Source organism: Pantherophis guttatus, chromosome 3, assembly GCF_059756535.1.
Source record: "Pantherophis guttatus breed Tessera chromosome 3, ASM5975653v1, whole genome shotgun sequence".
In the NCBI taxonomy this organism is placed as follows: domain Eukaryota; kingdom Metazoa; phylum Chordata; class Lepidosauria; order Squamata; family Colubridae; genus Pantherophis; species Pantherophis guttatus.
The window spans coordinates 147629053-147695827 of NC_142065.1; the positions used below are offsets into that span (position 1 = coordinate 147629053).

The following is a 66775-nucleotide window of genomic DNA, read 5'->3' on the forward strand; positions in this document are numbered from 1 at the left end:
ATGTTATGAGTTTAAAGGACAAAATGAAACTGGCATCCGAGATACTTCTTGAGCCTAGCAGTACTAAATTGAAGTTATATTCAGGAGAATTAATGAACTCACTGGGCCTATTTCAAACAGAATGCAGCATACATGGGGATATTTATAAACTTGAATTTGAGAGTGTGGAAGCTGATCAGAAACCATTATTGTCAGGATCAACATGTGAGCACTTGGGGTTGGTGCAGTTTACCATTCCGGCCGAGTTATACACAATGTTGTCAGTTACCCCCCTAAATCTCTGGTGGGGCCATTGACAAAACAGCAAATCCTGCAAGTATACCAGGAAGTGTTTGAAGGCTCCATAGTATCTGTTTCAGGAGAGGTTCATTTTGAACTTGACCCTGCTATTTCCCCAGTACAAAGTGCTGGGGGGGGGAGCGTTAGGGTTAGGGTTAGGGTTACGAAGTTCTATACAAAGAGGAAGAGATTGAGCCAGATAAAGAGGAACAATATCTGATGGAAGCTAGTCTACCTCATATAATAGAAGAAGAGAGGGAAATGTTGAACAACAAAATTAGAATAGAGGAACTCAAAAGTGCTCTTACTAAAATTAAAAAGAATAAAACCCCAGGTCCAGATGGACTCCCAGGGGAAATTTATATAAAATTTGATGAAGCATTGCAATTAGAATTATTAGAAATCTTTAATGAAGTCTTGGTGGGTACAAGAATCCCGGATACATGGAGGGAAGCGTACCTCACACTCATATTGAAAGAAGGTGCCAATCCGAAACAAATTGCAAATTATAGACCCATCTCCTTACTAAATTCAGATTATAAATTGTTTATGAGTATAATAGTGGAGAGGGTGAAATTTTTTTTAAACCTTTGGATCCACAAAGACCAGAATGGATTCCTTCCAGGGAGACAAATGAGGGACAATCTGAGAATGGTATTAAATGTTATAGAATATTATGAGCAACATCCCGAAAAGCAGTTGGCGCTAATGTTTGTGGATGCCCAAAAGGTGTTCGATAACCTGAATTGGAGCTTTATGGTTAATCAAATTAATTTAATGGGATTTGGGGCAAATTTTAGGAAAATGATTGAGAATATTTATCACAAACAGAGAGCGAGTATACTAATAAATGGGGACAAGTCTCAAACATTTCAGATTCAAAAGGGAGTAAGGCAGGGATGCCCCCCATCCCCTCTATTTTTCATCTTGGCGTTAGAAGTGTTACTTAGGAAGATTAGATCTAATAAAGAAATCAAAGGACTAAAGATTATGTTATGTATGTATCTATTTTGTGTGGGAAATTCAAATGTCCTGTGTATTGTGATTGGTTAACGGTTACTCCTGAAAAGTATATAAAGTGGGCTGTTGCCTGTGTTCCTTTGCTGAAATCTCACCCTGAATTAAAAAGCTGTTGTCACTAGCTTGCTTGTGCCTCTCATTATTCCCGCGCTACAACATTGGCGACGAAGGTGGGATTGAGGCCACAAGAAGCAAATCAAAAAAGAGCTCTGAGTTTCAGCCAGGGTGACTAGCGAACACAGGGACACGGCAATGTCTGCCTACGTTCCGCCAAAACCCTTCGATCCGACCTGAGAAAAGTGGGGATCATATCTGACCAGGTTCGAGTGCTCCCTGGAAGCTAGCGAGATGCAAGGGCTCTCAGCGAACCGAAAAAGAGCCCTGTTCTTAAGCCACTGCGGGCCAGACGTATTCGAGATGGCCGAGTCCCTCTGCGAGCCAACCCCAGTCCAGACGGTTTCCTGGGACGTCCTTCAAGCAAACCTAAGAGCCCACTACGCTCCAGTTCCTTCAAAATTTGTACAGCGCTACGAGCTCTGGCAATGTGTATAAAAAGAAGGAGAACCGGTCAGCGCATATGTGGACGCCCTTCGAAAAGCCGCAATGCATTGCGATTACAGAGACCTGGACGATGCGCTACTTTATTTGTGGCGTTAGAGACACTCGCCTACAGAGGCGCCTTCTGGCGAAGCCAGATTTAATGTTAGCCGACGCGCTCGATGAAGCCAGAGCACACGAAGCATCCACAAAGGCTTCTGAAGTGCTACAACGGCCACTACCAAGCAAAGACGGTCCGAAAACAGCCCCCGTTCACAGAGAGGAGGCGCGAACCAGGACGGAGGAAGAGTCAGACAAGGACGTTTTCCACACGGAAAAGAAAAAGAGCGAGCAAAGCTGCCGCCACGAGAACTGTTCTAGCTGTGGCGGGGATCACGAGAGACAATCTTGCAAATACAGAGACGCCATTTGCAGGCGTTGCGAGAAGAAAGGCCACCTAGCACAAGTTTGTAGAGCTCAATTTCCGCGTAGTCGCAAGCCACGTGACTACCGCGACCAACCAGAACTGGCACGTTCAAAACAGCCAATCAAAGATGACAGCGCGAGAAAACAGCACGAGATTCAAAAGCGGGAGACCTACACCACGAGAATCAGCCAAGCCAGCTCAACCGACGATGAGAAAGTCTACACGAAAATAGAAATCGAAGGGAAACCATGCGAAATGGAAATCAACACCGGGTCTACCCTGTCCATCATGTCCTGGACTACACTCAAAGCGCTCCTGCCTAAGATACAGAAAACCCAGCTGTCACGACAAAGAGTTCACCTCCTCGACTATCAAGGAAACCGAGTTCCTGTGGAAGGCGTGGGCACGTTCTGGGTCACCTATGGCGAGTTCCAGAAAGAGCTTCCCCTGACCATCGTTAGCAAGCTGCTACCAAGTCTCCTGGGCATGGCGTGGTTCCGGGCCCTTGGCATGGGCTTCACGGGCGTCCACAGCCTCGGCGGGCCATCGCTCAAAGAAAACCTCCTTCATGAGTTTCGGGACATTTTTGAGGAGATTCTAGGCAAGTTCGTGGGGACCCCTATCTCTTTTAATTTAGACCCCAACGTGGCCCAAATCAGGCTAAAAGCAAGACGGTTCCCTTTGCTTTAAAGCCCAAAATTGACGCGGAGTTCTACAAGCTAATCAAACAAGGGGTGTTAGTTCCCGTAGATCACACTAAGTGGGAAACCCCAATAGTCACGCCAGTTAAATCGGACGGATCAATTAGAATCTGCGCTGACTATAAATGTACAATCAACAAGGCGTTGCAGCAGAGCGCCTATCCCGTTCCGATCGTCCACCATCTACTACACTCCCTGGGGCCTGGCAAGCTATTCGCAAAATTAGACCTCGCACAGGCGTACCAGCAGCTGCCAGTAGATGATGCTACGGCAGAATCACAGACCATAGTAACTCACAGAGGTGCGTTTAAATGCACTAGACTACAGTTTGGGGTTAGCGTCGCCCCAGGGCTCTTCCAGAGCACCATGGAGCGCCTTCTGCAAGGCCTCCCAGGAGTCGTCCCTTATTTCGACAACGTCCTAATTAGTGGCCAAGACGAGAGACAGCTAGGGGATAGGTTAGACAAGTCCTAACCAGATTCAGAGAAGCGGGACTTAAACTTAAAAAGTCCAAATGCAAAATAGCGGTTCCTTCCGTGGAATTCTTAGGCTACCAAATCGACGGCACAGGCATTCACCCCATGGAAAGCAAAGTCAGGGCCATTCAGAATGCGCCCACCCCTAAATCGAAGCCCGAACTGCAGGCTTTCTTGGGGCTTCTTAATTTCTACACAATGTTTTTAAAAGACAAAGCCACCATTGTGGAGCCACTGCACAGGCTCCTAGGAAAAAACGTTCCCTGATTGTGGGGCAAACCAGAAGCGACTGCATTTAAAGCAGTAAAAAAAACTTTTGTCCGAGGACAGCTTCCTCATACAACTCAGAACAAGTACTGACGCTTCCCCCTTTGGCATAGGCGCTGTGTTGAGCCATAGACTGCCGAATGGGTTAGAGGCGCCCATCGCCTATTACTCTCGCACTTTATCTAGTGCCGAAAGAAACTACAGCCAACTGGACAGGGAGGCATTAGCGGCTGTAGCTGGGGTCAAAAAATTTCACGAGTATTTGTTTGGCCGAACTTTTGAACTTGTCACGGACCACCAGCCTCTTTTGGGACTTTTGGCTGGAGACAAACCAACCCCAGATGCTCTCTCCCCCTGGATGACCAGATGGTCCATTTTCTTGGCTGCCTATTCCTACAGACTGCTCCACTGGCCGGGCAGAACTCTGGGCCATGCTGACGCCCTCAGCCGATGCCCCTTGCCCGAATTGTTAGAGAACCCGACTCCGGAAGCCCCTGTATTATTCATTGATGTTGTGTCCCTGGGCCCCATTTCTTCCAGCGAGGTGGCGAAGGCTTCTGCCAGGGACTCTGTTTTGCGCACTGTAATGGGCTGGGTAATGCGGGGTTGGCCTACCAAGGTGGACAGTGGGGATTTTCAATTGTATTTCAACAAGAAAAATTAATTGTCAATGTTGGGGGGTTGCTTGTTGTGGGGAGACAGGGTGGTCATTCGGTTAAGGCATAGAGTTTTAGAAATGCTGCATGAGGGACACCCTGGTATTGTTCGCATGAAAGGCCTAGCTCGAAGCTATGTGTGGTGGCCACACCTCGACCAAGACATCACTGAGTGGGTGGGAAAGTGCAGGCCCTGCCAGGAATCCCGCCCAGATCCCCCTATAGCTCCCGTTAGGGAATGGGAAAAACCAAAGGGACCATGGGGGAGGATTCACATCGATTTCGCTGGCCCGTTCCATGGCCAGAATTTTCTTATTATTGTAGATGCCTTTTCTAAATGGCTAGAGATTGCCTTGATGCTGTCGACAACTTCTGAGGCCGTAATTAAAGTCCTCAGGAAACTTTTTGTAACTCATGGGTTGCCGGACACCCTGGTATCTGACAATGGGCCCCAATTCACGGCAACTCAATTCGAGGGCTACCTGGCCAAGTTAGGCATATGACACGCATTATCTGCCCCTTTTCATCCGGCTTCGAATGGCCTTGCACAGAGATTTGTAAGAACGGCCAAGGAAGCACTATCCTGGCTTGATGCAGGGGATTGGCAAGCTAGGATAGACCAATTCTTAGCAATTCAGCATGCGACCCCGTGCCCCACCTCGGACCGCAGCCCAGCCGAGCTCTTAATGGGCCGAAAGCTAAGGTGCATTCTCGATTGCTTACACCCCAATTACTCCTCTGATAACTTCAAGGGGGAAGGGGGAGGATTAAGACAATTCCAAATCGGAACCCCAGTATTCGCCAGAAATTATACCAACGGGCCATTGTGGGTAGAGGGAACCATCGTAGGAATCACCGGTCCAAAAATCATACATGGTCGATATAGGGTATGGTAAAATTTGGAGGAGACACATAGACCAATTGCTTAGACGTTTACAGCACGAAAGCTCAAACACAATGAGTCCTAACTTCCAAAGTTTTCGTGACACAGCTACCTCAAGCCCGAGTAAGCCAGAATACTTATCTGGCAAACAAGAGTTCCAGCGCCGCCCCAGCGAGTCAACACTCCCAGCCGGGGATAACCATACCTCTGAGGAATCCAGGAGGTTCCATTGGTGGAGCCAGGAGAGACGGGAGGTCCCTCTGACCGGCTCAACGCCTCGCCAACAACTGAATTGCGCAGGTCAACCAGAATTAAGACACGCCCTGGTCACCTGCGTGATTTTGTATGTAAATATGTAAATAGATAGGATAAGTGCCTTCTGGGAGTGGAGGGGTGTTATGTATCTATTTTGTGCGGGAAATTCAAATGTCCTGTGAATTGTGATTGGTTAATGGTTGCTCCTGAAAAGTATATAAAGAGGGCTGTTGCCTGTGTTCCTTTTCTGAAGTCTCACCCTGAATTAAAGAGCTGTTGTCACTAGCTTGCTTGTGCCTCTCGTTATTCCTGCGCTACAATAGATTAGGAAAGAAATTTTCAAAACGCAAGCCTTTGCAGATGATGTGGCTCTAATAACAGAAGACCCAGTAGAAACTGGTCCAAAATTACTTCGGGAAATACAGAAGTATGGAGAAGTTGCCAGCTTTAAACTTAATAAAACAAAAACCAAAATAATAGTGAAAAATGTAACAGAAGCATATAAGAAAGAGTTGGAAGAATCTTTAGGTCTCCAGGTAGTGAAGAAAACAAAATATTTAGGAATTTGGATAACTTCGAGGTATTCATCATTAAAAGAAGATAATTATACCCCACTATTACAAAAAATACACCAGGATTTAGATAGATGGAAAAAGCTAAAATTGTCTTTCATGAGTAAAATAGCAGCAATTAAGATGAATATCCTCCCCAAAATTATATTTCTATACCAAAGCATACTGGTGAGTTTAGACAAAAAATTCTTTCTAGATTTGAATAAAAGTGTTAGGAACTTTTTATGGGAGGGAAAGAAGGCGAGGATCTCATATAAGATATTGCAAGGGAAAAGAAATATGGGTGGCTTTGGACTCCCTGATTGGGAAGCTTACCAAAAGGCAGCTAAATTAGTTTGGATTAAGGAGTGGGTCACATTGCAAAATAGGAGGATTCTGACCTTAGAAGGTCATGATTTACAAGAAGGATGGCACGCCCATTTGTGGGACCCAAGAAATAAGAAAAAATCCTATTTTCACAAACATAAAGTAAGGGAGACCCTTATACAAACGTGGGAGGAGATTAGGCAGCGGTTCTATGCCAAAGTACCAAATTGGCTTTCTATTATGGAGACTCTGACCTTTCCAAATAGAAGAGACATCTTAAAATTTGGCACATATAAGGATATTTTAGATGAAAACGGGAACCTTAAATCCCTGAACAGACTGAGAGACCAAGGCTTTAACCTAGACTGGTGGAATTATTTACAGATAAATTCAAGGTACCAGAAGGATAGGGATCAATATGGCATAGGAGCAAAGTATAGAAATTTAGACAAAATTATGCTGGGGGTGGAGAAGAAAATATTAGCAAAAATATACAATCTTTTATTAGACGAGGACAGGGCAGAGGATATAGCCAGAAACCAGTTAAGTATCTGGGAAAAAAACATTGGATATAGTTTAAATTTCAATGATTGGGAAGAGGCCTGGAACAGAAATTATAAAATGACTAAAGCAGCAACATACAGGGAGAATCATTATAAGATGCTCCACAGGTGGCACCTAGCGCCAGCCAGATTAACGAAAATGTTCTCTAATGCTTCAGCAACATGTTGGAAATGCAGTAAGGAAGTCGGCACCTTCTATCATATGTGGTGGACCTGCTCAAAGACAAAAAGGTTTTGGTCTAGAATTCGAAATTGGTTACGGGAAATAATTGAAGAGGAATTAGATTTATCCCCAAAATATTTCTTTTGGGAATAATCAGGGATGGGTTTACTAAAGATAAAATCCAACTTATAATTCATATAACAACAGCGGCCAGATTAGTCTATGCGAAATTTTGGAAAGATAAAACCATACCACCAGAGGAAATTTTAATAAATAAAATTTTAGAGTGCGCAGAAATGTCAAAACTAACGAACGAGCTAAACAACGCTGAGGAATCAAAACACCATGTAGTATGGGGAAAGTGGTACGAATGGTTAAACAATAAGATTAAATCATGATGTCAGGGTATGCTTATTTCCTGCAATTTAAGTGTGAAGTTTACCTGATGTATATTTTGTAAATATGTACAAACACTGCACCTCAGATTTTAGTAGAGATTTGATGTTTTTAACCATAAAACTAATAAAGTATACTTTAAAAAAAAAGTGCTAGGGGGGGCATAAGGGTAATAATAAAGAGAGTTTTTGAGTGTTGCGCTTAGCAGCTGATGGGAAAGGTGACTACCACCAAATTCTTCTTTCCTTGTAGCCAGCCTCCATTGATCTTTTTTTCTCTCTGCTTGGAACCCTACTGGAGTTTTCTTCTTAGAGCAATATAGCAATATAACAAAGAATTTGGTGGTAGTCACCTTTCCGATCAGGTGTTGATATGTGTGTGTGTGTGTAGTGCTGACATACCGTCCCTCTTGGCATTATATTTTCTGCATTCTAATGGACATTGATTCATCTGATCGTTTAAAAAAAAAATAAAAAAGTGTATGCGGAGTCTCCGTGCTTTAGAGCAGCCCTGATTTTGGATTCTGAATGTACCATAAATCTGAGGGCTTTTCTCCATTAAATGGAAAATTAAACGGTTTGCCTATCCCTGGCTCTTGAGGCTGGGCTGCAAAAATGCGAGCGACCACGAAACGGCAGCAGGGAGTTATCGAAACTATTCAGTGTTTCGCTGTCATCGCGTGGGCGCCCGATTATTGCCTTCATGCTTTATGCATTAGCGGGTGACAGCTCTAGTTTCTCACATGCCCTCAGGACTGTTTATTTTACACGGGCGCCGAAGAAAACAAGAATCATCGAAGGGTTTTAATAATAATAATAATAATAATAGTTTTCAAAAATAGCTCGTAAGCTCCACGCCACAAACGCCTTTCAGAGCCTCTCAAAACGGATTCAGATTTAGACCGCATTGATTAGAAGCGAGCAGGACGCTGCCTTTTGGGCGGGCCTTCGCTCCCAGAGGATGATGGGAATTAAAGTCCTTGTGCCACTTTCCGGCACCTGACGGGTACCAAGTGCACCCACACCGAACTACAGTTTCCATAGATTTGCGGCACGGCGGCGAATCACATCCGGGTGACAGGAAACGACACTTTCGCCCCCCCATGTCATCTCTTCCCTACACCCCCCCCTCCGTCTCGTTCATTTTGCAGCTGCCCGATTATCGGGGCAGAAGGAAAGACCATTCTGCACCAGGAGGAGGTGGGGAGCCTCGCTTTTTTGCCCCTCCTACCGCAGGGAACAATGGAACCGTCTAATGATCGGGGCAAGGAAGATCCCGTGTCTGGGTTCTGATCGGAGGAGCCGCAGTCCGCCCGGCCAGCCTTTGCCCCATCCTCTTCGGCCGCGGATTTGCTTCGTAGCTCCAGAAAGCCTGTGTGTAAAATTCTCGGTTTTCTTCGCTAGTCTATACCAGCCCCTTAGAACTCATGCCGCCGCCGCTGCTGCTGCTGCTGCTGCTTCTGCCGCCTTCTTCTTCTCCTTTGGAACTCACTGCCTCTTGATTGCTCGCGCAAAGTTCTTGGAAGGGAAGAGCGGAGGAGAGGAGAATCATGGTCCTTACGCATCAAGTGTTGGGGTTTACGCCCCTTTATTTCCTACCCCCTCCTCTCCTGCTTTCCTAGCCCCTGTCCTGATTTCTAAGTTGGCCGGTTGCCCCCGCTCCTTCCCCTGCCTGCTCAACTTCCTCGTAGCCGGTGGGGATGTCGCGATCGCCTCCTCCTTCCTCCTCCGTCTTCTTCACACGGTCAGGGAGACCGAAACCGTCCTAGATCTTCACGGACACAGGGGGAAGATGTTGCAAAGTATTGGCCTGACTCTCCTGGTCATCGTGGCTACCTTGTTTTTTGTCTTGCTCTTCATGCTCTGTGGTGAGTAAGAGACCCGCCCTCCCAGACCAGATGTTTCCCCCCCCCCAAATATAAGATTTATTTATTTATTTTTTACTTGGCCCATTTCTCTTTCTGAGGATTGTTTGATCCTTGCCAATGGAAGGACGTCAGAGCGCATAACTCTTGTAATGCTTTGCGAGTGCCTACCTGGGTGGAGAGTTGTAAAATTTATTCCTCAATCCAATAGCAAAAATAAATAAATTTTACCCGTGGGGAAAATGTTCTGAAAACAAGGGATGCATTTTAATACTTGTCACTTAATAAACAGGATTTGGCCAGTGGCGAGGTGGAGTTTCATTTGGGCTTTGTGAAGATGAATTGTGTGGGTGGTGAAGGAGGTTATTGGAGAGTTCCTGTAAAGACACCTGTCTAAAATATTTATTGAAAGGCATTAGTCTTACAAAAAGCCAAGAGAGGGACTCTGTTGCTAAATTAGCTAGTTGCTGAAAACTCAAACCTGTCAAATGGAAGTGAAGCATACCAGTTAATTTTATCTTGCATTTATGTCTTTAAATATGAAGGAATATTGTTAATTTAGTGCCAAGGGCCCCAAATAGTGTGGAATAATAAAGTCATGTTCCAGGCTATTTCTAAATACCTTTGTGTGGTTATTTAACAGCCTTCTTCAATCTGCTGCCCTCTAGCTGTATTTCAAATATAACTCTTTTCATTCCCACCTGCCGTAGCAAGACTTTATGTTAGGCTGCTAACAGACAGTTGAGAGTTTGCAACTGTCAAAGCAATTTTTTGCCCTGGGCTGTAGGAAATTTTCTTCTTCTGCTGAGCTCCACTCAGGCAATTTTTAATGTAATACCTGCCTTCACCTGGGCAACACTACCTAGGATAATTTTACATGGCTTTAGACATATATTGATGGAAATCCAGAATGAAGCATGTGGGCTGCCATTTCTATTATACTTTGCTTCTGAAAAGATGCCAGCCACAGCTGCTGGAAATTGAAGTACACCACAGCCATTTATCCTGAAAGCTCATCACTGCTTCATTAATGTAAAAGCCTTCACCAGAAATATTTATGGGTTTTACATAGGAGACAATAAAGCCAGCATGAAATTACATATATAGATGGTGTGACTTGGGAGTCCTGTTAAGAGGAGATATTTCTTGGAGAAAGGGGAAGAAGAAGAAGAACATGGGATCTTATGTGTCTCTGCATTAATGTGAAGTTAGTCAGACCTTGGAATCGGATATGAGCTGTTCTTTGATGGTATGGAGTTGAGGGAAGGTTTTATTATATACAACCTTTACCAAAATGTATATTTCTGTCCTCTTTTCTATTTCTCCATATTTATCCCCTTTCACCTCTTTCATCAACTGTCCTTTCCCAGGGATGAAAGAAGGGTTTCCTTAACAACATATTTATTAATGACCTTCTGAGGAAATTAAGATGAAATTAATGGGAACCTCCACTGGTTCCACTGGAAATTTGGTAATCGTATATTAGAGTATTAGACTGCTCATCTTGGGACCTACTGATCCCACACACATCTAGAGGGTTAGTTCCAGGTTGGAAAGGTTGATCAGTGGATAATGTGATGTCATTACACCGAGTTATACTAAAAGAGTTAAAAACTAAGTTATGACATATTTTGACTAAGGCTTGCTAAATATGCTTTAAATGACTGGATGATATAATACATTAATCAAAACCAAATAAATGACATGTATGCTGATGGGTACTTTCCCCATCCAGAAGATCATTTCTCTGAATAAAAGACATGTCTGGGCATGCTTCAACCAAATTAATATGTTCACTGATTTTCCTATGACTCAGCTAAACATTTAGTGTTGGAAACATCTGGAGGACTTCTACTCAGATCATCCAGGATCCTGATTGGCCAGTTTTTTGTTTCCTTAGATGCTATTCTCAGTCCCCTTAAGGAACCTCCCATCCCTCAAGATTAATTGCCTGATTTTCAAATGACTAAAGAGGAAAACCCAGATCCTGCTGTAAAGTTCCAGAGGACAATTATCTGATAAACTTTTATTTAGCAAAGTTTGTTTGTTTTAAACTGAAGCTTGCCATTTCTGATTCCTTTCTGCTGGATTTTTAAATGTATTGAATTGGGTGTTGGAGTTCCTTTTTTTTTTCTCCTAGCCTATGATATGAATCTTATGTGCCAGGTGCAAATGCTTAACTGATTCTAAAGGAGTGACAAGAAAACTTAGAAGGAAAGTGTCCTTCTCTAGACAAGTAGCTTTTACGTCTGATTCTCACGTGTTCTGCCTGAGGATTCCTGATTGTTGTAACAGCAGTGGTGTAGTGAAGTTTCAGCAACTTGGCTTTGATTCCTAGAGACTGGATAGATAGAAAAATCGTTGCTTTCTTGGAGTTTGTGTCAGCAGTAAGCCATATCTTTTCTATGAGCATTCTGGTTATTTTTTTTTTTTTAATCCCACCCATCCACCTTATCCTGCTGCTTTTCTCTTCCCTCAATTTTGCAAGAATAATGGTTTTTTCTAGCTCCTCATCCTGTCTAAGCCAGTCTGGTGTAGTGATTAAGGCATCAGGCTAGAAACCAGAAGGCCATTGCTTCTAGTGTTGCCTTGGGCACAAAGCCAGTTGAGTGACCTTGGGCCAGTCTCTCCTCCTTAGCCTTAGGAAGCAGGCTATGGCAATTCATTTCCGAAAAACCATACCAAGAAAACTTCAGGAACTGGACCAGGCAGACACATGGAGTCAACACTGACTCAAAGGCACCAAAACCAAACATCCATTTACATCTTATGCCCAAAGTATGTGAGCTTATGTTTGCAAATCATTTCCACAAAGGAGCACTCTGTTTTTATGTGACCCAGAACTAATGGATTACTTCTTTTAGTACATGGTGTTTTATTCATCTCCATGTAAGTCTCTAAATCTCACAAAGTACAATAAGCAAAACCTTGCTTGCATGAAGAATGACTGCAGTTCATCTAGAAATGTGCAGATTTATTTGCATCTTGCTTCTTTATTACCAATCTTTTCCTAGATCCCCAAATCTTGTTCTATATTTGTTGACATAGAGTTGTTTCCACTTTATCTGCCATTTCTCCACAGCTTTACATAGTTGAATGCTTGTTTGTTTTTACCTGTGGCTGGTGCTTTTCTATTTAGCAACTGTTTCAATGCCTGCCATACCTAATTTTTAATTTAGTTCCTGAATATATTTCTCTACAAATGTTTCAGTTATTCTATAAACTTGTTTATAAAGGGTTTCAGTATGGTTTCATCTTCCTTTAATCTTATTTGCTGGAATAGAATTGAATGGAATGGAATGGAATGGAATGGAATATCATCATAGTATCATCATAGTATCATCATAGTATCATCATAATATCACGTCTCTTCAGTGGTTGTTGGAAGCTTGTACTTTAGCTATGGATTTTCTTTTTTAAATCTCTCACGTTCTTTTTCTTATTACGTTATTCCATTTGTTTACACTCTTGACTGAGATAGTGTTCCTTGCCTTTTCTTGTTTGATATTGAAAGTTAATGTTCAGCTGCCCTACGTTCTTCCTGCTGCTTGACTTTTTGCTTCTTTGAAAGTTAGGATAGATAGGTTTGGTTTACTTTCACAATATCACATTTCTTCATGTAGCTCATAGTTGAATTTCACACACGTGTATGAAATCTGTTCTTTACATTGATTTTTAGTATTACCAATAGCACTTATATCCGTCTCTATGTGATTTGCAACGTCAGTATTATTGCCGTCAACAATATGGGTCATCATTTTACCGGCCTCAGAAGGATGGAAGGCTGAGTCAAACTTCAGCCCTGTCAGATTCAAATTCCTGATGTGAGCAGTGAGTTAACTTGCAATGCAGCAGTCTAATCACCGTGCCACCACAGTTCTTATAATCTGACAATATGTTTCCCAAATCATAGTTTACTTGCATGCACGCCTATTTTCCTGTGCACTGCTCCCACTATCCGTGAATGGGTTAAATCCTTCAGCCTTTGGCAAACAACTGAGAGTAATTTTAAAAGAGACTTCCCTTTCTCTACTCCCTAGCCACGCCCCCCCTCCCGTGATTCCCCAGTCTTCTCTCAGTTGTTGGCAAACGCTGAAGAGTTTTTGGGAGCTCCTGAGTCAGCACAGGTATTTTTCTTCTTTAATCCTTTTCCTCTTAAGTTTTTTTTTCCTTCCCTTTCCCAGGGGCGTTTAGGCTTTCTGTTATTTTTGATTAAATCCCTTTTTTTCCCCGCGCGCTGTGTTGCTTGCAGATTCAAAGTAAAGAGAGCGCTCATCAGCTGGGCGTCGGGCTCGGAGCTTTGAGCCGCCCACGCTCACACGCCAAGCGCTAAATGAAGCGGCTTTTCTCTTCCTAACTGCCGAGACTTGCCACAGCCGCTCAGAAGCGGCGCGAATAGGAGGAAAAGCCCTGCAACCATTTTTTTTCCAACCTTTCACCTGCAGAGCTCGGAGGAGGCAGCGGAAGGGTGCAGACAGCAGCGCGCAGCCGCGGAAGCCTTGCTCAGCCTGCCCTTCCTCCCTGCACAGCTGGAAAGATCTCTCTCTCGCTCCCTGCGTAGTGCGGCATCTGGTAGGACCCTCGGGCTGCCAGTGCAAGTCCGCTGCTTTAGCTGCCTTCAAGTGCCTCAAGCCACGTGCGGCCGTCATTTTGACGGACCTCCGGGCCGCCATTTTGGTCAACCTTGCAGACCAGCCTCTCTTGGACCACCAGGGAGCCAACTGCGCCCCTTTCACTGGGCAGTTCGGGAGCCAGCAGGACCAGTCCCCACGGGGCAGCCTGCCAGAGAGAGACACCTGAGGGAGCTATCCTGCAAAGAGCTCAGCATCCAGAGGGTGCTCTCTGCTACACAGCACTGAAACGCCCGCTTCACTGGCAGTCATGTCTGATTCCTACCTGTCTTCAGACATGGAGTTGGAGTCAAGTCCACCTCGCAAAGGGGACAAACAACCTAAAAAAAGCAAGAAGTCTGGGAGCTCCGGCCACAAATCTAAATCAGTCAAGGCACTCCCTTGCCAGGACAGGGACACCTTAAGATGCCACAACGCACTGGAGCGTCAATGGGCCAAGGTGCAGAAGGCAGTCGCTGCAACCCCCGGTTTCGGGCCTCGCTCTGGAGAAGGGCCTCCCACTCCATCTAGGGAGCCGGTGGCGGCTATTTCATGCCCGGCTGAGCTGGACCAGACACCAGACACCCCCAAGGCAGGCCATCTTCTGCCAGAAGCCCCCCCCTTCACGCCACAACAGCGTCGCCAGCCGGAAGCATCCTTCACCTCGACGGCAGCAGGGCTGAGACCACAAGAGGGGCCAGGGCCATCCAGCCTGCCGGATTTTCAGGCCATGTTTTCCTCGGCTTTATCGTCATTCTTAGCGGCCAGCTGGCAACAGGCATCCCAACTGCCTCTTCCCAACCTTACAACCCAAGGGCCACATCGACAGGCCCTGTCTCGAAACCTCCCTACACAAGCCCAAGCATCTTCATCGGATGAGTCCGATCAAGCGGAGGAGGGGCTGGAGGAGGTCGAGTTCTCAGAGAATGAGGGCTTGTTGCCGGACACACCGGCCTTCATGGGCTGTTTCGGCCGGCGCTTTTCAAGTCACTCCTTCATAAAGCCCGTCTAACGAAAACTTGTGAGTGCCAGGAGAAGCCAGGGTAGCCGCGCCCACCACAGCCGGGCCTCACGACGCCCTTTTCAAATCTTCCATACCAAAAAAGGACTGTATTCCCTGCCCACAACTCTTCGCAGATGTAATCCAGAACCCCTGGGGGCAACCGACCTCACTTACAACTCCCAGTACCCTGGACAAGAAGCTGTATTGTTCAGCCCCTGAGCTGGAAGAATTACTGACCCTCCCAACAGTAGATCAACTGGTTGTGTCCTTAGCCTCGGCCTCGATGATTTCCACAGAAGCCTTGGATGGCCTCAAGGCAGAGGACAAAAGGACGGAGGGGGCGTTCCGCAAGGCTCACCAGGCAGTGGCCTGGGCTATCCGGTCAGCAACAGCGACGTCTTTCTTTAACAGAGCGGCCCTCATCTGGCTTAGGCAAATGCAAGAAAGACTTCCCTCTGAGGACACCAGGCTTCACCAGGATGTAAATAAAATAATCGCAGCCACCGAGTATGCCACGGACGTGTTGTTAAACGCGGCTAAGTTTGCATCCAGATCCTTAGCCTCCATCGTCACAGCCAGAAGAGTATTTTGGTTACGACCCTGGAAGACAGATCTCAAGGCGAAGTGGAAGCTGGCTGCAGCACCGTTCAAGGCTCCAGATTTGTTCGGGGCAGCACTGGAGCCCATCCTGGTCGAGGACAAGGACAAAAGGAAGGTGCTTCCATCCTCGCTCCGTCACGAGCGCAGATTCTCACCATACCCATACCAGCAGCCCTTTCGTCCCAGCGCAGGGCCCAGGGGGTCCTCCTTTCACCGCTCCCACTACCAAGGAGGTGATAGGGCGCAGGACAGACAGCAGTTCAGAGACAGGGGCCGGAACCAGCAGTCCAAACATCCTTTCCGGGGTGCCGGCGCCAAAGCCACCAGGAGGGGAAAATGACTCCAGGCCCCGGGGCCCGATAGGGGGAAGACTGCTCCTCTTCCACCAGCAATGGGCCCAATCAACGACGGACTTGTGGGTAAGGCGCACGACTTCATCAGGACTATTCATCGAATTCTCGGGGCCACCCACCCATCGCTTTGTTCCAGGCGCAATCCCACAGTCCTCAGAACTCCAAGCTCTCATGTCACAGGAGATTACCCATCTCTTGGAAGTCAGGGCCATAGAACCAGTCCCACCGAGCCAACACGGGACGGGGTTCTACTCAAGCCTCTTCCTCGTCCCCAAGAACACCGGAGGATGGAGGGGAATCCTAAACTTGAAACGTCTGAATCAGTCAGTGCAATACCGCAGATTCAAGATGCACTCCCTCAAGTCGATTCTGGCAGGGGTGCGGCAAGGGGACCTCCTTCAGTCAGTGGACCTTTCGAGAGGCCTACCTGCATGTGCCTATCCACCCAGAGCATCGGCAGTTCCTGAGGTTCGAGTACGCGGGACAGCATCTCCAATATCGAGCAATGCCCTTCGGCCTTTCATCAGCACCCCGCACCTTCACCAAATTGGTAGCAGTAGTGGCAGCCAAACCTCGAGCCATTCCAGTGAGGGTCCTCTGTTATCTGGACGATATCCTGGTCCTCTCGTCATCGCAGGACCAAGCAGTAAGGGACATGGAGCTGGTCCTGGAGTCCTTCCAAAACCACGGCTTCACGATCAATTTCGAGAAGAGCCACCTCCATCCCTCGACCCAAATTCTCCATTTGGGAGCAATAATACACTTGACCAGAGGGCAGGTCTTCCTGTCACCAGACAGGGTCCAGAGTATTCAAGAGCTGGTCCGGCAGATAATGACAATGAGGAGAGTGCCGATACTTCAGCTGTCCTGTCTTCTCGGGAAGATGGTCTCCTGCTTTAGCATCGTACCATGGGCACGCAGACACTCGAGGGCGCTCCAGTGGTTTCTCCTACCCTTCCAGCGAGCGGGAAAAGCCAACTTGAAGCGAGAAGTGAGTCTCCCCGGCCAGGTCCGTTGCTCACTCACGTGGTCAACCCCCGCGCTCCTCAAGGGCTCCGCCTTCCTGGGACCAGACAGACTGGTGCTAACCACGGGCGCAAGTCTTCGCGGGTGGGGAGCGCACCTTCACAATCTGGTGGCGCAAGGCCAGTAGTCATCTCCTGACCAGGTCAACAGCATCAACTTCCTGGAGTTACGGGCGATCAGGCTGGCCCTATGACACCTTCAGAGCGCTGTCCAGGGACAACACGTGCTGATTCTGACAGACAACATCTCGGCCAAGGTGCATGTGAACAGAGAAGGGGGCACACGGTCACGGCTCCTCATGTTAGAGTCCGAAGCCCTGTTCAATTGGGTGGAGGAACACCTCCTGTCAATCAAGGCAGACCACATCTCGGGGTCGACCAACGTCAGGGCGGACTGGCTCAGCCGAGAGATGATAGACCAGGCAGAATGGCAACTCCACCCCAGCCTCTTCCGAGAACTCACCGTCTACTTTGGGAGGCCAGAGGTGGACCTTTTTGCAACTCCAGACAACGTGCAGTTGCCCCACTTTGTGTCTCGCTACCCCACTCCTCAGGCGGAGGATCACGATGCACTTCGCTGCAAATGGCTGGGTGGACTCCTGTATGCGTTCCCACCGACTCCTCTGCTCCCTCGGCTCATCAGGAAGCTGCTGTTAGAAAAGGCCAATCTGCTGCTGGTGGCACCAAACTGGCCCAGAAGGCCATGGTACGCCAATCTGGTGGCCCTCTCAGTGGAACAGCCATGGGTGATTCCACCACACTGAGTCGTCCTGTGCCAGGGAGCGGTTCACCATCCAGAGCCACAGTGGCTACAATTAGCCGTCTGGCATTTGAGAGGGTAATCCTGTTGAAAGACAACTTGCCGGACTCTGTCGTCAGCACCATCCAGGCGGCGAGGCGGTCATCGACTTCTCGCATCTACGAAGCATCGTGGAGAGCGTTCTGCCTCTGGGGGTCTCGCCATCACGTAGACCCCACAACAGCCTCTGTTCGGGACATTCTGGGGTTCCTCCAGGCGGGGCTAGATAAAGGACTGGCACCAGCTACCCTGAGACATCAGACAGCGGACTTGTCTACGGTCATCAGATGTGAGCCATATCAATCACTGACGCATCATTCACTTATCAAGGGGTTCTTACATGGGGCCATGAACCTGCACCCCCGCACGGTGCACTGATACCCCTCATGGGACTTACTGCTAGTTCTGAGGGCCTTGACTGCCCCCCCCTTCGAACCATTGGAGTCAGTCGCTCTCAAATTCCTTTCCTTCAAGGTTACCTTCCTCCTAGCTATCACTTCGGCTAGGAGGGTCTTGGAATTGGCGGCTCTTTTGGTCCGCAAGGACCTGTGCATCTTCAGAGACTCCACAGTGACATTACTCCTGGACCCAGCGTTCATACCAAAGGTGAATTCCTGGTTCCACCGGGCCTAGGAACTAATCCTTCCTGACTTCTGCCCCTCGCCTCGAGACGATAGGGAGAGGAAGTGGCACACCCTCGACGTGCATCGCGCCCTACGCCAGTACATTCGCAGGACGGCCTCCTTTCGGCGCACAGAAGCCCTCCTAGTGTCATTTAATCCGTCGTCCATGGGCCAGAAGATCTCGGCCTCAACGGTCAGTAGATGGATTAAAGCCTGCATAGCCCTGGCGTACGACCTGGACTCCAGACAGCAGCCAGGCAGGATTCTACCCCACTCTATTCGTAGTGCAGCCACTACGGCAGCTTGGGCCATGCAGGCGTCAGTAGCGGACATTTGCAGAGCGGTCATCGCTGGTCATCGCTGTCTCCGTTCATTCGACACTATAGGATAGATGCCTATAATTTGGCAGAGGTGTCCTTTGGTCACAGAGTGCTCCAACGGGTCCTGGCTGAGGAGGACATTACAGGCAGTCAGCCGCCCGCCGTGGAGTATAAGCTTGGGTATATCCCATTCATGGATAGTGGGAGCAGCGCACAGGAAAATGGACGTTGTCTTACCTGAACGTCCGTTTTCTGGGCGCTGCGTACACTATCCATACCCCCCCCCTTGAATACGGTTGCCTGCCGGGGCGAGTTCTCAGCCCATGATGTGTTCAAGTTGGTAGTTAATAAAGTTATGTTGTTTCACCAGTCAAAGGTTGTCTCGTTTTTTTGCCTTCGTTCAGACTGGGGAATCAGGGGAGTGGGATGTGTGGCTAGGGAGCAGGGAAAGGGAAGTCTCTTTTAAAATTACTCTCAGTTGTTTGCCAAAGGCTGAAGGATTTAACCCATTCATGGATAGTGTACGCAGCGCCCAGAAAATGGATGTTCAGGTAAGACAATGTCCATTCCCTTTAATTTTCTATATTTAGCTCACATATTTGACATAACTCATTACCTCTTCCAGAGATTGTACCTCGATGTAACAGACCTGACTGGATTGTGTTTCTCTTCCATTTCCTCTTATGCAGTTGGTTTGGTTTCAATGATAGCAATAGAACATGATGTCCAGGTTTAGAATCTGTGTTTTTCTTGCCTGGCAATAATGAATTATCTTTGCAGAACTCTAACCCAGTGGTCACCAGCTGGTGGTCCGTGAGAAAATGTTGGTGGTCCGCAGAAAAATTATTTGCATTTTTAATAAAGTTTTCTTTTCCATCAAGCAGGGCTGGCATGACACCCCCCTCTTTTTTTTAAGCCTTTTTTAGCCTTTTAAATTGTCAAATGGGTTTTAGTTTCAATGTTTTAAATTTTGGGCCACAGTTATATAATTCTTTTAAAATTTTAAATTTTGTATTGGTATGTGTTTTAGTTCTGGCTGTGCACTGGCCTGAGTCCACTAGGAGAAGGGCGCGATACAAATTGAATAAAATAAATAAATAAATATTGCACTAAATATAGTCCTCCTCCTTGAGGAGTCCTCAAACTACATCCCCTGGGCCGGATACATGCAATGAACGTTTGTGTTGCTGCAGAGAGTCTCCCCCTTTGGGGTCTTTTTGTGCGGGTTGGAGGGGGGCAGAAATTCTTACTTGGGGTCTCCTTCGGCCTCCTGATGCAGGGCTTTGGGTGAAGGCTGGAGGGATATGGCACTGGTGGCGAAGAGCTGGAGGGCTTTGTTCCAGTGGGACTGCCCCATGGCCTGGAACTGGCTGACCATCTCAACCCACTGAGCCTCCAGGCGCCAGTAGCTGGTCTTGCACTCCTGCAGGTCTTCCCTCTGCTTGGAAAGTCTATGCTCCTAGTCCTCAGTGAGGTGCTTCTGCTGAGCCTCCTTCTCGGTCGGATCCAATTTGAATTCAGCTGTTTTGCCAACTTTTTCTCATGGTGGCTGCTTAGCTCCAACAACTGCTTCCTGTTGGGGTCCTAAGGAACCCGGGCAGGCAGGCATGGAGTGGCTGGCAGGGGAGGGGCAAGTAGAGGCTGGCGAGGCACCCCTTGACATGAGTGACATCGAGTTGGCCATGCCCACCCAGTCACATGATCACCTAGCCATGCCCACAAAGACGGTCATTAGACAGATCATATTAGTGGTCCGTGGGATTTAAAATGATGAATTTAGTGGTCCCTGAGGTCCAAAAGGTTGGTGACCCCTGCTCTAATCTGTCTCCTGATACTGGGTTTTATCTGATGCATATATCTCTTATCATTCCAGATTACTTCATTTCTCCAATTTCTGCATTTAGTGCTTCTTGCAGTTTGTCACAAAATTTATCAAAATCTTCTGTTGTGTCTCCTGCAGGAGAGCACGCATGTTAACATTAACATTTTCTGGGTGTCCACTAATAGTGATATATACAAGCCCATCTTTTATTGGATTGTAGGCAAGTGCATACTTAGCAATGCCAATTTGGGGGGGGGGGCATTATTTATATTCTATTCCTTCTTCCAAGTTCGACCTAGATGGAGACGGTTGGTTGGTTTTCCTCACACCTCCAGAAACCCTATTGTGAATTGCTGTTAGCTTTCCTCCTTCCCCTTTGACCTTATCAGCAAGAATAATCCCTTAGAAGCTCTTGTTCCTTCCAGATATCTCTCTCGGGCTTACTGTACTCTCCTCCATATCATGAAGGTGATTTTTCAAGAGTGAAATCCATTTAAAATGGGAGCTCCACAGTCTATCCTCCCTTGGACGATCGGAGCTACATGTGCCTCTTCCCTTGTACATTTGTGAACCTAGCCGGAGGATCACTCCAGATTCTAAAGTTGATATAATATAATTCTAATATGATGGGGATGAGTTGGGAAAAAAATTGCCAGTGGGAATTCTCCATAATTACTATAGTTAATTGGGTCCATTGGGATAGTTTTGTTTCATTTTTGCTATTACTTTTAAGAGTTATCCTTGATTGCCTTATCCGAGAGCTTTGATCCTTGTCAGACCAAAGAAGAGAACAACACTAGTAAAAGAATAAAATGGAATAGTTAGAATTTACAGTTTTGGAAGATAGAAAATATGAGCTTGATAAAAAAAATAAATACTGGTGGAATCCTCCCTTTGTTAATCCACTCCTACTTGGTTGACTAATCTCAACATTGTGAGATCTGATCTGATGTATTGAAGCTTCACAAATACACCCATGACCTTAATGGTGAATTCAGTTGTGAAACAGATGCAGCTCGTTTACCTTGATATTTAATGTGACCTTACTTCAGAATTGCCTCACTGGAAAATTGAGGATTGCAAAACAACTTGGCAACTGCATTAAATATTGAGCTAGAACAACTACATTATTATTTTTTTTATTGTATGGCCAGAAGGTTAAAAAAAAAAAATACTCCCAAGAAACTGTTCCTTTCTTGATCAAGCTGTGCTAAAAAGGAACTGCCACTTTTTAATTCTTACAGTCAAAAAATAAATAAAAGCCCAAGGTTAATCTGGCTCTGGTAGATCAGAACAAAGCTCATGTGGTTAACGATAGAGTTTCATCACAGTTGTGCAGTAAAGCTTCCATAGGTTGCTAAGTAAAAAAATTCCTTATTCCTCCTTGTGATATTACCTTAGGTGATTCTTCTCATGCCAGTCTAGATTTGATTATAAGAACCGGAGTATATATTCAGCACAATTTGGTAATGGCATGTTTCTTAAGCCTACTTGCTTCTTATGGTAGATCAGTTGGAGTGTGTGTGTGGTAGGAATAATGTTAGTAGAAACATCAAAAATAAAATAGATGGAATAAGCACCTTTTCATCGATTTACTAAACTTAAAATGCCCGAAATAGACTATAGTAGAGCTCTTAGCTTGGAAATACACCCACTGCATCCACCTAGAAATGATGCAGTCCAGGAAAATAAGTCTATCGTTTGTTCTGTTGAATGTATAAATTGGCACAAGTTTTCTTTGAATAGCCTGAAAATCAAATACTAAATGATCATGATTTCCATACCTATGTTGCAAGAATTGCAACATGCAGAGTGATTGGGAAGAGAACCTTGTATGGGTAACAATTACCTCCTTTTGTGGGGTGGAGAGAGAAAAGAAAAGAGATTGGAGATCAGTTGATCTTCCTCTACTTCTTCCTGCAAACAGAGATCTTCACATGGGCTGGGTTCCTGCATTTCACTAAGCTACCAATCTTTATTTAGAAACCACAAAATGGCTGCCTTCATATGCAAGCCACATTATGACCGAGATGGTTAATGAAGGTGGTCATTCTTAAAAGGCTTTTTATGATGTAGAGGAGAAGTAGACTAGATGGCCAATTTAGTTAGCTCCACGCGGCATGCAACATTTTCTGCCAATCCAAGGACAGTGACAGTCACTTTTTAAACCTAATTTTGTTCAGTATGTCACAAGCCTAACTAAGGCCCAGTTTTACCCCAAACATGCTCACGTATACTGTGCAAGCTAGAATAACCAATCTAGAAACTGCCTTGGCATGCCAACATACTATTTCCCATAACCCACATGTTAGGAGGTATATGCTGCATATGCATACCCACACGGATTTTTCAATAAGTCACTTATGAATAGGAGAACAATACTGTCCCTTTTGGATTTGCTGGGTCTTATACTGGCTATCCTCCCCCCCCCCCTAATTTTAGTTGCTTTTTGTTTAGAGCCATAAAGTTTACATCCTGATGAATACAGTTTACCTCTTGTTTTCTCCTTTATCCATCCCTCATTACAAAACCTCTCTTTTATGGATTCCCACATCCATTGGTATTCAAAAAATATGCAGGGTGTTGTTGTTATATTTTTGCTTTTTGCTTTTTTTTTTTTTGAGATTTCATCTCTTCATCTGGCAAAACTGAGCTGAAAGCATGTTGAGGAGTGGCAAAGAGGAAAGGGACTGGATGTTATTGATGCCAAAAAGATAAACCCCATTCTGCCTCCTTTCCTTAATCTTTTGATGATAATAACTCTATTAGTATTATTATTAAGGGCTGTGTTTTTACTAAGGCGCATAAGATGGCACACATTCTTTCCACCAAAATAGCATTCAAAAAGCCCAGTAGCATGGAACAGGCTGAAAGAATGCTGACCCGATGACCTTATTGTTATGAGACTATAACCCAGGCGCAACTCCCTGGAGGACCTACAGGCTTGCCTCTTCAGCAATTAGCTCTTTAGAAATGATCTCACTGATTCATAACAGGAGCATTTTCAGTCATTGTTGAAGGCCTCCTTATAGTGGGATCCTTTTCTTCATTGTCCCTTCTGCCTCCTGATCCTTGTTTGACCATTTTTGATAAAATACTTATATGATTAATGGAAAAATGTTAGTTATACCTTTGTTGCTAACGTCTGGTAGAGATAAAGGATGAGATTTGTATTGGTATTTTCTTGCTTATTTACTGACTAGGTTTACCTGTCCATGAATGTAATAGATCAGTAAGACTTAAATACATTATTAGCTGGCTAATAAAGAAAGGAAGTGTAGACCAGGGATAGCACTAGCACTTAGATTTATATACTGCTTCACCATGCTTTACAGCCCTCTCTAAGCGGTTTACAGAGTCAGCCTATTGCCCCCCAAAATCTGGGTCCTCATTTTACCCATCTCGGAAAGATGGAAGGCTGAGCTGGTGAGATTTGAACTGCTGGCAGCCGGCACAGAATTAGTCTGTAATACTACAATCTAACCACTGTGCCACCATTGCTCTTCTAAAAGAGAAAGTAGATAGAAAGTGATCAGTGCACAGGCAAAGTTTTTAATCCACAGTAAATCCCGTATGACAAAAGAACATGTATATGTGGGGTAAACGTCGTGGAGGACATGACGCATATAATATTTGAATGTAGGCTGTATGAGGAAGTAAGAAAACAATATCTGTCCCCAATTATAAATAAATTTCCCCACTGGAATATAAGGCATAAATTATCATTTCTGTTGAAGGCAGACTCTCCTCCCCGGTAAGGGCTATCACTCGCTATCTTAAAAGGATGACAGCAATACAAGCTAGTTATATCGAAAAGAATTTCATTGATTGTAAGAAAGATGAGCTGAGTTAGAGCAGAGCTATCTTATTTGGGTTATCTAGTCTTGGCAACTTAGCTATTGAAATCTGATATTGTAAAATTTTAATGTGATATATCATATATTTTTAGATTGTTATTTCTGTAACTGTTTTGTCTTTTTCCCTTTTTCTTTCCTGTTTTGTTTGAAAAGGCCTTCGGGCTATTCAATAAACAAATACGATAATCCACAGTAGATTTTTAGTTTTGCAGTTCCAACTTAATGTTTTTTTGTAACTTTATTAAGGATTGAACTTGTTTGGACAATGTTATTTCTATATGAGTGTGGCATGCACTGGCATCAATCCCTTGTTCGTATTGTGCTGTATATTTTCAACGGCTGTGGGGTGCAACATTTAAACGTTCCCTTTGTTTTTCCTGGCAACTCTCTAGGTTGGTGCGTGGTCTGGCAGCTCTTCTTATCAAAGTTTAAGTTCCTACGAGAGCTGATTGGAGACACAGGATCCCAACAAGGGGATAGCGAAAATGCAGAACCAGAAGCTGAACAGGATGCGCTGCTGCTCACTCCACAGAGAAATAGGCAGAAACCTGCACGTCAGCGAAAGGGACCGGCCGAAGAAGCAAGCTAAAATGAAATGCCTGGGTAATTTCCAAACAACGGACGAGCAACGTCGGTTAAATAGTTCATTTCTACTGATGTCCTAAGCAAAAAACCCAAACTATTTCCAAAGAAGTTCAGAGAACATTTAAAAACAAAAACAAAATGGCAGTAGGGGGAGAGAATGAAAAGCAAGAAGCATCTTACGCTTTCTGGGCAGTTACGAGGAAGAGAAGTACAGAAATAATTTTCTGTTCCACTCCGATTATGCCTAGCTTTTGCACAAGGGTGAACACGATCAACTGTTGGCTAATGACATCTTTATAAGACTATCACTAATAACAATTAACCTTTGCTCTTTGTGTATCCATTTTGTATAGAAATATATGTTTCTTTTACGTATGAACTCTGAATATTTCTAAGTGGTATCACCCTCCCACAGGATAAGGTCCATATAGAGGCTTCATCAACCAACTTAAACATAATCAGGAAATGAAATTGGCACTGGATCTTATGTCTGTTTTCAAGCTTCTTTAAAAATGAAAACATTTTGCCAGATTAGTGCATAACTGTAAATGTTTATGGAAATCCCTTCTGTTTTTCCTTAATATAAAAAAGAGGAGCATCTGTTACAAATCCTCATCTGATATCATTTTTTTAAAGAAACTAATCAGTTGGCTTTAAAATGGACCTTTTTCCCCCTCTTGTTTGCCTTTTTTTTTTTTTTTTTGCACCAAAAATCAACTGAAACTAATTACCGAACTCCGATATAGCTCCAGGGATTATATTTTATTACAGTCTACAGTCTGTTGTGCTTAATGGTTTGACCAAAAACTTTGTAATTAGTGTTGTTTTCCCAACTTTCCTCTTTAACAGCTACATCTGATGAACGCTCACAGTTCTGCTTGAATTATGTATAAAGCAGCCCAGACAGTAGCATCAAAATTGTAGCTAAAACTGAACTAGAATATATTGACTTCGAACTTTGAATTGGTGCTAAAGAAGAACGATCATGATTGTGATTATGACACCTAGCTTCTTCTTGGACTCCATGGTGCACTTTCGTTGAACGTTCTTGATGCTGTGCTCCAAATTTTTAATTTTGCTGAGCAGAAGGTGTAGAAAAGTCTCTTTAATAGTTCACAGTTGCTAAAAATAAACCCTCCTGATGCCTACAGTTGATGGCTCCATTCTCTTGAAAAGCTTTTTTGGAGGCTTAAATGTGGATGAAGAACTTCATTGATTTTATTTATTTTCTAGTAGCATTTGAATAGGTAAACGGCTTTTAACGATCTGTTCAGTATTGAGAAGCTCACAAGTGGATTTGTAGCTTATTCCCTTCCTCCCCATGACATCCTACCATTCAGCTGTATGCAGTGGTTGCCTTATTGTTCATTTTTTGTGGCTGCTGTTGTTCTTTGCAGCATATATCAAACAGGGTTTAGGATTGTTGTAGTATTTGTCAACTGGGCTTTTGCCCTTAAAAAAAATTAACATGCAATGCTCAGTCCTTGAATTCAAGATCTTACCAATAAACATCTGTTTTGTTTTGTTGTTGTTTTTAAGAAAAAAAAAAACCACTTCTAGCTGTACCTGGTAGAAGCAAGTACTTGAAATAATGCCAATTGTATTCAGTGTATTCAGAGTAATTGGACTCAGGTTTTCTCACTTAACCACAGACACAATGTTTGCCTTACAGGGTTTACATGCTGACATGACATGCTTAATAATGTCAGGGGTTTGGTTTTTTTTTCATGCACCTCAAAAACGGTTATAGGTACCATTTCTGTTTATCAAAACAAATAACCAGTCTTTTATTCCTCCTGGAATAAAGTTTGCAAATGTGAATTTTGAGATTCTAATCCGATGGAACAGGTAGATGTAACTAGGGAGAGCTGGACCATCAACTATCTCAGTCCCATGCCATGGTAGAGTTAGGGTTACTTGTTTTAAGTGTGAAGATTTTCTTTGATTCAGTAAAGTAGAATACGTTAGGGAAGCTTTGTGTGTGTGTGTGTTTTCAAAGGGAAACCGGGAAGCCACTTTTTCCTGACATCCTGAGATACAGCTAACACTGTCCCACAAGTGATGCTGCTGGGTACAACTTTGGTACGAATAATACTGCTTCCCAGAATGTAGCATCATTTTGCACATTATATGTATGCTTGATACAGAGTCCCAAGTCTTTTCTGAATTATATAACAAGAAATCTGTCAGTTTTCTGTCTACATACTCTTCTGTCACCTGGTGTAAAGCTATTAAAAACAATCAAAATTAAAAAGTCACAGATTGATTCACAGGTATGTCCTTCCTAGTGAACTTTGATGAGCTCATAAAAGGAGAAGGCCCTGGGGACAGGGATGAAGGCAGTTAGTTTTCTTGATGCCAAATTGATGAACCTGTGACATCGGTGATATCTGCAGGGCAGGACAAAAAAAAATAATGGCAGCTGCAACCAGGTAATCAATAAACTCTTCCCTCTGTTTATTTGTATCACATGGTGCAGTCGTTCTACCATCTTGGGCACAAGATACAATGCAGATGAGATAAGAGCAAAAACAATCTTGCATTTTACATATGTCATTCCCATCCAAAACTTTGTGGAGTGAGGGAGGGTCGATGGTTTCAAAATTTGATAAAAGAATTAAAAATGTACTATACTTACTGCTTGTGCACCTGTGTCAGTTTTATCTAATTAAGTAGAACTGAGCCAGTCATTTGCTCCAAAGCTAAAAGTTATTCGCTGTGTTAATGGTGAACTGAAGCTGTGGTTTGGTTCATTTCAATGTATTCTTTCAGCTAATCATGGAATGCAAGACACTAACACAAACTAAAATACATGTATTTGTATAGTTTGAGAAAACAGAAGTTTAGCAATGTAATTGGAAGGATCTTGTAAAAAAAAAAAAAGGATGTTCCAAGAGTTAAACTTATATGTGTGAATGTTAGACAACAGTTTAATCTCTATGTGATTTTTATGATCGATTCAATGCAAGTCCTATGCAATCTTATTCAGATTTCAATGAGGCTTAGTGGCAAATCGGTGTGTGCTAAACAGTGGCCATTATCCATTTTATTTGCAGTCTCTCCCTGGGAAATAGCATTGAATCCGATTGTGATAAATGGCAATGGCACCATTTTATGTATGAAACACACAGGTTCACATTGTTTTATGATTTGAGCTTTGCCATTTCTGCGTTCCAAGAGTAAACTTCTATATGTGAATGTTAGACAACATTCAATATCTCATGTGATTTTTATGATTGATTCAATGCAAGTCTTATTGAGATTTCAATGAGGCTTAGTGGCAAATTGGTGTGTGCTAAACAGTGGCCATTATCCAGTTTATTTGCAGTCTCTTTCTCCCTGGGAAATAGCATTGATTCTGATTGTGATAAATGGCAATGGCACCATTTTGTGTATGAAACACAGATTCACATTGTTTTATGATTTGAGTTTTGCCATTTCTGAAATGGCTCTTAGGCTCGATGCTCAACAAGGAAACAGTTTATTCTAATGTTTGTTCCTTTCTTGGACAAATGCCGCATTACACGCAAGGTTAGCTTTTTCTGTGCTCCTTGGTATATAGAAAAAACTGTACTAATTGCTCCTCTGCTTTCTATATTCACCATGTTAATTATTCTTTTTATTTAAACTGACTCCATTAAAACATGACAAATAAAATGTTAATAAGCCAACCTGTTGTAAAGGCCCTTCTGTCTGCATGCCTATTATAACTGTGTCCACTGTCAAAAGATTTAAAATGTGCTTTTCAATCATTACTGCGTGTGCAATTTATTGTAAATATTTAATAAAAATTATTTTATATAAAAAAAAAAGATTTAAAATGAAGCACAAAATCACCCAGAACAAAATCGCCATCAAATGAGAAAAAAATATTATTAATCTTTAAGGCTGAGGTGCTAACCAAATAAAGTTTATGAATTGTTTGCAACTTGGAGCTGGAGGGGGGAGGGGTTCTTGCTAATAATTGAATGTATTATTTGGTACAGTGCGACATAAAAGCAAGGATCAGACCTGAACAGGTAAGTGGACATGAAGTTTGTTTTTTAATTTAATTTAAAAAGATTATATCTGGCAAATATTTGTTTCAGCTGCTATTTCAAATGACAGTCTCATACAGGCCTCTATGAGGCACAACCAAGCTCTTGCAAAGAATGCCTTTGCAAATTTGTGAGCAACATGGAATAATTCTCAAAGGCTTAGACTGAATTTCTTCTAAGGCAATTATAAATTTTAAATGCAGAAATAACAAAAAACATTGAGGACTTAATATCTTTGTCCCGAGTAATTTGCTGGAAGAACATAGTTGTTGTCCTTATAACATGCAAATGTAATTTATAATTTACAGAAGCAGATCCTAAGCTACTGAGGACATTTATCTGAAATCAGAACTTTGGGCTTATTTATTATATTCTGTTAACCATTTTAATCTTATGACTTTGTGGGGTATTCAGCAAAGTAAACAAACTAAAGATGATACAAATGATCAGATAGAAGTATGATTAACACAAATGTATGTATCTGTATACCAATAGGCTATAGTTAAAGGCTCGCTTCTTAGAGCAAGGGCTCTGGACAAACCTGCACATCACCATTGACAGATGATTACTTTTGTTCATGCATAACCTCTATAAGATTCAAAATGCATTGCAGCATGCAAGGCTGCTATACCAATGAGATTCCAGCCCATAGAAGAGTGAGGCAGAGATGCATCTTAGCCCCTTTCTCTGTTTAATTTATATATAAATTCACTCGTGGCCAAAGTGAATCAATTTGAACACCACCGAACCACCAAAATTAGCAAACAGGCATATTGCTACCTTGTTTTATGCAGATGACATAATACTTCTGTCACAAACATTATTTGGACTCGAACAAGCCCTGAATGCCTTGACCAGGTATTGCTAAGCGGAAGCTTTAGAAATCGATCCCAGTAAAATCAAAATTCTGATTTTTGCTGTGACCTCAACAGTATGCTTGGTGGAGAATATTGAACAAGTTACAACCTTCAAATATTTGGGCATGATTTTCCATAGTTCCACAAAACGCAGTGCACATCAAAACTATGCTATACAAAATGCTCCAAAAACCCCTAAAGGCTACAATCCAATCTTTCTATTTTACTAGAGGAGTGCAGTATATTACTAGCAGCACTTAAGCTATTTTCAACAAAGGCTCGTGCATAACTACTCTTCGGTGTCCAGTATTCTTCTTTTGCCCCTCTTGAAAAGATCCAGTCTAATTCTCCAGTGATGGCTGTGGCATCGTCCAGACATGGGTTGCTTCAGTCAGATCTGCCTAGGGACTGAGTCATAGTTTTTTGACCATGGCCCTCGTTCCTTCCTCTCAGACTCAGTTTCGACTCAGTCTGCCTGAGAGAAACATCTCCAGCAGATCTGGCTCTCTCAGCCCATGTCTGTTCGATTCTTCAGAGTCACTGAGTTTTTGACCATTTTTTTTTAAAGTTTTTGTAAGGGTACTGGTCTACCAGGCTTATTTCAACTATTTTGTGAGCCTACTGGTCTATGCATTCATTTGGAGCATCCTGGTCTACCAGGTTGTTTTCTTCATTCCACCATTTTGGGCGTTTTTTTCGCTGTGGCTGTTTCTCTTTATGGTGGGCACTCTTTGGGCTCCTAAACCACCAATGAGGCAGAGACAGCCCCCCAAAGGCTATACCACTACCTCCTTTAGTCAGCAAAGCCTGGCAGCAGCTCCAGGCTCATGCCTTTTGGCCGCAGCCGCCCACAGCTCCTTTTACTGCTGATCAGCTGTAGGGTGGCTCTTTGAAGTGCGGTGGCAATTTTAAAGTGATTTTTTGCCGCTTTGCCACCAACGAGCAGAGAAGAGGCTTGGAAGCAATTTGGCCTCATTTTCCTGCTAAACCACCAACGGAGCATTTAAAAGCGGAGTGGTGCACAAATTTTTCTGCATTCTCCATGTGGCATTTGAACGGCCTGCTGGTCTTCACTCGACTGCGGCCGTAGATGCTGGGAGTTAGCAAGATCCAAGGTCCTTACCTAGACAAGCTGCCCCTTGAGCAGCATCCACCCTGCTCACGTGTGGGCTGGCTAGCCCGGTTTTTCACCGGCACAGCTGCCGCTGTTTAACCCACCATGTGATGAAAGTGAAACTCATCTACCTCCAGTCGCCATCTTGGTTGCAGTGAGTACAGATTCAAAATGGCGGATCACTCTTCCCACAGGGAGGGAGCTGTGACTTCCACTGGGAAAAAGGCCTTTTGCAAACACAAACATATTTCTAAGGCAGAGGCAAAAGACCTTGAACGAAGACACAAGTCATTAGAAAAGCAGGTTTCCAAAGCTCCTTTCAATTTGGCTGCCAAGGAGGTCTGTTCCCATACTAGTACTCCTTCTCATCAGATTCCTGCACCATCTCCATCGAATCAGGCTTGGTCCCCAGAAGGGGAAGGAGAGACTTCCATTGGTCCAGTGTTGCTGACTCATGGAGAACAAGGCTCAACACAGAATACCTTTGCTTGTCAGTTAGCTCCATCTGCACCTCCTGAATGTGGCAGGGTCTTAGCAGTGGCAGCCTCTGCAAGATGGTCTCCTTTAATAGACAGATCTACAGCTGATCCTTTTAAGAACTTACCAGAAGGTTTGCAAATTCTTATTGACCAGGCCATTGCCTCTCACATGGCAACTGTCTTCCAGGGTCATCATTCTGGATCAGTAGTTTCAGAGCAGTCTGCTCAGATTCAGGGCTCTACTTCAGCCAGCTTGACTGGTTCCCATTCACCTGACACTTCCAGAGGCAGTGAGGTTTTTGCCTTTGAAGAGGAACATTATTCTGATTTTTCAGATGATGAGGGGGTGATCCCAGACTCACCTGCCTTTACAGGGCTTTCCCCCCCCACCAAACAGATTCAAGTCCTTACTTCATAAGGCACAAATCACTGCTGCCCTAAAGGAGGATGACACCCTCAGGGAAGTTCAGGAAGCTCAGCAAGGCCAACCACAAGGTCTTTTTTCTGAGCCTACTCCTGAGCAGTGCTTTATTCCGGCCCCACAATTATTCATAGATGTGGTGCAAAAATAACGACCAAGTCCTGCAGCTGTTTCTTCAACGAACGGGGCAGATAGGAAGTATTACTCTGCAGCCCCCAAGTTCGCCCAAATGCTGCAGGTTCCCCCGGTAGACAGACCTGTTTCAGATCTCTCCTCCTCTTCCTCTTATGTAACTGGGGATACCCCAGAAGGCCTCCTTCCAGAGGACAAAAAAATTTGACCTTTTATTCAAAAAGAACCACCAAGCTGTGGCCTGGGCTATTCAAGCAGCATCCTCTGCCTCCTTTTTCAACCACACCACTATTCTCTGGCTTCAACAATTGCAGAGCCAGGGTAGCCCCGAGCGGGGCTCGTCTCCATCAAGACATTAACAAAATTATTGCAGCTACCCAATTTTCTGCTGACGCTACCTTAAATACTGCCAAGTACGTGTCAAGAGCTCTGGCATCTGCAGTGTCAGCAGATTATTATGGCTACGCTAGTGGCCAGCAGACCTCAGGGCAAAATGGCGCCTCACTGCAGCTCCATACACTGGGGAAAAGCTCTTTGGCGAGTCACTAAAAGCGCTTCTCATAGAAATACTGGATAAGCACAAAATTCTTCCTTCATCTACTCAACAAGCTGACAGGAGGTCTTCTCCTTTCTATAGGAAACAACCTTTCCATGCCTAATCGCAGGGAGGTCCTTCCCAGCAGGTCTATCCTCAGGGACCCAAACGTCCATCTGATTGTCAGTCCTTTCAGGACAGACCCAAGCAATTCCCTCAGTCCAAGAGGTCCTTTTGCGGTTCCGGCTATCGCCAATCCCACAGCTGCAAATGACTCACCACCCACCCTTCCCATTGGGGGCCGCTTGGTTCTCTTTGCAGACAGGTGGGAACATTCAATCTCAGATCAGTGGGTCCTTTCTGTAGTCAAATTCAGATTTCCCCTAGAATTCCTCTACCAACCCTCGAATTGCTTCATTCAGCGCCCTCTCTCAAAAAACAGGACCAGGCAACAGCTGATGGGACAGGCTGTTCAACACCTCCTCCAGATTCAGGCTATAGAGGAGGTTCCAAAAAGCCAGTGGAGGCAGGGCTACTATTCCATTCTCTTTGTGGTACCAAAGAGTTCAGGTGGGGGGTGGTGAGCGATTCTAGATCTAAAATCCCTCAATGCCCACATTGCCTACTGGAGGTTCAAAATGTGCTCCCTAACCTCCATATTACAAGGGATTCATCCCAACGACTTCCTGGTCTCAATAGACTTCATGGAGGCCTACCTCCATATTCCTATTCTACCAGCCTATCACAAGTACCTACGCTTCAGCTATGTGGGCAGGCACCTACAATACAAGGCTCTCCCTTTCGGGCTGGCCTCGGCCCCAAGGTGCTTCACAAAGGTCCTGGCCACCGTAGCAGTGCACCTGCGACTGGAGCCAGTCAGACTCCAGGCATATTTGGATGATATCTTGATCCAGGCACCATCGTACAGCAAAGCCCTACAGGATCTCAATCTCACGATTCAGAACTTAATCGAACACGGATTTATGGTCAATTACAAAAAAAGCCATTTGATTCCAGTCACCAGAATTGTTCATCTGGGCGCCATCATCGATTCTGCGCAGAGAGCAGTCTATCTGTCACTGAAAAGGAGGACCGACATACAGGAGCTAATATCTCAGCTTCACAAGAATCCATCAGTTTCCTTGGCCACCTTGTCCAAGTTGCTGGGCAAGATGGTCTCATGTGTACAGATCATTTCCTGGGCACGCCTCCCACTCGGCATCTCCAGTGGTTCCTATTCCCCTTTCAGAGAGCCCGGCAGTCTCACACCATGAACAAGGTCAGAGTTCCTCTTCCAGTCTGGCAACCTCTTCATTGGTGGACGTCACCCTCCCTGGACAAGGGGTGTCTCTTTGCGGCCCACCAGAGAATCACTCTCACAATGGACGCCAGCCTCTTTGGTTGGGGAGCCCACCTCAACTCCCAAGTGGCACAAGGCCGCTGGTCCTCCAAGGACCTTGTCAATCCAATCAACTGGCTAGAGTTGAAGGCCATCCGCCTGGCCCTCAGTCAATTTCAACGGTCCTTATAGAATCAGCATGTACTAATTTTGACAGACAACATTGCCGCAAAGGCGCATGTCAATCGCCAAGGAGGGACCTGCTCAAGGCGGCTCATGGAGGAATCTTTTCACCTCGGCAAGTGGGCCAAGAAGAACGTCCTCTCCATCCAGGCAGAACACATCACGGGGACTGCGAACATTCAAGCGGACTATCTCAGTAGGACTCAGGTGGACAATGCCGAATGGCAACTCCATCCAGACATTTTCCTGGACATATGCAGCAGGTTTGGAATTCCAGACATTGACCTCTTTGTGATGAACCTGAACCACCTGCTATCTTGGTTCTTTTTGAGGTTCTCAACACCCAGGGTGGAAGGTTCCAATGCCCTCTGGCTCATGGCCTACATTATGCCTTCCCTCCGCTGCCCCTGATACTGGCACTACTTCGAAAAGTCATCTCCGACAAGGCAGAGATCATTATGGTGGCCCCTCATTGGCCATGTCGACCATGGTTCACGGACCTTGTCAGCCTCTTTGTCTCATGACCATGGAGAATACTCTCAGGATGGATCACCTGCACCAAGGGGCCCTGCTTCATTTGGAGCCTCAGTGGCTCCAATTGACCGCCTGGCACTTGAAAGGGCCCTCCTGAGGTGGGACAGTTACTCTGACAGGATCATCCACGCTGTACCAACCTCCAGACGGTCCATGATCAGACTTTACAATGCCACCTGGTTGACCTTTTCCAGGTGGTGCACCTCCCACCAGACTAATCCTATCTCAGCTACCGTCCTGCAGGTACTTGAGTTTCTTCAGGATGGCCTGGATCGCGGCCTGCCCCACAGCACCATCTGGCAGCACGTGGCGGCCATCTCCACGGTATTGTCAGGTACCTTACACGGCACCCAGTCATCAAATGATTTTTATGGGGCACCAGTTACTTACGGCCCTCAACTGTGCATAGATATCCCACCTGGGATTTAACCAAGGTGTTTAATGCATTGACTGGAGCCCCTTTTGTGCCTCTCCGGACTGTCAACCTTCGTTTCCTTACTATAAAAGTGGCATTTCTAGTTGCCATAATGTCAGCTTGGAGTATATCTGAGCTGGCAGCACTTTCTGTCAGGGAGGACCTCTCTGTATTCCATCCAGACACAAGTTGTCTTGCGACTGGACCCTTCATCCATTCCAAAAATAAATTCCCTTTTCCACAAGGCCCAGGAGATTATTCTTCCTAATTTTTGTCCAAGACCATCTCATGGGTTAGAGCGGAAGTGGCACACTCTAGATGTGCGGAGGGCTCTCAAAATTTATATTAAGCGAATAGCCCCTTCAAGAAAGTCTGAGGCCTTATTTGTCTCCTTTCTTCCAAATCCTTTAGCATCTAAAGTCTCCTCTTCAACCATAGGTCACTGGATCAGGGGCTTGTATTGCCTCGGCCTATCAAGCCCAGGTGCATCACTGCCCACTCCATGAGGAGTGCGGCTACCTCAGTGGCCTGGGCAATGCAGGCCACCCTTGAGGAGGTCTGCAGGGCGGCCACCTGGTCTTCTCCTTCACCTTTCATCCGACATTATAAATTGGATGTTTTCGCTTCAGCAGAAGCATTCTTTGGAAGGAGAGTGTTACAACAGGTGCATCAAGCCTGGGTCACTCCAGGCCCTTGGGCATCCCGCCCTTAGGACTGCCAAAAACTTTGGTATGTCCCATGTTTGGACGATGCCACAGCCATCACTGGAGAATGGGCATTGGTCCTACCTAAGTGCCGATTCTCAGGGAAACTGTGGCATCATCCAGCCCCTCCTTTCTACTCAGGGCCTGTCATTTACTGTCTCTAACGTTGAAGGAGTTTTTTCTTCCAGATGGAGACTTGTTTTTTATGTCGTATCTTCAACGGAGTTTGTTCCTGTTGGAGACCTTCTTCTGGCCTATCTTCACCGAAACTGAGCCTGAGAGGGGCGTGGTCAACAAACTATGACTCAGTCCCTAGGCAGATCTGACTGAAGCAACCCATGTCTGGATGATGCCACAGCTTCCCTGAGAATCAGCACTTAGGTAGGACTAATGCCCAATTTCTAAGGGCCATATTGCAGGTGAGCTCCCTGTGTTTCTAATGCAGATCTAAGGAGGGAGGCAGGGCTGCTCAAAATCGAAACTAATGCATGAATTGCATTATAGCACATTGGCAAAACTACTGCTCTTCCCCACAGGTCTGAGTCCATTCCTTATCGAGGATAACTATAAATCAAATATGGATTAGAACAATTTTATTAAAATTGCAACATCTCTGCCTTTCCAAGGAGGCATTCCTAATGATGGACCATGAGCCTTGTTCGGTTCAGTTCTGTTCAGTTTTGCTTTATTTTAATGTTTAATTTTTTTGTGCTCGTCCATGACCGTAATAAAGATTGAATTGAAGGCTTGCTGACAAAAAAGAAATGTTCTCCATTGTGCTGGGGAGAGAGAATCCAGGAATGAGTGTTGCTCTTCTCTTCTGCCTGGAGACTGAGCCTGTCATCATTTTTGGTGATGCCTCCTTTGCCTGGTGACCTTCCCAGTTTGGCTCAGTCTTTAGCCAGAAGAGACATTCAAAACAAAAGCCACATCAATTCCTGGATTCTCTTCAAAACCATGAGAATAAGGTAAATACTTCCTTCTGGCAAGCAATCAGGTCAGTTAACTGGTCCGCTGGTTAGCCGCCTTTCCAGCTATTTGAGAGCTGAGGTCCCTGTGATTCCCGCAACACAGCGGAGAGGGGCTTTATTCAGAGCCGGCTCCGTACTAACAAGCCGAGGCCCCTGGCATTACCTGCACTGACAGTGCAGGGGAATCAGTCCATGTCCAGCTTTGCCTGGGCACACATAGAGGCTAGTGCGATTAGCACGAATCCAAGCCGCGGCAGCTGCAGTCCATTGCGGACCCATTCTGCCTATGACATGGTGGAAAAGAGTGACTCCGGTGCCTTCCACCAGCAAAAATCCTCAGGAAGAGGACAATAGGGCTCTCCCTTTAGCCTCCCCGAGCTGCAGACAGGGCTCCTCCAGCCAAAGAACAGCTGTCAAAGGAGCAACAGATCCAAGCCCTGAGAAAGAATACCCTCACAACTGGTTAAATATAAGGTAATGTTCAGATGGCTCATTCCTGAAGGTATGCTGATCTCAGGGCAAGAAAAGAAATTTAGAATCGATACTCTGGACAAAGTGCAAGAATTCTATGAACACTACCTACCTGTAGATGAAGAACAAGACAGTAGAGAAGATATAGAAAGCAAAACCCAAGAACAGAAATCAGAAGAAAAAGAGTCAGATCAAAATGTAAGAGAATGGATGGACATGGAACACTATGATAGAGAAAGTGTGAGGACAAGAGTGCAAAGAGAGACAAGAGCAAAGAAAGGATCGAGACTTCCAACAATAAAATGGAAGAAGAAATTAAGATGTTACCAATTAACATCAATGGCATGAACTCCCCGGCTAAAAGAAAACAAACATTGACAAAACTTCAAAAACAGAATATGGACATTATTTGCCTACAGGAGGTCCACATTAAGAAACAACATGGTAGTATTTTAGAATTCCCCAAATAGGGAAACTCCATCTGGCCCTGGCACAGAAAAAGAAGAGGGGTATAGCAGTATATATAAAAGAGTGGCTGAAATTGAAACAGATCTATGCTGATGAAGAAGGAAGAATCCTATTGATAGAAATAACAACAAGTCAAAAACAAATGTTGCTTGCAGTAATCTGTGCACCAAACACCAATCAGAAGGAATTTTATCATAAATTACACTGGAAACCCGAGAAGCGCTGATATTTGTGGATGCGCAAAAAGCGTTCGATAATTTAAATTGACAGTTCCTCATTAATCAATTAAAAAAAAAAAGAACACTGTCAATAGAGGACCATGACTTGCAATTCGGCTGGCACACATTTATTTGGGAAGGGAAAAACAAATCACACTCATACTTCTAGAGACACCAAGTGAGGGATGCCCTGCTATATGTTTGAGAGAAAATCAAGAAAAACCATTATATTAAAATTCCAATCTGGCTGTCAACTATGGAGGCAATGATATATCCCAATGTACTAGATTTAAATAAGATAGTAAGATATAAAGAAATATTGGATGAGCAAGGGGAATTAAAATCTAACCAAGAGCTAAAATGCCAAGGAATAGAGATAGATTGGTGGCCATATCTGCAAATTTGGACAAGATACAAAAAAGACCTAAAACATTATGGCTTTTATAAAGAACACAGGGGACGAAGGAAAAAATGATAATCAAAGCATATAATTATTTCTTAAGATTTAAAATGGAGGAAGAAACGATCAAAGAGACCATGATAATTTGGGCTAAAAAATTTGGTTATAACATTGAACTAGAACATTGGGAAAAACTATGGGAGAAGAATTACAAATTAACAATGTCAGCAGCCTACAAAGAAAATTTATAGAAAATGTTTTATCATTGGCATTTACCCCCGGCAAGATTGGCAAAAATGTTTCTGAATAGATCAGCGGAATGTTGAAGATGTAATTACAAACAAGGAACATTCTTCCATATGTGGTGCCCATTCTTCCATACTTGCCCAAAAGCTAGGAAATATTGGCTCAAAATAAAGAAATGTTTAGAAGAAATTACTAAACAAACAATTGAGTTGAAACCAGAATTATTTCTAGTGGGCATAATAAGAGAAAACCTAGGTAAAAAAATCCAATATATTATACTCCATATAATAACCGCAGCTAGAATTATTTTTGCTCAAAACTGGAAACAAGATAACATTCCTTCTGATGCAAGGATAATAAAAAAGGTGCTTGATTGTGCAGAGATGGACAGGTTAACCATGGAACTAAAAGATAGAGAAGAAACGGAATATTATAAGATTTGGAATACATGGTACAATTGGCTAGAAAATAAATGTACATACATAAAGATTACTTAAGAGATATTAAAATGGGAAAACATTGTATATATTTGTAAATATTGCTACAAGTTAAAGGTAAAAGGTATTATTTATGTATATAAATAATTATAATATGATTATATCTATATAATTAAATAATGATATTATATATAGAATAGCAATCTATAAAATTGGAAACTATGTAAATATGAGTGATACCGATATTGGAACTCTGTAAAGAGTTGAAGTGTGGTATCGAATTAAGTTGAAAATGATGCAGAAATCGAAAGAACAAGGCGGGTTTGGGGTCCCAAAATGGAAGTATTATTACAATTCGGCGGTTTTGGTTTGGGTTCGTGAATGGATTACACTATAAGGGAAACGATTATTAGCAATCAAAGGCCATGACCTTCAACAGAGGTGGCATGCCCACCTATGGTGGGAAAAAGGTAAACCCCCAGCATACTTTACTAAACATCATGTGCGAGGAGCTCTGATTGAGAGTTGGATGGAAATTAGGAAAACATATTATAATAAGGTACCACTCTGGGTCTCACCTGTGGAAGCTGTGATCGATCTAACTTTGTATAACACAGAGAAAAAATTGACTTATAAAGAAATATTAGATTCGAATGGGAAGTTAAAAACAAAATTGTCACTTCAGGAACAAGGAGTGAATTTAGACTGGTGGATATACATGCAAATTAGTAGTAAGTATATGAGAGATAGACAAAGACTCGGAATAAGCCGAGAGGTGCAGACTTTGGATAGGATTTTACTGGGGGTGGATGAAAAGGTGTTAACTAAGTGCTATAAATTCTTTATGGCTATGGAGGTAGCTGAGGAAGGTGCGAAGACTTTGGTTCATGCCTGGGAGAAAAATCTGGGTTATTCAATAGAGCCTGAGAGGTGGAACAAAATCTGGACTAAGAATATTAAACTAACCCGGTCAATAGCATATAAAGAAAACATATAGAAAATGGCATATCGATGGCATTTACCGCTGGCCAGACTCGCCAAAATGTTCCCTGGAACACCCTCAGTCTGTTGGAAATGTGGTGTTAAAGAGGGCACATACTTCCACCAATGGTGGACCTGTCGAGAGGCAATGAAATTTTGGAAGAATATTCAGAAATGGCTTAATGAGATGTTGGGGCAGAGTATACAAATGCATCCTGAGGTATTTTTATTAGGGATAAGACCCAAAAATGTAAACAAAATGACATGGTACCTGTTGCTACATATACCAACAGCTGCAAGATTGGCATTGGCCCAATACTGGAAGATGGACATCAGCCCACCCGAACAAGTAGTAATTCAGAAAATAATGAACTGTGCGGAATCAGATCGGCTTACTATGATACTGAAAGAACGAGGGGACAGACTATTATATATCTTGGAGTCAATGGTACAATTGGATGTCAAACCGAGTTGCAAACTGATGTATATGATAAATCATGTCACTTGGTATACGTAATAGATTTTTCTTGGCTATTCTATATATGTAATGGAACAATTTTACTTCCTTCTCGAGCTGTGATGTAGACCGCTATAGATTTAATGTTTGTTTGATGTATAAGACAAAATAATAAAAAAAAAGAGTGGAAGTGTGGTGTAAAGTTTGAAATATGTCTAATAAAAATTTATTTAAAAAGAAAGAAAACCGCTGCGAGTGGCAGAGGCTCCAAGACGGCCAAAAAGGATGCCAAATGGCGCCAAAAGGCCATTGAAAAATGGGGGGCGTGTCCATGGCTGTGGCTTAGAGACATTGTCTTCATCTCTCTGCGGCATATGGAAAATTGAAAGCGGATGAAAATAAAAATAAACAGCATTTTTAAAGTCCGATAACAACTAAATGCGTTATTGAAGAGTTCCTGATTTGGTTGGATTAAGATCGATGTGGTAAGCCACCCTGAACTGCTTTTAACTGAGGCTTTTTTAAAGTGCTTTCCCTTCGGGGAAATAAAAGTGAGCAGTGGGGGTGATGAAACGGCGAAACAATGATTTAAAGAGGTCTGAAAAACAATAAATTTGAACTTAATTGTGAGCTGGATCCGCAAAAAACGTCCGCAGGGCAAAGGACAGCAAATTAAGTTTTATGGCTATGTTTGAATAAGATAAAAATAAGATACATGAGAGCTGCCTGAATGTTGGAGTCGACATAAACGTGGAAAACAGGAACCTTTCCCCCCCACTTTTTTTTTGGAATAGCCGAATATTTAAATGGCTTGTTTGTGGGATCGTCCAAAAATTTGAAAGCAATTATCCTTTTTTTGAAGACGCTGTGAAAATTGTGGACTAAAAGTTAAAGTTTTAAAGTAATCCAAAGTACTCTTGCTGTTTGAAGTTCGCAGCGGGCAATATGGCGCTGAGGAGTGTAACTGATCTTGATTAACTTGACTACAGGAATTTCACTGTTTGTATTTTACACTGCCTTTGGCGCAAGAAGCAATTGTAAGCAAGCGTTCAATAATTTGGACTTTCAACTTTTTTAAATTTGGGACTCCCTAATGCTTTATTTGTCGTCTCTGGCTCCTTAAAGTGAAAGTAAAATAAGCCCAAGTCCTTCTGAAAAGACCCTTCTGAGTATTTGTGGTACAGAACTGATGGTTAAAGATTTTCCTCTTCAACAATTCAACATTGTTTGAATCAGATTTTTTAAATACAAGTTGATGACCCATTGATTTTGAATTGTGAATAAGGTTATAGAAATATTTGGTCAAAAAATTATAGGAGTTATTAAGATGGATCCATCTAAAGATGAATCGGTGCGATCTAAGGTCAAACAGATTTCTCAAACTAGTATTGACTCAGCTCAAATTGTGTTGGCATTAAACAAATTAAGTGATAAAATTGAAATAATGGATACAGAATTTCAAAAAATACATTTAAAAATGGATAAAGAAAAGAAGGAAAGATCCAATCAGCTGGAACAAATTGTTCAAGAAATTAATGTTAATTTTGCTAAATACACAGCAGAAGTAACAGTGATCAAAGATAATGTAGATCAACTACAAGTGCAAACAAAAAAAATTGATAAGCAAATAACTGAATTTTTTTAAAAAAATGAAAAACAAGATAGAAGAATATGTACTCTGGAAGAAGAAGTTAGGAAGTCCAATATTATTATAAGAGGCATAGTGGAAGAAAAAGTGGACAATGTTAAACAACGTGTTCTGAAATGGCTTAATGAACTCAGATTGGATAAAAATTTTACAACTACAGATTTGATAAGTGTCTATCGAATTGGATTTAGAAGATAACGTGAAATAATAAATGTTTTGGTGAGATTTGCAAGTGTTAATGATAAATTACAAGTAATGGCAAAAATTAGAGAAAATGGTGATGCTGTGCTGAAGCTTGAGGGAAAACAGGTCCAAGTCTTTCAAGATATCTCAAGAGAGGAAAGATCGTGGAGATATTATTTGAAGCCAATTACTAAAATATTAAGAGATAGAGGTATTAAGTATAATTGGAGACCACCACAGCGAATGAAATTTTTCTATAAAAATAGAATGCATATATTTACAATAGAAACGGATGCGGTTCAATACCTCCATGAGCTTGGCTTTTTGGAAAAAGAGGAAGAACAAAGTGAACTAAGATCACAATTACTCAAAATGGGTGGAATTGAAGTATATACATCAACACCAGAGGAAGAAGGAGGGACGGTTGGAGGTTTAGGACCAAAACCAAAGAGGAAAAGAAAACCTGTCGAGTGTCAAGCAGCACTCGACACTATGCTCGTGAACAGAAAGAACGGAAAGACAGCAGCCGCCCGGGGGGGTTGGTGCGGGTGTGGGAGGCGTGGAAGGCACAGGGTGATGGTGATGGGGGCGCGAGGAGCGATTAGGAGTCTGGGGCGCACAGGGGGGAATTAGCGGGGCTCGCGAGTAGCTGCTTGAGCGGCGCAACGAACAACGAGCATGCAGCAACGATGCCGGTGGAGGGCGACCGAGGAGTCTGGGCTGGTAGTGATGACGTCAATGGCGCGCGCCCGGAAGTAAACAGCGGGACCTTTAACTGCGCCCAGCTGACCGGCATTGGCCTAATCTATAAAGAGACGCTGCCGGTGACCATTGATAGCCGTGTCTTCGCGTTGCTGTGCATTCCGGCCTCCTGGCTGAGCTGTTATCCCTCAGTAAACCAAGTTACATTGCTAAATCTTTCGTGTTGCTGGTTTTTTGGTGATCACGGGCCAGCGGAGGCCGAGAGAAAGACGTGGCTATCAATACGTCCTCACCGCTTAGTCAACACTCCGGACGAGCGCTATGGTGGAGGGGGTTTCCGCAGACGGGCCGCCAGAGGAGATGGGGGAGGAGGCTGCAGAGGACACGATTATCGAGGTGTCTGACCCGGGTGTGCAGCCTGTGGTGAGGCCAAAGCAACGGGACCCCCCAAAGGAGGTAACCACCGAGCCCCGGGAGGCGACAGGACTTGAAGACACGCATGGCTTTGGGGCGGTAGCCCTGCTGGGGCCGACACATGGTGGCACAGTTCGGCCCTGACTGGCACACGGGTGCAGACCCCCCCCCCATACACTGGAGCCCAATTCCAGGGCTGGAGGGAACGCCAATGGGTCGATGAGGAGGATGGAGAATGGAGTTACTCCACCGGCCCAGGAGCAACTACAATGGACGTACTGCGGGACAGGTTCGGGGAGGCTAGTTTCCGTGATGCACCTTCCTGGCAGCCCTGGGCGCCCAGCATAGAGTCAACCAGGACGTGGCAGGGGACCGGGCCCAAAAGCAGGCCACGTATTGCCAGTCCAAAGTTCAAGCTGGAACGGAGGACGAGCCGTGCCAGCGGTGAACACCTCCCAGCAAATACTGGTACCGGGTTGTCTTTTGGCGGGGATGGTGCCCGTGTACCACCAAGGTCGGCTGCCCGACCCAGTAGGGAGAGAGGAGGACCAGATATGGATAGGCAATGACCCCCAGGGGGGGTTAGACCACCACCCCCTCAGCCGCACCAAATAGACCCGTTACCACAATGGGGGCCTGGGTTCTGGGCCCCACAGAACCATTGGGGCCTACCTCCAGTGCAGGCTACATTTGATGGGACATCGGAGAAGGTAGTGTTATTCCTTAGTCAGGTGATTAGTCATATGGACCTGTATGGCAGGTTATATCCCTCACAATGGTCCATGGTAGTAGCTGTGACAGCAGTACTCACAGGCAAGGCCGTGGACTGGGTCGCTGATCTTCACAGTGAACATGCTCGTGAATTGACAGACCTCGGACTGTTCTTGGAGGCGTTACGGGCCCGGTTTGAGGACGAGACCCGAGCCCAGGTGATTGAAGGGGAGCTTGTAGGGCTGCGGCAAAGTGGTCAACCTGCCAAGGACTACGTTAAGGAATTCCACAGTCTAGCCGTGAAGTTACGCTCATGGCCAGAACGCCTCCTTATCCACCTGTTCCAATCCGGACTGGACCGGGAGATATGCCAAGCGTGTGTGTACCGCGGTTTAGGACCTCGCCTGTCAGAATGGTACAAGGCGGCTGTTGCTTTGGACGTCGGCCTTAGGGAATTCAGGCCCAGGGGTGTGAGTCAGGTTCAACAAAGGCGGGGTCCCAGTGGGTGGCCAAACGAGAAAGCCCTTGCCCAACCAACCCCGTTTACTGGAGCCGGAGTTGGTGAGATAGGCAGGTGCCCATTCCACTGTTTCCGGTGCAACCAGGAGGGGCATAGGGCAGCTGAATGTCCCTTACCGCCACCGCAGATGTCCACCCCAAGACCACAGGGACTGAACACCGTACCAACGGAGAGGCCTGGACGAACACTGGAGCGGTCTAGAGCAGCAACCCACGCTTCCCTGGCAGAGAGGACACTACAGTCGAGCGTGAGTGGTTCGCCTGGGATGTCTCGTGCTCCCGAAACCACGGTGACTAGCGAGGACGATGAAGACATCCAGGACCCCATGGTAAGTGAACCTGTACGTCCGTTTCTGATACCGGTTATCCTAAACCATCCAAAGATGAAACAAGAGTGTAAACAGATGGCTCTAATCGATTCTGGGTGTACCAGATGCCTGCTCCGCCGTGTTGTGGCGGAGGACTTAGGACTCCAGATATTCACTTTACGCAATCCCATTAGATTTGAACAGATGGACAGGACTATTCTTGGTGGAAAACCAACCACCCACATAACTGAACCGGTTGTCCTGGGGGTAGGGGAACACCGCGAGCTCATCCGCTTCATAGTCGTCCCACAAATGGTAGAGCCTGTAATCCTCGGGCTTGCGTGGTTGGATAAATGGGAGCCAACCATTTGGTGGGAAGGAGGTTTCCGGAAGTTGCGGCTACCGGTAACAGCGGACCCATGTGCAAGAACACAACATGGGGTGGCAGATGCTCAGGTATACCCCCAGGTGTATAACGACCTTGCCCGAGTATTCAGTGAGGATGAATGCGATATCCTACCACCACATCGTGATACGGACTGTGGCATTGAATTGGTCCCCGGGGCGAAATTGCCAAAACCTCGGATGTATTCAATGACACAAGGGAGTTGGAAGAGTTAAGAAAGTATATCGACAAAAACCTGGCACGAGGCTTCATATACCCCAGTCGATCACGTCTGGCTGCTCCAGTGCTTTTCCAGGAGAAGAAGGATGGAGGGCTACGCTTGTGCGTGGATTACCGGGGATTAAACGCTGTTTGTGTCGAGCCGTTATACCCGCTACCCTTAATAACTGACCTGTTAACAACGTTATCCACCGGGAAGATCTTTACCAAATTAGACCTTCACGAGGCATACTATCGAGTACGTATCCGCTCCGGTGACGAATGGAAAACCACCTTCAACAGTCCCCTGGGGAGCTATCATTTCCTGGTGATGCCGTTCGGGTTACAGGGGCCCCCAGCCGTTTTTATGCAACTAATCAACGGGATATTGCATGATTATCTATATCGCGGGGTGTTAGTTTATTTGGACGATACTCTTATTTATTCAGACTCTCTGGAGGAACATATCCAGCTAGTGAGACAAGTACTTACTAGGTTACTGGAAGCACAGTTGTTTGTGAAGCTCTCGAAATGCAAGTTCCACTGTACAGAGATAGACTACCTTGGGTTTAGAATTACAAACACAGGCATACAGATGGACCCGAAGAAAGTGGAGGCAGTATTAGATTGGCAGGCCCCACGGACACAGAAACAATTGCAAAGTTTCCAAGGGTTCGCGAACTTTTATCGATGTTTTATCCCTTCATTCGCTAAGACGGCTTTACCGTTAACGGACCTCTTACGCACAAAGGGGCTGTTACCACCCGGGGTTAAACCCAAACTGGGGCGCGTGTTGCCCTGGACCTCTGCATGCCAAAAGGCGTTCGAAAGCCTCAAGCACCTGTTTTCCAAGGAGCCTGTCCTAAAACATCCAGACCCGTCACTACCTTTTATTGTGCAAGCTGACGCTAGCGACATAGCTGTCGGGGCAGTCCTCTTACAGGAAGACACATCTGGTAACTTGAGGCCCTGTGCATATACATCGCGGAAATTCACAGCGTCGGAGTGGAACTGGGCTATTTGGGAGAAGGAAGCATTTGCCATAAAATGGGCATTGCAGACCTGGCGACATTTATTGGAAGGTGGCAAGCACCCGTTCGAAGTATGGACGGACCACAAAAACTTAGAAGCCCTCCAGGTGCCATGGAAATTATCCCCGAAACAGGTGAGGTGGGCACAGTATTTCCAATGGTTCCGCTTTTCACTGAAATATAAACCGGCAGGGAAGATGTTCTTAGCCGACGCTCTGTCTCGAATGCCGCAGTATGGAAGCAAAAGAGCTAGTTCCTTACAAGCTTTGATACCATCTGTACAAACGGAAACATGTGCCATTGGAAAGCGGCATGATGATGAATGGCTTCCCATGTTACAAAAAGCATCAGCTTCCGATGACTGGCTACGCAGCAATCGATCGGTACTGACTCACCGAATGGGAGTAGCATGGTGGGGAACTAAGTTGTATGTCCCCGCTACGTTGAGACAACAAGTCCTAAAACAGTGCCATGATGTAAAGCCCGCAGGGCATTTCGGTTTCCTGAAAACATTCCACTGGCCAGATGACAATTTTGGTGGCCTAGAATCCAGAAGGAAGTTGAGGAGTATGTTCAAAGGTGTCATGTTTGCGCTCTCTCCAAACCAAGACCTGGGAAACCCTTAGGACTGCTCCAAACCGTAGCGGAACCCACTCGACCTTGGGAAGAAATCTCGATGGATTTCATTGTAGACCTCCCGAACAGCAAGGGCTATACCGTGATCTGGACGGTACTAGACCTCTTCTCAAAACAAGCACATTTTGTCCCCTGTAAAGGGCTACCATCGGCACGACAATTAGTGAAATTGTTTCTACACCATATTTACCACTTGCACGGGGTACCCAGGCGGATTATATCAGACAGAGGGGTGCAATTCACGGCTCGGTTTTGGAAGGGGTTCCTCCATGACATTGGGGCCACTCAAGGACTAAGCTCTGCTTACCATCCCAGTATGAACGGGGCCGCCGAAAGAGCTAACGCCATGGTAGAGCGGTATTTACGCTCCTATGTGTCATATCAACAAACTGACTGGGTAGACTTGTTACCTTTTGCTGAGGTTGCCTATAACAATTCGGTACACCGTAGCACGGGGTACACCCCCTTCCAGGTCGTTATGGGGCGGGAATTTACTGCCATCCCAGAGTTGGAACTCCACACCCCAGCAGACACGACTCCCCAGGACTGGTCCCATAATGTACAGAAAGTATGGCCACAGGTAAAAGAAGCCCTTGACAGGGCGTCACAGGAATATAAACAACAAGTGGATAAAAAACGGGCTGCCTGTCCATCCTTCAAAATAGGGGATCAGGTGTACCTCTCTACTAAATATATACGACTATGACTACCAAGTCGAAAGCTAGGCCCCAAATATATAGGTCCTTTTCCCGTACTACAGATCATAAATCCAGTAACAGTCAAACTAAAACTACCACCTTCGCTAGGGAAAATCCATCCAGTGTTCCATTCCAGTTTACTGAAACCGGCTAGCAACCCCTATGTACCCCAAAACCTCCCCGGACCAATAGAAGGATCGCATTACGAGATCAATGATATCATTGACTCCAGATACCATAAAGGACAGTTACAGTATTTAGTCAGGTGGACAGGGTATCCCGAGTCAGAAGCGTCCTGGGTTCCACTACCCGATATAAATGCCCCAAAACTATTAAGAAAATACCATAAAAAAAACCCCAGAAACCGCAACCAAAGCCAAAATGTAACCGATAATGAATGTTTCTTTTCTATCTTCCCTAGGTGGATACTTGGTAAGGGGAGCCGCCTGTCAAGGGTCAAGCAGCACTCAACACCATGCTCGTGAACGGAAAGAACGGAAAGACAGCAGCCGCCCGGGGGGGGTTTGGTGCGGGTGTGGGAGGCGTGGAAGGCACAGGGTGATGGTGATGGGGGTGCGAGGAGCGATTAGGAGTCTGGGGCACATGGGGGGGAATTAGCAGGGCTCGCGAGTAGCTGCTTGAGCGGGGCAATGAACAACGAGCATGCAGCAACGATGCCGGCGGAGGGCGACCAGTAGTGATGACGTCAATGGTGCGCGCCTGGAAGTAAACAGCGGGACCTTTAACTGTGCCCAGCTGACCGGCATTGGCCTAATCTATAAAGAGACGCTGCCGGTGACCATTGATAGCCGCGTCTTCGCATTGCTGTGCATTCCGGCCTCCTGGCTGAGCTGTTATCCCTCAGTAAACCAAGTTACATTGCTAAATCTTTCGTGTTGCTGGTTTTTTGGTGATCACGGGCCAGCGAAGGCCGAGAAAACCAACAAAAGATATTTCTCCATCCTTGGCAGAGGTACAGAAGAAAAGTCGAGATGTTACTGGTGAAGGAGTGGAAAGGATGATTACATTGGATTCTGAACATAAAAGGGAAGATGAGCCCGAGTGCGGGGATGAAGAACTTATAGTTGTTCAATTGAAACCAGAATTATTCCAATGAAGAGATGACCCGGCTGATGGACGGGGTCCCCTCTCCCCCACTCTTGGAAACAAGGCGTGTCTTAATGAAGACGGTGGGAGATGAAGATTTTATGTGGCTGTGTGTTATGTTAGTTTTTGTTTTATGTTGTTTGCATGTTTTACATTATTATTATTTTTATTATTATTTTTTTTATGTTATGTGTTGTCTATATATATTTGTTTGGGTTTTGGGTCATGGAAAGGAAAAAGAGGGAATAGTTAAAATTAAAAATATTAATGGGGGTAATTAAGGTAATGACTTGGAATGTTAAAGGTACTGGGAATCAGATTAAGAGAAGACGTTTAGAATTTAAGATTAAAAGATATTCTCCTGACATACTTTTTTTGCAAGAAACTCATCAGAAATCTGAGGATATAAACAGGATGTATTTAAAAGGGATGCAGGTTTATGAAAAAGCTTTTGGGTCCTCAAAATCTAGAGGTGTTGCAACATTAATATCAAATAGAGTCCAATTTGAAAAAAACAAAGTAATAGCGGATATCGATGGATGATATTTGATAATAACAGGATGTATTAACGAGGAAAAAATAACATTAGTTAATTTATATGTATCAAATGTGAATCAAAAAGTTTTTTTGAATAAGATTACCGATTTGTTGCAAATTGAAAGGGTAGGGAAGGTAATCATTGCTGGTGATTTTAATTTAATTAGAAACCAGATGGATAGTACCAATCCTACCCGCTATGGTGGAATAAGAAAAATGGGGATACTTGATAATTGGATGTTGCAAAATGGTGTAGTAGATGTTTGGAGGGAGATTAAAGGTAATGAAAGAATGTATACTTTTTACTCAAAGGTATTTAATTCATATTCAAGAATTGACTATATTTTTGTATCCAAGAATCTGATGGATAACGTGGATAATATGGACGTTGGAATATTTAAAGACTCTGACCACGCAGAATTGTTACTAGAATTAGATATGTTTTTGGAGAAAAAAGAAAATTGTTGGAGATATGATGAAAAATTGTATAAAAACGAGGAAGATAAGAATCGTATTCTTAAGAAATGGGAAGAAAATTGGGATTGGAATGATAATGGGGAAGTCAATTATGGAACAGTTTGGGACACAATGAAAGCAATTTTTAGAGGAGAAAGCATTAAATTATCAAGTAGAAAGTATAAGAATTATAAAGTAAAAATAGAGGAAAAGAAGAAATTGATAAAAGAACTGGAAAATAGATTTCTAGTGACTAAGGATAGGAAATTATGGGAGGAACTTTAAAAATTGAAAAATAAACAAATAGCAGAAGATACAGAAATAGTTAAAAAAAATTAAGCTATTTAAAAAGAGAATTTTTTGAATATGATAATAAAAATTCAAAATTATTAGCAAGAATGGCGAAAGATAAAAAAGAAAAAAGAGAAATAGGTGTCCTAATAGATGAAAAAGGTAAGAGATGTTATAAAAAATTAGAGAAATGTGAAATTGTTAAAAAGTTTTTTCAAGAATTATATCTCAAAAAAGAAATTGATAATTGTAAATTAAATTTTTTTTTAGAAAAATATGGTCAGAAGAAAATTGATAATAAATATAAAGAAAAAATGGAAAAGGATATTACCTCTGAGGAAATTAAAGATGTGATTCAGAAGCTAAAACTTGGAAAATCTCCAGGTGAGGATGGGTTACCAGCAGAATTTTATAAAGAGTTTAAAGAAACTTTGATTCTAAAACTACAGAAATTGTATAATAAGATATTACATGGAGGTGATATTCCCATGTCCTGGAATAGAACAATTATATCCTTAATCCCGAAACCAGGTAAAGATTTAGAAAAGATTGAATCCTATCGGCCCATTTCCTTGATTAACCAAGATGCTAAGATATTTACTGCAATTGTAGCAAATAGATTGAATAATTTTGTAGATAAATATATAAACCACAATCAAGCAGGTTTTGTTAAAGGGCATTATATGTGTGATTTAGTTAGAAGAGTATTAAATGTTATTGATATTGCTGAGAATAATGGTGATAAGATAGGTATTCTTGCCTTGGATAATTTTAAAGCCTTTGATTCTATACAATGGGATACTATAAAAGAAATAATTTCTGCATTAGGATTTGGTAATAAATTTATTCATATTATCTCTAAATTGTACCAGAGGGGTACGGCAAGAGTGAAGGTAAATGGTATATTTACACAAGATATAAATTTGGAAGCAGGGACGAGACAGGGTTGTCCCCTGTCTCCGACCCTATTCTTATTAGCAATGGAAATTTTAACAACTTTGATTGAAGAGGATTCAGAATTAATAGGTTATAAAGGCATCAAAGTTAATTTATATGCAGATGACACTCTTGTCATTTTAAATAATATACAAATGATATAAAAAGAGTTCAAATACATTTGGAAGAATTTGAAGATATGACTGGTTTGAAAGTAAATTGGGCAAAATCAGAATTATTAATGGAAATTGATAGGGAAAACAAATTAGAAAAATTACAAAATCAATTTGGAATTAGGATAAAGGATAATTTAAGATATTTAGATATTATACTTTCACTTAAAATTAAAAATTTAAAGAAACTAAATTATGACATAGTAATAAAAGAAATTGAAGAGAAAATTGGGAAATATAGAAAACTAAAGTTATCTTGGTTTGGTAGAGTAGCTATATGTAAAATGATGTTACTTCCTAAATTTAACTTTTTATTTGAGATGCTTCCGATTTTTTTAACTGAGAAGGACATTGAAGTATATAAAAAAAAATTAGATAAATTTTGTAATGGGGATAAAAAATCAAGATTAAGAAAATGTGGTATCAGAACCAAAAACAAGGTGGTTTAGGAATTCCAAAATTATTAAACTATTATAGAGCATTTAATATAAGAACAGTAGTAAAAATTTTAAAAGGAGATGTTGAACTTTGGGGTAGTTTGGAAATGAAGGAAATAAAGAAGTTTGGTTACAAATGGTTTTTGGAAAATTTTAAAGGTAAGGTTAAAATTTGTAATTATTGGTTAAATAGTTTGACTAAAAATTGGGACAGAGTAGCAAAAAAATTAATACCAGACATATTGTATTTAGGTAAACTGAAAGAGAATTGCCCAATGAAATTAAATAGTAACAGAGAGAGGATTATAATAGAAGAGAAAGTGGAAACAATTAGTGAATGGTTGAAATTTACAGAAAATGAAATGAGGAAAGAGGAAATTTGTGGAAAATTAAACATTAATTGGTTCGAAAGAATTCAAATGAATAAATGGAATAGGAAATGTAAAGAAAGGAATGATGAGAGTAGAAAGGAAACGGAATTTGAAAATTTGACATCTCGAATAATAAAAGATGAAATTGGGCCAAAGGGATTAGTTAGCAAAATTTATAAAATTATTAACTTTGATAATAATTCACAAATGGTAATGAAAGAGAATTGGGTAAAAGAACTGGGTATTGAAATTTCTAATCAAAATTGGAATATGAACTGGGTTAGCAGAATAATGAGGACATTATCATTAAGGATTAAAGAACATAATTATAAAGTTCTCTGGAAGTGGTATCTGACCCCAATAAGACTTTTTCAAATGGATAATAAAGTGGATAAAATGTGTTGGAGATGTAAAGTGGAACTTGGGACATATGCTCATATGTGGTGTAAATGTAATGGGGTTGAACTTTTTTGGTCTAGGATAGAAAATGAAATATTTGAAATGATTAAGAAGAGGGTCAAATTGAAATTGGAAACCATATTATTATTAATATTGAATGAAACAACACTAACAACTGGAGAAAGAGAATTGGTGAGGATTTTGGTTATAATGGGGAGAATTATAATTGCTAGATATTGGAAATTAAATGTTGACTTAAAATTAGAAGAATGGTATAATGAAACATGGAAATTTGCATTAAATGATAAATTGACTTGTGATATTAAAATTAGAAGTGGTATATACAAAGAGAATTTTTTTGGAACACTTGGCAACCATTTGTGGACTTTGCACTTGGGAGATTGGATGAATCGGCGCCAGTACCTTATCAAAGAGATTTCTGGAAGAATTGAAGACTTTAATTTCCTAAAACTTCCTTTCCATTTGTATAGCACGTTGGGAGGAAAAATTTTTTCTTTCTTTACTATTGATTTTTGTATTGTTTTTTTTTCTGTTATTCTTTAACAATAAAAATACAATAAAAAATTCAAAAAAAAAAAAGGCCATTGAAAAACAAATGGCCGAAGCTGAAAAGGCTGGAAAAAGCCAGGGCCTGGGAAGCCCTCCTAAGGGAGGAGCTGTCATTCCCCACCTCCAGAGGAACAGCTGTTAGAGCCATGCAAAGAACCAAGTCTCTTGCAGCCAATATGCTATCGCACATGGTCACCAGATGGCGGTAGAGAGCTGCTTTCTCCAATTCATATGGAGACACTTGACAGAACTGAAGCTTTCTCTAATACAGCTTCCAGCCTGTCTGCAGCAGGAACAGAGGGCCAAATTCCTCTTTACGTATTATTCGAACAGACACAGATCATAATCCAGAACTGATATAGTCTGGATGTCAACGGAATTACAATCGGATGTGAAAGAAGTGTAAATTGACACAAATTTTTGGGCAGACCATAATCCTATGAAAATTAGTTTGACAGGGAAAAAGAGGGAAGCAAGATGGACATTAACAAGATAGATTTTAAAAGATGAAGAATTTAAATTAACAACTAAGTCTCTTTTTTAAAGAAAACAAAAAAGAAGATAGGTCCCTACAAAACTTATGGGATATGGCGAAGGCATACATGAGGGGAGTTGCCATATCTTATATGGCAAAGGAAAATAAAATAAAAAAGCAAAGATGGAAATGCCTGGAAGAAGAATATAAAAGATTGGAGGAGAAATTACAAGATGAGCCACAAAAGAAAAATATAAACAACAAATGGACTTAATTAAACATAAACTGAATCTACTTGAGAAAAGGACTTGGCACAACAGTTAAAAAGGACTAACAAATTTTTTTTTGAGAATGCCAACAAACTGGGGAGATGGTTAGCATATAAACTAACAACACGTAGACAGATCATAACCCCCTTGAAAGGTGTAGATGGTTGGCTGAAAAAAGAAAGTGAGGCGTGGATTATTCAACAATTGGAAGATGCGAGGGGGAACATGTAGAACAAAGAAGAGGACAAAATGAAAATAGCACAAGATTACTATACAGACCTTTATAATATATACCAATAGAAAGGACTGAGAATTATTTAAGGGAGGAAGAGATTTTATCATTAGGGGAGGACGAAAGAAAAATGTTGAATAAAGAAATAACAGTAAAAGAGTTAAGAGTGGCAATTTCGAGACTCAAAAACAGTAAAACCCCAGGTCCAGATGGTTTCTCAGGAGAAATTTATAAAAAATTAGATGAAATTATAAAACCAACATTATTGGAGATCTGCAATGAGGTCTTATTGGAGGCAATGATACCAGAATCGTGGAGGGAAGCATATATTACACTACTTCTGAAAGAAGGTACAGATAAAAGCCAGATTAAAAACTATAGACCGATATCCCTTTTAAATGCTGATTATAAAATTTTTATGAATTTAATTGCAGAAAGATTGAAAAAGATATTAAATGCTATTATACATCCAGATCAAAACGGTTTTCTCCCGGATAGACAAATAAAGAACAATATAAGAATAATTGTAGATACCCTGGAGTATTATGAAGCACATCCAGAAAAACAAATGGCCCTCGTTTTTCTGGATGCCCAAAAAGCCTTCGACAATTTAAACTGGTAATTTATGATTGAGCAAATTAAATTAATGAAGTTTGGAATTAAATTGGAGAAAATGATAGAAACAATATATAAACTACAAAGGGCAAAGGTAATAATGAATGGGGATATTACAGATACTTTCCAAATAAGGAAAGGGGTACGACAAGGGTGTCCGCTGTCACCACTGCTATTTATTTTCATATTAGAAATCCTATTAAACAGAATTAGGAAAAATTGTGAGATAAAAGAATTAAAGATTAGAAGAGAGGAATATAAAGCGTAGGCCTTTCCAGATTGTCACAAGTGTTTTCAGAATTGCTGTAGCTACTTGATCAGTCACAAACAGTATGGACCCAATCAAGCCATCTCCTGTTTGCAATTAACTGCAAGCCTTCCCCGCCCTAGTTAATTGCAGGTTAACTCCCCTATGGCTTAGGACCCGGGTACTTGCGGGACCGCCTACTACCACCAATAGCCTCCCACCGGCCGGTACGCTCCCATAGAGAGGGGCTCCTCCGGGTGCCGTCAGCCAAACAATGCCGACTGGCGGCCCCCAGGGGGAGAGCCTTCTCTGTGGGGGCACCTACTATCTAGAACGAGCTCCCCCCAGAGATATGGAGGATCCCGGATCTGCGCACCTTCCGCCGCGCCTTAAAGACCTTACTATTTCACCAGGCCGGCCTGGCCTAATTTTCCCCCTCTTTTATAAAAGATTTTTAAAATTTTAAATATCTTTTACTATTTTATATATTCAATTTTAAATTGGTTTTAAAGTTTGGGGTTTTAAATTTGTCGGGGCCAAAATTATTTAATTTGATTTTATTCTATTTTTAAATTTTGTATTGTATGTGTTTTTATTGTTTGGCTGTGCACCGCCCTGAGTCCTTCGGGAGTAGGGCGGTATAGAAATCTAATAAAATGAAAAATGAAATGAAAAATATAAGCACGGACCTTTCTGCTTGCTATTTGGGCCTAGACGCTGTTTAGGCCTAGATGCAGAGCCAGTGCTGAAGCACCTGGACGCAGAGCCCAGAGCAGAGCTGCAGAAGGGAGGAGAACTCAGCTAAGGAGTCCTGACGGCTGCAGCAGAGATAGCAGCAGAAAAGGAGCCAAAGAGCTGTGTAAAGATACTCCCACGGAACTAACTGCAACTGTGAGTTGAGATAGCTGGGAGCCTTTTGAAGTCTCCAATTTCGGCTTGCCTTTTGCTGAGTTGAAGCACGCAAGCCAACATCTGAACTGTTGCTGCTGTTGGAGCTACGATCGGAGGGAGAGCTGGACAGTTTCCCTCCCAGGAGCTTCAAGCCACGTTTGCTGATTGAATTGTTTTTCACAGGTGACTTTTAGCTGTGAAGCTTACGCTGCTGCCCTTCTACCACCTCGATGATGTATCGACACCGAAGCTGTTTAATGTCATGTTAGTTTTTTTCTTATGGACTGTTTCAGTATTGTGGAGAGGAATTTAGGGAGATGGCCTGGCTTCATTTAACCAAGATAAGACTTCGTTGTTAATGTGCCTTTTTTAAAGATATGGTGTTTTTTAAACGTTTTGAAGTAAAGTATATTTTTATACAAGACTCCTCTGCTAGTTTTATTTCAGTCCTAGTGTGTTTGCTTGTGAGCTGGTTCACGGTTCGGGGACAACCCTCAACTCCATCCTCACACAGATGATGTGACACTTATTATTGAGGATCCTTTGGAATCGGGCCCAATTTTATTGCAAGAAATTGGAAGGTATGGGGAAGTAGCTGGATTTAAAATTAATAAAGGGAAAACTAAACTGTTGGTTAAAAATTTAACAATAACTCAGAAAAAACAATTAGAAAAGGAATTAGATCTACAATTTGTTAAAAAAATCAAATATTTAGGGATTTGGTTATCAGCGAGATGTTCATCATTAAAAGAAGATAACTATGTGGCCTTGGTCCAAAAAATAAAAAGGGATCTGGAAAAATGGGGGAAACTACAAATATCACTTTTAGACAGGATAGCATCTATTAAGATGAATATCCTGCTTAAAATATTATATTTATTTCAAATGATACCTATTATTTTGGATACAATTTTTTTCACAGAATTTAATAAAATTATCATGAAATTTGTCTGGGCTGGGAAAAAAACAAGAATAAGGAAAATCAATACAAAATGCTTTACCATTGGCACCTAGCCCTAGCAAGGCTGGCTAAAATGTACTCAAATTTAAGACCAAAATGTTGGAAATGTAATCAACATCAAGGTACCTTCTTTCATGCTTGAAGCATGTCTTGAAGCGAAAAAGTACTGGACTAAGATACAAGGATGGCTACAAAAGATAATAAAATGTCAAATAGAACTAAACCCGGAAACATTTCTCCTGGGAATACTTAAAACAAAATTTGATAAAGATATTAGATTCTACACATATTAACAGCGGCAAGAATTGCGTTCGCGCAATACTGGAAGGAACGCAATACACCACCAGAGGGATTGATCATTCAGAAGATATATGAATGTGCCAAAATGGATAAACTTACCCTAGAACTAAAAGAAAAATAATAAAAAAATAAATTGAAAAAACAGAGAAGAAATGGATCAACAAACTACAAGTTAAAGAGGGAATATATGCTACCAAAATGAGAAGAAAAACATAGTCCAGGAATTTTATGAGATATTATATAAAGAGATTGACTGCCATACAGAGGGAAAATATTACGATGTTTTGAGAAAGCAGAACTACCAAAAATCCCAGAAGAAATAAAAAATATGTTAAATGAAGAAATAAGGATGTCGGAATTATTGGAGGCGATCCAAAAACAAAAAAATAATAAGACACCTGGCCCTGATGGTCTACCAATAGAATTATATAAAGAAATTCAAGATAGCCTAGGACAAGTCTTACTTGAAGTATATAAAGCAGTTAGAAGAGGCGAAAATACCATCATCGTGGCTCACAGTTGCTCATGCCCTCATCACCTCTTGTTTGGACTACTGCAATGCACTTTACATGGGGCTGCCCTTGAGCACTCAGAGACTTCAACTGGTGCAGAATGCGGCTGCACGGGTTGTCATAGGGGTGCCTTAGTACTCCCATGTCACACCACTCCTTTGCGGTCTGCATTGGCTCCCAGTTGTCTTCCGAGTGCAATTCAAGGTGCTGGTGATCACCTTTAAAGCCCTACGTGGCCTAGGACCAGAGTACTTGCGAGACCACCTCCTGCCACCTGTAGCCTTCCATCACCCGGTTCGCTCCCACAGAGTTGGCCTCCTCAGGGTACCTTCGGCTAGACAATGTCGATTGGTGATCCCTAGGGGGAGAGCCTTCACTGTGGGAGCCCTTACCCTCTGGAATATGTTACCCCTGGAGCTCCGGATAATCCCCAACCTCCGAACCTTCCACCGGGCCTTGAAGACCTGGCTCTTCCAATGGGCAGGCCTGGGTTGATTCTAAACTGATTTTGTAGCTTTTTAAATTCTTAATTCTTAAATTTGAATTTGTATTCCCACGTTTAACCTTATTTATTGGATATTCTGCTTTAATTTGTCTTTTAACTTTTGTATTTACTGTTTCTTATTGTTGTGAGCCGCCCCGAGTCCTTCGGGAGAAGGGCGGCATACAAATCCAATAAATAAATAAATAAATAAATTTATAAAGAGGACAGAGTCCCTGTTTGTTTCCTTTTGTTGTGGTCCACCAGCAGCCTGTGGACCTGACAGCGGAGTTGGACAGCGATGAGGCTGAGGAAGAACATGGGCCAGTCCTGGAGGCTGGGGAAGGCCCAGATGAGGGCTCTGTGTCGGAGGCAAGAGATGGGGCCAGGGCCATCGGGGAGTGATGTGCGGAATTCGGAGCCTCCAGAGGCTGACAGTAGAGAGGCAGAGGAACAGGAGGAGCCTATTCCTAGAGCACGTATGAGAAGAGCTGCCAGAAGACAGGAGCAGCTAAAGCAGAGAGGACGACTCGGAGTAGGGCCAAGAGATGATTGGCCCCTCCCATAAGGCTTAAAAGACCAGCAACGGCTCTTGGCCTCTTTGCTGGAAAACAACCGTTGACTGTAGTTATTTCTTCTGTTCCTGAACTGTTGCCAAGAAAAGTCTTTGGCAGTTTGCCTAATTATCCCAAGGTCAGAGATAAACTAAAGACTGGTGTTTAAGGACTTTGCTTTCATTTCATTTAGAATACGCTGAAAATGAGTTAATTCTCAGCTGTTTTAATAAAATCTGATTTTTGGAACTGTTTGCATTTAATATTAACTACTTGGGCCTGGGTCACAACACCTTCCAGCCCTCTATGGTGGGACAAAAGGTTGCTCCATCGACCATGGGACAGTGGATTCGGGCATGCATTGCCAAGGCCTACGAGCTTCAGACTCTTCCAGTGCCTCAGAATGTGATGGCCCATTCCACCAGGAGTGCGGACACAACAGCGGCATGGGCAACACAGGCTTCTATAGCTTGTTGAGCAGCAACATGGTCCTCTCCATCCCCCTTCATCAGACATTAGAAGTAGGATGCCTTTGCTTTGGCCAAAGCGGCCTTTGGATGGCGAGTCCTCCAGAGGATCCACACTGAATGGGGGCTGAGGACCATATGCTGCTTCTCACCCATAAAACAGGCCGGCTTTGGTAAGTTCCATTCCTGGATTCTCTCTCCCCAGCACAATGGAGAAGGGGCATTGGTCCTACCTGAACGCTCCTTCTCATGGCATTGGGAGAGAGAATCCAGCCCCACCCTGGCAATTGTGTGGTCCACAGTCCAGGAGGGGCCAATGTTTTTAAAGGCCACAAAAGCCTCATCATCGCTATGCCTTCATCGAACTGGGAGGTCACCAGGCAAAGGACGCGCCACCAAAAATGTTGACAGGCTCAGACTCCAGGCAGACGAGAAGAGCAACACCCATTCCTGGATTCTCTCTCCCAGCACCATGAGAAGGAGCGTTCAGGTAGGACCAACGCCCCTTTTCACAATCTTCCTGAATGCAAGAAAAGAGGATGCCATCTGAATGTCCAGGATTCAGTAAATATTCCCATAATATATGGGCAATCTCTGGGAAGGCGTGCTATCTTGTCCAAGTCCCATAAACCTCACGAGAAAGGACTCTCAGGTTTTCTTGCGGTATCCAAACTGGATGAATGATGTTAAGATGGTGGCTGATGTAACCCTTGCTGTATCATACAGAACCGTATTAGCAATATTTTGAATTGGATCTGGAAACTAATAGGAAGCCAGTATGAGTATCACTGGAACCTTTGGATCATTTCCAAAGGCTGTCCCACATATATCACACTGCAACAGTCCAATCACATAGCAATCAAGATATGAGTTTCTCACAAAGCATCCTGGTTGAGATAGGGCACAACAGGTGTATAAATCAAAGTTGAACTAATGTCCCTCTGGCCATGAATTCTGCCTCCTGTTAAACTAGAGGCTAAATCTAAAAAGTGCTCCTTGTTGAGATCTATCCATTCAGGCAGGTATGGCATAGTCTTATCCAGAAATATAACTGGAATCTTTGTTAATGGAGTCCTTTAATGTTATTGGTGACAAACCATTCATCTTGGAAGGGCTTAGTTTGAGCTTGTTTTGCCCCATTCAAATGATGACAAGTATCCAAGGAGATGTATCTTTTAAAAGCATTGTTATTGAATGTATTGTTTGTAGTAAGATTTTAAAATGTAAATGTTATGTCCTTATAAGGACATCCGCCAGGGATTGGCTAATCCTCCAGCGGGAGATTCAAAGAACTGTCATTGGGCGGCTGAGCCTGCCGGAGCATATAAAAAGAGCCCCGGCAGCACAGCCGCTTGTCTTTATTCTTGTGCTTTAATAAAGTGCTGAATTGGACCAGAGCTGGTCGCGTCTTCCTTTCCCTGCACCGATCTAACACTGGCGACGAAGGACTGAACCAAGCGACGAACCTCGTGGCGCGAAGCCAACCTAGAGAGCGAAGGCACTCAACAGCTGAAGTCACTGTAGGCATCTTCCAGAGGCATGGCAGCAGCTGAAGCCACGTTGCCAGCCCTTGCTCCTTTCCGCTCAGGGAAGGACAAGTGGAAGTCCTACGTGGTGAAATTCCAGCAATTCCTGAGAGGCAACAACATCAGGGATGCTGACGACGACCGCAAGAAGGGCATTTTCCTGGCCAACTGCGGTTCGGAAGCCCTCGACATGGCCATCGACCTGGTGGCACCACGGGACATCGAAGAAGTGCCATGTACGGACCTGCTGCAGATCCTGCAGGACCACTATGCCCCAACGGGAACACCGGTGGCAAACCGATTCACCTTCCATCAGAGGGACCAGAAGGAAGGTGAAACCATCAAGGAATTCATGGCCGCCCTACGCCAAATCGCAGCCAGCTGTGAATTCGACCACGTTGACACTGCCATAGCTGACTGCGTGGTTTTTGGCATGAGGGACAGAGCCCTACAGAAAAAGTTCCTGAGCAAGAAAATGCTCGTGCTCAAGGACGTGTTGGAGGAAGCTACAGCAGCCGAGATTTCCGAGAAGGCGGCAGCCGCAGTTATCTGGGCAAAAGGAATCCACAAGATTCACAGAACTGCACAGTCGTCAACTGAGGATTCCATGGCTGGCTCAGAGTCGGAGGAAGAATCTGCCGTCCACAAGGTATCCAGACCCCCAAGGTGGGAAACCGCACAAAAAAACTACAAGGGGGAGCGCTGTGCCAGTTGCAGAGGGGACCATGCCAGGGCAAACTGCAAGTGGAGGGATGCGACCTGCAGACGTTGCAACAGAAGGGGGTCACATCGCCGAAGCTTGCAGAGCCGAAGAACCAGCCCCAGAACCCTCCAGCCACCGACCTCGTGAAAATCGGGAAGACAACGCGAGGTCATCCAAACGGTCCTCCTACCAGTCCAGACGGGGTGAGAGCGATGGGACCCGGAGGAGAGCGGTGCACCAGACGACCTTACATCTCTCCGATGACGACGTCATCACCACCAAGTGCCACGTGACCGTACACCTGGAGGGAACCCCGTGCTCCATGGAGGTAGATTCCGGCTCAATCTACTCCATTATGGACTGGCAAAACCTCAAGTGCATCAAGCCAGACATCTGCAAGAAGGACCTGACACCCCTGAGATCCAGGCTGGTCGATTTTGGGGGAAACCCCATAGGAGTCCTGGGAAGAACTTCTCTACAGACCTCGTTCCGCGGGTTCCAAGGCAACCTCCCCATCACCATAGTCGAACACAGCCGCCCGACCCTGCTAGGCATGGATGGTTCAAGCCATTAGGGTTTGGGATTAAAGGGGTTAATCAGATCCGGCAGGATGAACTCGACACCCTCCTCGAAGAGTTCAAGGAAGTCTTTGACGGTAAGATGGGGAAATTTGTGGGAAAGCCCATTTCCTTCAATCTTGATAAGACAATTTGGAACCTATCGATCATGCGGCATGGGAGACGCCCATTGTGACTCCCATGAAGCATGATGGATCTGTGCGCATCTGTGCTGATTATAAATGTTCAATAAATAAGGCCCTGTCGCAGAGCGCATACCCAGTCCCAGTGGTGCAACATCTGCTGCATTCACTTGGGAGTGGGACAATATTTGCCAAACTGGACCTGGCCCAGGCTTACCAGCAACTGCCAGTAGATGAAAAAACTGCGGAGGCTCAAACTATTGTCACCCATAGAGGCGCATTTAAGTGTAACCGCCTCCAATTTGGAGTTAGCACAGCCCCAGGAATTTTTCAATCCATGATGGAATGCCTTCTCCAAGGCATTCCAGGAGTGGTGCCGTACTTCGATGATGTATTGATCTCCGGGCACTCTAAAACCCAACTACTTGAACGGCTAAAACAAGTTTTACAGCGTTTCAAGGAGAAGGGCTTAAGAGTCAGGAGAGACAAATGTATCATTGGGGTCCGGGAGGTCGAGTTCCTGGGCTATCTCATTGATGGCTCTGGCATCCACCCCACCAAAGCAAAGGTTAGGGCAATACACGAAGCTCCAGCCCCCCAAAATAAAGCGGAGCTTCAAGCCTTTTTGGGTTTATTGAATTTTTATGCTGTGTTCCTAAAACAAAAGGCAACAGCTGCTGAGCCGCTCCATCGCTTGCTGGGGAAAGCGGTCCCGTGGAGATGGGGAGCAGAGGAGGAAACGGCGTTTAAGACCATCAAAGGGCTCCTATCATCAAACAGCATACTCATCCAATACCACAAGACGCTTCCACTGCTGCTGACCTGCGATGCATCACCATACGGGATTGGGGCAGTCCTCAGCCACCAACTCCCCACCGGATCAGAGGCACCCATCACCTATTTCTCCAAGACAATGTCCAGCAAGGAGAGAAATTACAGTCAGCTGGACAAGGAAGCCTTGGCCATCGTGGCGGGCTTCAAGCGCTTCCACGAATACCTGTATGGCCGAAAGTTTACAGTCATCACCGACCACAAGCCACTATTGGGACTATTAGCGGGGAACAAACCCACACCCGGTTACATGTCACCAGGATGACACGCTGGGCCATCTTCCTCGCCGGGTATTCGTACGAACTCATCCACAGACCCGGCCACACCATCGGAAACGCCAACGCCCTGAGCCGATGCCCATCCCAGGAGCCGGTGGAGGACCCCGCACCCACACTCGGACTATTCCACATTGACAATGACCCCATCTGCCCAGTCACCTCCGCAGACGTGGCAGCGCAGACACAGAAGGACAAAACTCTCAAACAGGTACTCTCCTGGGTCCTGCGGGGGTGGCCTACGGAGAGGGTAGCAGAGCAGTTTGCCCCATTCGCTAGGAAGCAGCAAGAACTAACCACAATGAAGAGCTGCATCCTCTGGGGCGACAGGGTCGTGATCCCTCGGGCACTCCAGCAGAACACATTGGAGACACTGCACAAGGGGCACCCTGGCATCGTGCGCATGAAGGGGCTGGCACGAAGCTACGTGTGGTGGCCCTCTCTGGACAAGGACATTGAGACCTGGGTGGCCAAGTGTGACCCGTGCCAGGAATCTCAACCAGCCCCCCCTCGCGCACACTCATCCGAATGGGAGATGCCCAGCAGCCCGTGGTCAAGAATCCACATTGACTTCGCGGGGCCAATGAGTGGGAAGTACCTCCTCATTGTGGTGGATGCCTTCTCCAAATGGCTGGAAGTCGTGCCCATGGCATCCACAACAACAGAAGCCACCACGAGGGCACTCCAGAGACTTTTCGCGATGCACGGGCTACTGGATGTACTCGTTTCCGACAATGGGCCACAGCTCACCTCCAAGCCCATGGAAACGTTCCTGGCAGGATTGGGCATCCATCATGCCCTGATTGCCCCCTACAGGCCAGCTGGTAATGGGCAAACTGAGAGGATGGTGAGGCTCACAAAGGAAGCCCTCACCAAGATGGGCACCGGCGATTGGCAAGAGAGAATTGACCAGTTTCTCCTAACCCAGCACATCACGCCGCACACAACAACGTGAAAAAGCCCGGCCGAACTGCTGATGGGGAGAAGACTGAAGTCACATCTGGATCGACTGCACCCCCAGTACAACCCAGAGGTGCCATCAGATGCCAGCCACCCGCCCTGCGCCTTCGCCGCAGGAGACCCGGTCTTCGCGCTTAACTTCCACGGGTTTCCGAAATGGCTTAAAGGCAAGATCGAGAGCTCAACCGGCCCGAAATCCTACACAGTGGAGTTGGAAGATGGACAGGTCTGTAGATGTCACATCGACCAACTCCGGAAAAGGTGGAGGGGAACGGAAGGAAACCAGCCTGACGAGGGAGGCCTGCAACACCCCGACGAGGTAGGCCTGCGATACCCCAACGAGGCAGGCCTACCACACCCTGACGAAGTAGGCCTGCGACACCCCGACAAGGCAGGCCTACCACACCCCGATGAGGTAGGCCTACCACGCACTGACGAGGTAGGCCTACAACACCCCGATGAGGCAGGCCTGCAGCACCCCGGCACGGTAGGCCTGCAGCACCCCGACAAGGCAGGCCTACCACACCCCGACGAGGTAGGCCTACCATGCACTGACGAGGTAGGCCTATGACACCCCGATGAAGCAGACCAACGCCACTACCATGAGCTGAACCGGCAAAGGTCCAGAGCGGTAGACCGGTACCCATGGCCTGAGGGACGTTGACTCCAACCCAGCGAGGAGGGCACCTGCCAGCCCAGCGAGGGTGACTTCCACTGCAGCACGGAGGTAGACCAGAGACCACCCAGGGGGGAAAGCCACACACCCCCAGCAGGGGCGACAAACGATACCCCAGCCAGGGAGACCTCCGCCCCAGGCGAGTAGACTGGGAACGACCAGGCGAGGGGGACACACAACAACCCGGCAGAGCCAGCCAACAGCCGACCGGGGAGGGAGACCTCCAACCCAGACGAGTAGACCAGGAACTACCCGGCGGGGAGAGCACACAACACCCCAGCAGAGCTGACCGACGACCGACCTGTGAGGGAGACCTCCACCACCAGCCCGACCAGGCCGGCCAGCGCCAACCCCGCGAGGTCGACACACACCAGCCCGACAGTGGAGGTGAACACCACTCCGGCAGGGTCGATCACGACCAGCATCAACACCATCGCGAGCCACAGAAGTCGGAAATAACACCAGTGGACTTACTGGACTTCGGACGGCACCCACCGGACCGCAGCGATGTCTAACCGCGAGGGTCCGGAGACTCCGGGCGAGGGAAGGACCGGCGACACCAACAGGCAGATCCAGCCGTTGCGGCCGGAGGTGCTGGGGCGGGCCCCGCACACTCGACGGCTGGACTCCAGGCTACCCCAACCGGGGAGCCGGAAAGGACAGGCGCTTCGCCCACCCAGGTCAGCGGCGAAGCTCAGAATGAACTGCGCAGGTCTTCCAGGACCATCAGACGCCCCGCCTACCTGCGTGAGTTCGTTACGCATATTGGTATTGACCTTGATGGACAACTTCCAGACTAAGGGGGGAGGAGTGTTATGTCCTTATAAGGACATCCGCCAGGGATTAGCTAATCCTCCGGCGGGAGATTCAAAGAGCTGTCATTGGGCGGCTGAGCCTGCCGGAGCGTATAAAAAGAGCCCCGGCAGCACAGCCGCTTGTCTTTATTCTTGTGCTTTAATAAAGTGCTGAATTGGACCAGAGCTGGTCGCGTCTTCCTTTCCCTGCGCCGATCTAACAGTAAAGATGTCAATGACCTATCTAGTATCCAATGAGTCTCACCAGTGATATTCATAAAGCCGTATCTATTGAGAAACACTTTACTAGATCAAAGAACAAAAATCTATTTCTGAATAAGCTTGAATATTTATGTCTAAAACAGCAGTTGGTAAATTTTTCAACTCTAACTATTATATAATCTCATGTTTTGTTTCATATGCAATAAACACAATGAAGTAATCTCTCATAAATTTACCCCTCAAATTTCAGGCATTTTAAATGTTTTAATACATATGTATTTAATTTAGAGCAGAGGTGGTATTCAGCAGATTCTGACCAGTTCTGGAGAACCGGTAACGGAAATTTTGAGAAGTTCGGAAAACCGGTAAATACCACCTCTGACTGGCCCCGCCCCCATCTATTCCCTGCCTCCCAAGTCCCAGCTGATCGGGAGGAAATGGTGCTGGAAATGAATTCAGCCAACGATGATCGATGAAAACAGATTTTATTAGAAGAATAATAGCAACTTTGCAAAATAGGGTGGTATCCCAGCAGAGATTTCAACAAGGAGTTTGAGCCAAGAAGCCACACCTAAAGTTTCAAAAGCATTACATTTCATAGTTCCCTATCCCGATGCCCACCATGTCCTTCCTACATCGCATCCAGTGACTGATCATGGCTAATCCGAAGCGCCTTTTAGAGAGAACATCATCTCTTTCTCTAATTACATGTTCATCAACACCTCCCTATAACTACCCATAAAGTATTTTGCAAGCATGGCTCTTCCTTATCTCTATTGCTTTGGCATTAAAGAGTGGGCCTCTTTCTAGGGCCTCAAACAAAAGAAGATCTATTCTAACACAACATTGTTACATATTGGTATGTTTTCAGCATGTCTTCTCTCCAACTACCTTAAAGTAGAATAATGTCTAACAAATTTAACAGAGTAGCAGGGCGGGAAGGGATCCTGCAGGTTATCCAGTCCAACCCCCTTGCCTGAGCAAAATTGAAT

General features: G+C 44.3%; 1 protein-coding gene across 1 annotated transcript; it reads left to right on the forward strand.

Annotated features, from left to right (window-relative positions):
• The first annotated feature begins 8487 nt into the window (after positions 1-8487).
• SMIM13 (small integral membrane protein 13) lies at positions 8488-28633 on the forward strand. The gene is made up of 2 exons (XM_034429135.3): positions 8488-9368; positions 24770-28633. The coding sequence occupies exons 1-2, from the start codon at positions 8756-8758 to the stop codon at positions 24964-24966; spliced, it is 810 nt and encodes a 269-aa protein (XP_034285026.2). The 5' UTR covers positions 8488-8755; the 3' UTR covers positions 24967-28633.
• Positions 28634-66775: the final 38142 nt, after the last annotated feature.

Coding starts and splice junctions, on each gene's coding strand:
- SMIM13 (XM_034429135.3), top strand. CDS start 8,756: ATGATCGGGGCAAGGAAGATCCCGTGTCTGGGTTCTGATCGGAGGAGC. Junction 9,369..24,769: donor CTTGCTCTTCATGCTCTGTG/GTGAGTAAGAGA, acceptor GCAACTCTCTAG/GTTGGTGCGTGGTCTGGCAG.